General features: G+C 45.8%; 1 long non-coding RNA gene across 1 annotated transcript; it reads right to left on the bottom strand.

Annotated features, from left to right (window-relative positions):
* Nucleotides 1-39,677: 39,677 nt before the first annotated feature.
* On the bottom strand, nt 39,678-51,683 carry LOC121102232. The gene is made up of 2 exons (XR_005834278.1): nt 50,767-51,683; nt 39,678-40,052 (listed from the first exon to the last, which is right to left on the bottom strand). It is a non-coding gene; the product is annotated as an uncharacterized LOC121102232 (long non-coding RNA).
* Nucleotides 51,684-72,089: the final 20,406 nt, after the last annotated feature.

Below are 72,089 nucleotides of genomic sequence, written 5' to 3'. Positions count from 1 at the left end.
TCTTGCAAGAGTGATAGGATGATAAAACTTACCTACATATACTTTCCAAATGTAGCTCATCTGTCAAAGTCCAGCTCACAGCCACTTCCTGTTGGAAGCCTTACTGGACCACTTCCCCTCCTGGATTTCACTCTTCCTTTTCCAAATTCTGTTGACACTGATTGCTTTTCCCTTGCAGTAATTTTGACCTTAACCTTCTACTGTCTCATCTTGGGAGCTCGCTATGTTTTGTGTATGTGGGTTGTGTACGGAGAAGATATCTTTTCTCTGAAGATAGAGCCTTGCCTTTCACTTCCTCTTTCCCACACAGAGCTTAGCACAATGTGGGCTCTGAAGGAATAATTTGAATTAACTCAGTGATTGATTATGGACATACCTAACTGGAGTAGGAAAAACAAAGTGTCCCACAGGCAGGATGTGTACTGGCTCCGTGAGGAAAGTAGTAAAATTAAAGAAAGGTGGATAGGCTTCAATGTCCGAGGCTCATTCCTGAAGTCCCAGGTTCAGGTTTTTTAAACATTTTTCTAAATACCTTTGCCTAAGTTAGTTGGGACCTTCCAAGCCAAACAAAGGCTAGCTGACTGGATGGACAAACTGGTGTAATGGCTTCAGAGAATGGAGGGCTGTCCAGGAAGAGATGCCCCAAGTGCTGCCCTATGGGGGAGACCAGCTTCCTCACAGCCCAGAGAAGGAAGAAAAAGAACCTCTGTCTTTAATCACAGCCATTCAAGAAACCAGCTCTGCTGAGAGCAGCAGACTCTGGGAGGAAAAAAAATATATAGTCTTTGCAAAGGAAACTTTTTTCCAACCTGAGGTCAAGCCCAGGAGTCAAACTGTAAAGGGACTGGGAGGGAGAGCCTGGGTCTGAAACGAAACAAGAGAGCCTGTCACAGGCCCGTTTCCAAAGAAACACATCTCCATGCCTGTCACAGTCCATCTTCCCAAACACCCATAAAATGAAAGAACCCATCTGTACAGGTCCTCATTTGTTCAGTGTGGAAGCTCGATGCTTTTCTAATAGAAATCTGCATGTTATCCTGGTTTGCAGAAGCCTCTAAACACATCAACAGAAGAAGTTATTTGAAATGGATTCTGGTTAGGACTTGTCTCCTTCCTCGTGTTCACTGTGATATCATCATTGACCGTTTAGAGTCCTGATACCTGCTGCCCTCTCTGGCCCCCATGCTGCTTTCTGGATTCCCAGCTGAAACTGTTTCCGGGGCTCCAAAATGACCCTTTCCTGGGCTTCCGCCAATCAGAACCCCATCCCTCAGCCCACCCATCTTGTCCAGATGTTGAGGAGAAAGCATTCTGATTTAACTAATGCACACTAAGGTGTAAGTGAGGTCATATACAAGCTAGCCCAGGTGTGTTTGCATTTCCAGAAGGGCCATCATAAGGAACAGAATTCTAAACAGTCAAATTTCCAGTGTTATTTTGGGGCGTTGTGTGATGAGACAAGTCTTATTGGGCCAACTCAAATATACCACATGGGTAACCGCCTCAGCCATGTCTGATGCCATTCCCTTCTCTTGGAATGTTCTGGCCTCTTCTCTCTCTCTCTCTCTCTCAGCCCTGTTTTTCCTTCAGGGCTCAGCTGAAGTCTTACCCATGAAAGCCTGCCCAGAGTGCACCTGGCTTGAATTTCTGCCCCACTCGGAAGTCATTGCTCCTCACTTGTTCCATCTGGGTTAGTTTGGTTTCCTCGAGCAGATCCTGAGCTCTGTGAGAACAGGAATCATGTTTTAAGCTTCTTGTCTATTCTCTCTTGGCATGATGCAGGGCTCATAAGAAGTGGACAAGCAATTTTTTAATAACAGTTATTGCTTTCCCACATGTTAATCCAATTTGAGTCACAGTTACCCTCATAAGGTTAGGTGTCATTATTCCTGTTTTACAGAGGGACTTGTTGCAGGGAGGACACTACTGAAAAGGAAAAAGAGAATTTAAAATCTTATCTCTTTTCTATTTCTGGAAATTCTCTCAATTTATTAGTCGATACGATATTTTTGAGTTTGACTTCTGTGACCAGCACTGTGCTATTGGAAATGTAAAAGAAGGATAGGCCTGGCACCCTGCCTTCTAGTCACTCATGGAATAATGCCTCCAAACCTGGTTGACCATCGAATGCCTTGGGAGCTTGTTAACATACAGACTCGTGGGCCATCCCCAGAGATTCTGATTTAATGGGTCTGGGACAGGGCCCAGGTCTTTTCTCGAAGCCACTTGAAGACTTCTGATAATCAGCCATGTTTGAAAGCTACTGCTGCAGTGAACCATATATTTTTAGTGCTTGACAAACCTGTGGAGATGATTGAGTCAGGTGTTCGTGAGGAGTGGGGAACATGCTACTGATGGGACCAAGGCACACAAACTTTATTTTTATTGTTAGAGATTTATTTTAATGTACATTAGAAAAAATATAGCTATTCCATAAATCCATGATTTCACAGATATGATCATTTCCTTTTATTAAAAATGTACTTAATTCTGATGCATGCTACAACATGGATGAACCCTAAAGACATTATGCTAAATGAAATAAGCCAGACACACAAAAAAACAATTACTATATGATTCCACTTATTTGAGATGCCTAGAGTAGTCTCAGAGAGACAGAAAGTAGAATGGTGGTTGCTAGGGGCTGTGTTGCTAGGGTGGGAAAGGGGAAATGGGGAATTACTGTTTAATGTGTTTGGACTTTGAGTTTTGCAAGATTTGGGAGAGGGTTCTGGAGGTGAATGATGGTGATGATTGCATGGCAGTGCGAACGTACTTAATGTCGCTGAACTGTACACTTAAAGGTGATTAAGTTGGTAACTTTTAGGTTATATATGTTTTACCACAATGAAAGATGTATTTCAATGGAAAAGCAGTGTAGAAAAAATTTAATTACGTAAAAGTAGAGACAGATTACAGATACAGCAAACGTGAGGGTGCTGTGAGGATGACCAGTATTTGAGACACATTGTTGTAAGTTTACCTGTCTAATTTTACTTAGAAGGACACCAACACCCAAAGAAGGGGAGTGACTGCACAATGTCCAATGTCGCCTATTGAGTCAAAGGCTAGGCCAGGACTAGCCCCCAGGTTTCCTGACTCCGTCAGTATTTTTTCATTTATATCATCTGATGAGTTGCTAAAATATCATGGTGAAGGCAACAGACACAGAAGGTGCTCCGTGATGCTAGATCAGTCAGGGAGAGCTTGAGGAAGGAACTGGGCCTTGTCATAGGCCCTCAAAGATAGAAGGATGTGTCAAGTAGAGGAGATGGAAGTGGGGCACAAAAACACAGGCCTGGAAACAAGAATGCATGTGGTTTGCAGTTCATATTGACACGATGATGCTGGAACCCTGGCTAGAGCAGTGGGTTTATGTTCTCAAATAATCGAACGCTCTTGAATGGTAGGTTAACTTAGACTCAATACAATAAGCAATAGGCAACCCCTGTAGAACTTTGAGCAGAGGTGTGACATGCCAAAGCCAGGTTTGTAGGAAGACTCATCTGCTAGTGGCCAACAGGATGGATAGAATGAAATCAGACCAATGAGTAGACTCTTCTAGGAATCCTGCCAGAGAAGAACCAGAGCTGAGATGGTGGCAGTGGGAACACAGAGGGAGAGGTGAATCAGAAGCTGATGTAAAGGCAAGTCATAAAGCGGAACAACCAGAACTTAATCATCTGCGAAAGGCAGATGAAGGAAAGAGAGAAATCTAGGATGACTCCAAGGTTTCTAGGCCTGGTTGATGGGGTCATGGTAGTGCCCTCGACGGAAATGAACAAAGGAGGGAGAGGAGATGCTTTGGAGCAAAGGTGAAACATTTGGTTTGGGACACAGGGAGTTGGAGGTGACAGTGGAACATCTGAGTAGAGATGGTCTCCAAGTAGCTTGAAACATGAGATACGAGATCGGAGTGAGGTTAGAGGTTAGAGGTCATTAAACTCTTTTTTAATTTTGGATACTTTACACAAGGATGATCTTCCAGTGACATACTCACTTTTATTTAGCATTAATTTAAAAGACATATTGTTTTCATAAAGAAATTGTGGTGTAAGACTTTGAACGCAAGGGAGCAAGCATTTAAGTGCCTTCAAAGCCAGAAAACATCAAGGAGAGGGTGGGAATGGCCCAAGTGAGTAATTATATTTTCTCTTCTGGAAAGAAAAGAGAGAAAAACCGTGGTGTAATTTCCAGTTGTCCTTTCTTGGAGCTCGAGTGCATAGAAGGATTTAGTGTCCTTGTCACCCAATGCAACCTTTCAAAGAACTGCTGGATGAGTATTTAGTAATGAACCTTTGGGAACACCTTGTATGGAATCCAGCTTCTCTGCAGTTAATGCAGTATGGCAGCTGCCTGCATGATTCATATCAGAGCATCACGCAACCCCACATCACTTGACAAAGTGGGAACAGGAGGATTGACAATACTTGCTGCGTTGTCTGTTACGCACTTGCTCAGTGTATGAAAGACTATACCCCCTTAAGCATGACTGACAAAACTCTTGGATTTACTAACCCCCCCCCCCAATCTCATCTCTGATTTCTGTGAGTCAAATGAATGGAAAATGTCCGAATTGGGGAAAACAGCAGGGTTAGCAGATGTTCTCGTGCACTCTCACAGAGAGCAAGAGGGAAAAAGGTTTGCTCTGGCCATATTTACAGAGAGGACTGTGGGAGCCTTTTCTTCTAAACTTGTTCCCTGGGGTCAGGGCTGGTCATCAGGGAGACAAGCGAAGTTTCTCTTTAGTCCCTTCACCTCTCTTCCTGTCTTCTGTTTCTCTCCTCATAGCACCTTTCAGTAGTCCACAGGCTTACCTCCAAGTGCCCAGACCTACCACACAGCCCCCTGGTGAGGCCTCTGTAAAACTAATAATAACTACTGTGGATTGAGAATTGACAGTGTGCCAGACGGACACTGTGCTAGGTGCTTTATATATGCATTATCTCATTTAGTCCTCAAACAGACTTGTGAGGTAAATAACTTGCCCTCCTTGTACAGCTCAGGAAAGTGAAACTTAATGAGGTTCAATAAATTCCACTAAGGCACAAACCCAAGTCCAGTGCTCATTCCACTACATCACTCTTGGTCAAAGAGTAGGAGGAAAGAAAGGGGCATAACATAGCCAATCAAAGCAGCCACATCAACCGTAGCAACCAGTAGACTCTCATCTCACATCATGTATTGAGCTGTGAACTTCCCAGAAGACTTTAAATCTACCCCCTAAGACAGACTCCACGGATGGTCTAAAAGAAACTAGAAAGACATTTCCTACCCTTGACATGGGTAAAGGCAGAGTTTCGATTTGACAAGAAATTTGTGGTCATTCTTCAGATGAGTTCAGATGAGAAAAGCATAACACACATTTTCTTTGGGCTTTGCAAATGATTTTGAATTTGTACTTTGTTTCTATCTAGCTCCTCCCATGACTGATCTGTGACAGAACCTTAATGCCAATATCCCTCTCATAATCTCTTTCTGCTGATAAGTCCCTCTTTTTTCTTATTTTTTAAATTTTTTATATTAACATATTTATTTGTTTCAGGGGTACAGGTCTGTGATTCATCAGTCTTACACAATACCCAGTGCTCACCACAACACATACCCTCCCCAGTGTCCATCACTCAGCCACCCCATCCCCCCAACTCCTACCCCTCCAGCAACCCTCAGTTTGTTTCCTAAGATTAAGAGTATTTTATGGTTCGTCTCCCTCTCTGGTTTTGTCTTGTTTCATTTTTTCTTCTCTTCCCCTATGATCCTCTGCCTTGTTTCTTAAATTCCACAAATCAGTGAGATCGTATGATAATTGTCTTTCTCAGATTGACTTATTTTGCTTAGCATAATACCATCTAGTTCCAGCCACGTCATTGCAAATGGCAATATTTCATTTTTGATGGCTGCATAATATTCCATTGTATATATACATACCACATCTTCATTATCCATTCATATGTCAATGAACATCTAGGCTCTTTCCATAGTTTGGCTATTGTGGACATTGCTGCTATAAACATTGGGGTGCAGGTGCCCCTTCAGATCACTCTATTTGTATCTGCAGGGTAAATACCCAGTAGTGCAATTCCTGGGTCATAGGGTAGCTCTATTTTCAACTTTGTGAGGAACCTCCATACTGTTTTCCAGAGTGGCTGCACCAGCTTGCATTCCCACCAACAGTGTAGGAGGGATCCCCTTTCTCCGCATCCTTGCCAACATCTGTTGTTTCCTGACTTGTTAATTTTAGCTATTCTGACTGGTGTGAGGTGGTATCTCATTGTGGTTTTGATTTGTATTTCCCTGATGCCGAGTGATGTTGAGCACTTTTTCATGTGTCTGTTGGGCATCTGGATGTGATACGTCACTCTTAAGAGTGGCATAAAATCAGAGGGTCACTGGGAAAGCTTTATGATTTGCACTTATCCCCTGTTAGCCTGTAAGTCCTCTGAAAGAGTAGACTATCATTTCTTCTTGAATTACTTCCCAATTCCTTATTGGGATAAATTCATCCCATTGGTTTCCAAGGTGAAGGCTAAACACCATGATTCTTGGTCATGCTGAAGAAGAAAAGGGGCAAGGGCCACACTGCAGCTGGGGCTCGGGAAGGGGGCAACCAAGAGAAGCCTAGCTCCTTTCCAAATTCATGAAGGGTCAGCACTGGCCCTGAGCCCATGGCTGTCCATATGGTGGACCAATGCAGAGCTCAGACCAAGATCCTTTGTCTTCTGCCTATGATTTGCAGGAGGCTGAAGGAGGGTTTAAAAAAAAATTATAGTAATAATGGAAGTGCTGGCCTACCTTGGGGAAGAGGACCACTGCTGACCCACCTTGAGTAGGGCTGCGTTTCAAGGCAATTTGTCCAGCAGCAGACAGGGCTCATCCTGAATACGTCACACTCTCTCACCTAGTCCTCCCTGTGCCCAACAAGATGGCTGGCTGAGATGAAAGGAGCTCTTTAGCCAGAGAAAGACATTTTTCTTTGTTTATTTACTTTTCAGTAAAAAGTTAAACCGGCAATTTTGCCCACCTTGGTATATCCTGAGTTTGGCATTATACCCTGCAAGAGATACGCTTGACCACCAGCTTTCCTATCTTCAAACCATAGAAAGACAGGGCCGGAAAGGAACTCCTAACTCATCTAGTTCTACACTTATTTGCACAGATGTGGGACAGAGAGGCTCAGAGAAGGAGACGGATTTGCTCAAGGTCATGCAGTGAGTTAGTTGTGGGCTAGAACCCAGATGTCCTGACTCCTGGCTGAGCATTCTTCCACTCCACCGCATTGTAACCTCATCAGCAGCAGACCTCCGATTAAGGACCTCTTGGCCTACATCCATTTCAGGTTCCAAAGTATTCTCCTAGCTGGCTTTTGAGACTCACTTGGTAATCCAAGGCCGTTTGGATAGTGCCTAAGTGTCATCCTGGATTGTTCTTCCCAGATCAGCTGCGATCCAGGCCAGGATGGAACACTGCCACAAAATCAGTCCTCCCTGGCCTCTGCACTATGAGTAAAGGAAAATGAATGTCTCCGTCTTCTGTCTGGGGCTTTTAGATTGCTGAACAGATGTCTGTCTCAAAATGACTCCTTAGCTACCAGGCAGGGAAAAATATCGGCTACAAGCCCTGATAAGGGACACAAACTTTTCAAGTGCAAGAGAGCTGCTGTCGTCTACCTCCCACTCCCCCAAAGGACCAAATGTACAACATGTTGAATTTCCCTTGTTGAAGGGGATGTGTACAGACTCCCCTAACTTGAAACGGCCTAGTGAGCGCCGTGTTTTGGAAAATTGGTTTTTAAGCTCAAGTTTGATTTCCTCTCAGAGGACCTTACCTGTTCTTCTACCAGTTGCTAGACTCCAGTTTTTCCCATTCACATGAAATAATCAGTATTTTCCAGTCCTGACCAAAAAAGGGAAAGATTCCACTTCATCCAGCCTGCCATATTCCATATATTTCTGTGCTTCTCCTCCCCTTTTCCACCAGCCTGTGGCCCCACATGGGCACTATTTTTGGACCTAACCGAAGAGAAAGGATGGTGGCATGGGGGTGAGGAATTTGAGAAGAGATTCCTGTGTCTAGTGCTAGGCCCGGTACAAGTAACACTCTGGGGTTACCACTCAAGGCTGCAGGTGTTTAGTTTCTGCTGGGGCTACTTTCAATAGCCCAGATATAGCAGGGGACACAAGTCGGAGCATGTTCCTCAGGAAGGGCACATGTCACGTGTCCACTCACTCAGCAGGGCCGAAGTTACTCCTCTGTAGAGAATGGCAGCTGCTCTGCTGAGGCCCTCTGGAGGGGCTAGGCAGCCTTCCAAGATACGAAAAGCCATTTAATCTCCACCACACCTTCTGCCATCAATAGAAAAGCTCTGGTGAAACTGTCTTTCTCCTACATGGTCCACGTCAGAAAGGGCCCTGCATCGACTCTGTAGGATTTGAGGAATATGACTTGGACCGGCTTTAGGCAAAGCAATAGGTGGCCATCTCACATTCTGATGCAAGGGGTGTCCCACAGGGCCTTAATTATCTCTCCTCTCCAGCCATTATGCTGTCAGAAATCTTAGACCAGACATGCCGGTTAGAGTCTGCCTCTCCACCATTTCCTTCTAAGGGAAACTACATGGTACACAGTCCCTTGCTGAAGAAAATGGCCCTAGAATATTCTTTGAAAACAGAGTGGTGACTTCTTAGGTCATGAGTGGGCACCTGACCCAAGGACAGTTAATCTATCAGCTGGTGGATGACCTTTATATGAAGTGGCCTAGCAAGAAAAAATGTACTCAGTAGGGCAATAGCAAGTAGCTAGGACATAAAACTTGTCTCCCTAGAAATTAAGTGGGGAAAATACTGAGGTTTTCAGTTTGTTGGCAGCAAGAGTATAAGTGAGAAGACACTAGATCAAAGCGGAGACCAATTACAGTGTCTTTTGTTAATGGCAGGGCATTGGATAATATTCTGGCTATTGAGGAGGTAATGAAATTTAATCCTGAGGACTCTTAGTTCCTGAATAATGCCAAATCCTGAGTTCCCATGAGAAGTTTTGGAGGGACATTCATTTGCCTTCATGTAGTTGGGGATCAGGCTGAAGTATGCAAAATGGGATCCTTCTTCTGTTGAGGGTGATGGGGGAAAGTTCTTAGCACCAGGTGGGCTCCTTTCCCTTGGAACTCACTTTACGCTATTGATAAGCCCTGGTAAATGGACCCAATGTCTTATGTATTGTATAGAAGTCCCATTTTTGTCCTTTTCTCCCATTCCACCCCTCTGCCCAATTCTAGTCCAAGTCTAATTCTAGTCCATCATTTGATGTGGCCAGCTTCTCAGCATGATGGCAAAAGGTCGCTGTTTCTCTTTCTGACTGGGCATTTCAACCAAGGCAGTCCAGACAGGCAACGCACAAGGGGCTTCTGCCACCTTGCTCATAATGGGCATGCCAAATTAGCTTTCTCTTCAGCTCTAGGCCAACATTATTGCAGATACCCAACTCAATTTTCAGGCCCTAAACATGGTACCCACACAGACTGATGTGGGCCCCAAGAGGGCACAAAGTTGACTTGTGGCAGCTCCAGAAGCAGGAGGCCCTTCTTGGGAGAATAAGCATCCTTCCAAGCCTCTTGCCACAATAGCTACCATACGTGGTTTTCAAAACTTTACAAGTCACATAGACACTCTATGTTTGGGCTCAGTGTTATGGACAGGACTCTGGAAGAACCCTATCCTTGACTTCGCCAAAAGCCAGCCCTATCATCTGTTTTTAATCTGGGCTGAATTCGTCTGTGATGGGAAGCAGAGAAAGATAAATGATACAAGGCCACTGTTTGCAAACCTCTGGCAATCCTTGGTGGAAAAGATTTGTGACACTCAGATCTTTGTGCCATCGTGTGATGAGAACAGACAAGAAACTCTTCTAGAAAAGGAACCTAGATTCTAGACTCCTCTGAGTGGGTCCATTTGAACCAACTTGTGAAACTAACCTCCCCATTTTTGCTGTTTACGATGGCAGGGAGAGTGGGTAGGTCCACAATGATGGGGAAAGGGTGCTGTAGCTGACATCTCTAGGATCTCTGCAGATGGTGTGAGAAATGACCATGGAAGTTCTGGGATGATTTAAGGGCCTACTGAACTAAGCCAAATCCCCATTTTAGCGCTGAACCCACACCCCAAAAATCAATTTTTCAGCTTCAATCAGAAGAATGAAAACTTTGAAGTTAACATACCCCTTGATTTTTCTTAGTGTACTAGGATGTCATGGAAAATTCTAGAAATGTAGGAAAAGAAGAAGAAAGCATAGAAACTGAACAAGTAAATCAGACACAAAATAATACTGGACATATTTCCTGGGCTTTTCTCTACCACTTGTGAACTGACCTCAGATGAAAATGACATCTTGTTGTCACAACTGAAGAGTTCATATGCCCTTTTACTTTATCTTCACTTACTGTCTGAGTTTGGCTTTAAAGGGATATATGTTACACTTCTTTTGGGCCATCTGAGTAGCTTGCATCCTGGAGTCAGGAGCGAATAGGGAAGCACTTGAGTCACCTGTGGTAAGGCCAGGCTTCAGTAACTCTGATCAAGACAAGAGGAGCCATTTGACCAAATGGTTCTTCCTTCCTCCTTGAGCCCCTCAGAATGCATCTGAGCTTGCTTGCCTCCCTTATTGGCTCAGCAGCCTGGGCTCTGTGCCCCATCCAGCTGTTCTATGAAGAGCTTCATTAGTCAATGGACTGCCTTTCCAACATCCCTGCTACCAGATAAGTGAAATCAGGTTTAATGATAGAAGCACAGAACACCTGAGTCAGAAAGGACCTTAAAAATCACTTTGCCCAGAAGAATGCCAACAAATACAGAAGAAATCACAGAATTAGCAGATTACCATTTTGCAACCGTCATCTTACTAATGGATTCAGGCAATGGTCATCGATATGTGCTGAAACGCTAGGGTGTGTTCATTTGGTTTCTTGTTTATGTTGCTGTCTGCCTGATTTCTCCATTGTTAAATCATCTCTTCCCCTTTGAAATTACAAACCTAACATCCACAATCGATCAAACTTGCTTAATGTGCCTCCTGATACAATGCAATGGTAAGGACACAACGTCATTTATGTAATATTTTTGGAATAAAAATCCAAGGGAAAAAAACACCCTTTTGCACACCTTCGGAAATTAATAACCCAAAAGGAGAAGGAACTAAGCCAAAAACTGGGATTGGAGTCCTTCCTCCATGACCTTTTGGTAAGCCACCTAGCTCTAACCGTGATGATGTTGTCGCTGCTGTTGTTATGTTCATTCACTTCTTGGCAAATGCTGTTATGACTTCCTGCTGTGTCCTAAGTACTGTGCTTGGCACACGGGGGTCGTCAGGGAACGAAACATCTCTGCATTCATGGGCCTCCATTCATTGTCGTATTATTTCATCTTTGCCTTCTTCATTCCCATTCTCATTATGGTCATTTCATTGCATTTGCTTTCTTTTATTTTTATTTGTTTTTGACTTCATAAGGCCATTTCATCTAGTCCTCTGCCCCCAGTGGGTTCAGTGCAATGGGTTTATTAAGGAGGGCACTTGATGTCATGAGCACTGGATGTTGTGTGCCACTGATGAATCACTGATCTCTTCCTCTGAAACTGGTAATACCCTATATGTTGATGAATTGAAGTTAAATATAAATAAATAAATGCAGTGGGTTAAACGCTCGCCTTCTTTTAACTCTGTGGTCCTGTGCGGAGAGACTCCTAAATGGATATATCTCTGGAGCCTGGCACAGACTAGGAGCTTTATAAATATTGAATTAATAAATGTGTGCACGTGTGTGCATGCATGTTGAGACTGTGTGTATATTACCACTCTACGTCTGTCCTTTAGCTCAATCTATCCCCTGTGGACCAGCATCTCCCTTCTCACCTATTATCCTTTAAGGCAGCCTCATTTCCTCACTGACATCTTCCCAAGAGGATGTCCTCCTCTTAACAACCAAAGCAGTTACCACTCATTTGATTCTCATCACACTGGTAGCTTCCTTCAAGGTAGAATAATTTCCAGTTTCCCAGGGAGCCTGTGGAAACAACGCGTGGCTGATAGAGTTTTAGGCCCTGCGAAGAGGAAGTGACCCCTTGACATGCAGAATTTTTCTGGCCTGGTCACAGGAGACTGATTGCAATTCTTTCCCCAGCCTGCTCTTATGACTCTGGGCAAGTCTTAGGCCCTTGAAACTCAGTACGTTCACCTGTACAATGAAGGACTTGACCTCTGGCCACTGGAATCCTTTGCACTTTTCTATCTATTAGGCTTGATTCCTCCTGATTTCAAGAAGGGAAGAAATAGCCGTGACCAAAGGTCCAGTGACTTCTCAAATGGCCTTTCGCATCACCACGTCTGTGCCCTGTTCTAATTAAAAGTGCAGTGCCAGACACTTGGCTATTGGCCTTAATTAAGGCATCCAAATGAAAAGTCTAGAATTACAGCCCATGCCCCACATATAGAACAGATATTCCAAGCCTTGAACTGCATCATTTTCTCGAGAGGCCACAAACAAGTGATGTAGGCGTAGGGGAAGGCATTTTCCCTTTTTAGAATACTGGCTCATACAGAAGCCCTGCCAGAGACCAGGAAATGGCTAACCTTTGAGGTGAGACTTGTTTCTCCTTTTATCTCCCCCCTGTTCGACAGCTCCAAGGCGTATTGGAATGTGATGTGACAAGCCAGGTGACAGAGTAGCTAAGATGGTACACTCTGGCATCAGGCAGACCTGGGTCTTTATTTCAGCTCGATCATTTGCTGGCTGTGTGACCTTAGCCAAGTTACTCAACCTCTGAGCCCTAGTTTCCTTACCAGTGAAAGGGAATGAGAGTGATGCTACCTCATAGGGTCATCGTGCAGATTCAATTACATGGTGCACTTAGACTAGTGCCTGGCACTTAGTGGGTGCTCTGTCAGGGTTAAAAAATAAATTCCAGATCAAAATATTGGGACACAAAGGTACCCATGTATGTGCTTCTAGGGATTCGGGGTGATAGATGTTTGAAATTGGGGCTGTCCTAGAAAATTCAGTATTTCATTCGTGCCCATATTCATTTATTCATTCCCACGTTATACAGAATTGCACCCCTACTGCATGAGTTTCTTGTGGCTGCTGTAACAAATTTCCACAAACTCAGTAAGGCTTAGAGCAACAGCAGTGTATTTTCTGCAGTTCTAGAGGCCAGAGTCCTAAATCAAGGTGGCAGCAGGACCATACTCTCCCCAAAGGCTCTGGGAGGGAACCCTTCCTTGCCTCTTCTGCCTTCCAGTAGCTCTGGGCCTTCCTTGGCTTGTGGGCTGCATCCCTCCAGCATCTGCCTCTGTCTTCACATGGCCTCCTCTTCTCCGTGTCTCCCCTCTGTGTGTCTCTTGTAAGGACACTTGTCACTGGATTTCAAACCCACCCATATAATCCAGGATGCTCTTGTCTCAAGATCTTTAACTTCACTACATCTGCAAAGACCCTTTTCCCAAAGAATATCGCATCCACACGTTCCTGGGGTTAGGGTATAGACATCTACTTTTTAGGGTGCCACTGTTCTCATTCAACCCACCATCCCTGCAATGTACCAGGGGTGCCCCAGGCACCGGGGACACTGTGGAGAACAATGTCCCTGATCTCATGGGAATGATACTAGATTGTAGGCAGTTGCATAATAAAGGCATGGAAAGGTATGGGGGGAGGTGCTAGAAGCGCAAAGGCCTTTAGAAATGCCCCTTCTTGGCATGTTTGAGAAAGAGGCTAGGGGGACTGTTGCATAGGGAGTGACCAGAAGCGTGGCTAGAAATGTTTGGAGAGGCTAGTGGGAACCAGAGCACCCAGGAAATTGCGGGCCTCTCCATGGTGTGATGGGAAACCATTGGACTGAGGTCTAGAGATCAGAGGGGTAACCCGGCCTGATCAGCGTTTCAAGAAGGTCAGCCTGGCTGCCGTGTGGAGAGTGAAGTGTGGCAGCAGAGTGTGCACATAGGGACAGGTGGGGACTCCAGCCAGTGGAAAGGGAGAGAGGGCGTTGCCATCCAGTTGCTCAGGCCAAAAGCCTCGGAAGTGTTCTGGATTTCCCTCTCTCCCTCTCCCCCACATCTGTTCCATTGGCAGATCCCGTTGGCTTCATGCTCAAAACATATCCAGGGGCTGACCACTTCTCAGTACCCACAGCACTACCATCCTTGTCCAAGCCATGGCCATCTCTTGCCTGGCCCACCACCACAGCATCCTACCTGGTCTCCCCACATCGAACCTTGCCTCCCTAGTCTAGCTCCAATACAGGAGCCAAATCTATCTTTTAAAAGCAGGAATCAGAACACCCCCACCACCCTCAGCTTAAACACTCAATGGTTTTCCAGTGCACTTAAAATCCAAACACTCTACCGTGGTCCCCTTATCTGGCTTCCCCCTACCCCTCCAACCTCATTTTCTACCCTCACTTGCCACATTCCAACTACTCTGGTCTTCTTTCTGTTTCTTGAACCCTTTCAACTTCTCCCTACCTCAGGGCCTTTGCACTAGCTCTTCCCCTAGAGAGTAATATAGGTGTTCTCAGCTGCTATCACCTCCTCTAAGAGGCCTCCCTGATTACCTTCATTAAAGTAGGACCCCAACAGTCACCCAGTTTTCTTTTGTTTCCCTCAGAGCATTTATTACTCCCTGAAATTATATTAGGTATTTAATGAATTCTGTTTTTATATGGTTACTTGTTTACAATCTGTCTCTCTCTGCTAGAAGGTGAGTTTCTGGAGGCAGGGTTCACATCTGACTTGTTCACTGGTGTATCCCCAACACCTAGCACAATGCCCGGCACAGGATGGTCCCTCTGTTAATATTAGGGACCATCTAGTGTCTGGGCTTCAGAATCACCTGGAGGGCCTTTAGAAAACTCATATTGCCAAGGCCCCTTCCAGACCCACGCAATCAAAATCTCTCAGGGTGGGGTCCAGAAATCTTCATTTTGAACAAGTTTATTTACGTGACAAATGCTTACTGTTGCCCTTACTACTGTTCTCAGTACTTTAGCAATATTAACTCATCTGACCCTCCCAGTATAATTTTAATATCCCCATTTTACTGATGGGGGAGCTGAGGCACCCAGAGAGGTTAGTACTTTGCCCAAGGTCAGCCAGGTAGGAAGAAGTAGAGTCAGAATTCAAACCCAGGCTGTCCGCACTTGCTGCCCCTGCACAGTAGATTCTCTGAACAGCTCCATCCGGGACCCACAGATACATTTTCTCCAAGGAGGACACCGAGGCCCAGACCAGAGAATGAGCCTCTTTAAAGCCACAGGCAGGGATGAGCCAGGTTTTGTGTCTCCCCATCTAAAGAGCGTTCCATTCTGTCCAGTCATTCTGTGTTCTGCAAGGAGCAAGGCCCAGGAGCATGCTTCTTATAAAAACCCAGTCACAAGATGTTATCTAGACATGTTTTCGCTATCAGTGCTTGTTGTCAGGGAATGCAGGAACGCACCCTGGCACTGGGTTCTCTAACCATCTCTCTGGGAATACAAGCTTAAAGTCAGAGATCCCCTTTGGTCAGGATGCAGTGAGCAAAGCCAAAGGCGCCAAAGCCGCAAAAGCCTGGATCAGCGGGGCGTGGACTTGGCTGAGATGACATGCACGGCATGTGGCGGGGGTAGTATGTACCCTTGGGCTTATCTGCTCCAGGCACCGAAAGTGCACCAGGCCTAGGCCGTCCCCCTCTTCCCCCGCCCCCAAGTCCCTGCTGAGGGAGCAGAGGATGGCCTGGCCAGATGACATGCATCAATTACTCTGCAGGGAGGCCCTGGGCCAAACAGGCTTTTCAATTTCCAGATGCTTTTCAATTAAAATAAAGGCCACTCTGTAACCTGCCTTTGAATGGACAAAGTTTCCATAGTAGAATAACTCTACGAGTTCACCCTTTTTCCATTACTTTTCATTGAGCAACTGAAATGTTTGTAACCAATAAATTATGACTCGAGTCCCATGGCAGCAAGGGGCATGGAAGGGTTAAGTGACTTATGGAAGGTCACTCTGCTAAAGAAAGGCTCCTTTGTTTCGGCCTCCCCTTTTGCTCCTGCCTCCGCTAGCCTGCATTCTACCTTTGGGGGAGACAGAGAGGCTAGGCTGCCTCGCTCTGAACAACAGAGGGTTGAGCAATGATGTGGTGACCTTGTCCATCTGGGAATTCAGGCTCTCCATCTCTGCTCCAAAAGGAATCTTGTGAGCTCAGATTTTCTGCATTGGCCGGCCAGGCTGTCAGTTCTGACTGTGCTTCATCCTCTGGGGACCGAAGCGGCAGGGGAGGGAGAAAAGGCCACTTTCCTTTCTCTCCAGGCCACAGCGAGAAGAAATATTTGGAGAAGCCGATGGGGAGACAAGCAAGCCTCACCAGTTTTTGTCTTGGACTTGCCTTTTTCTCAAATTGCAGCATCGTCAAGGAGGAAGGGGCCAGGCAGTAGTGGTGGCTGTGGGCTCTGTCGAGATAGGACAGCTTACTTGTTCTTCTTGATGATAAATCGGCTCAGCCATGAGCAGAGTTCAGAGACAGAGGCTGAGCATGGGCCGAGAACCAAGCCTGCTGGTCCAAGATGGCAGAGCTGGCTGTGATCTCAAGTGATTCACCTTCCCTGCCTCAGATGAATGGATGTCACTCCACATACCATGGGTTGGACAGCTGAGATCTGTGTGGTTCCATGATATGTCCAAAGACCCTCTGCTAAGAACTGAGGAAACCAAAGAGTAGGTGTTTCCTTGTTCCTTTTTTCCCCTTACTAAACCTCCCCAAACTCCCATCCTGTGGATCTTTTTTTTTTTATGGGAGCAGAGCTTTTCCCACGTTCTCTTTTCCCCGTCCTGCCGAAAGAGTGGGTCTAATCTGTATGATCTAATCTGTATCGCCAGCTATAGAGACAGGAAGAGGAAGGAATGAGAAACCAGTGAGGGGAAAAAAAACCAATTTCAAGTTTTCCTTGGATGCACCAAAATAGTTTCTTCCACCACGTGGAAGTGTCAAAGCCCTTAGTGTGGTCCTCCTGGGGCCATGTGGACCTGAAATTAACAGAGCCTGTAGGCAAGGGGAGAACCCAGTCACCCCCTGCTTGAGAGGCCGGTGATGTTTGTTTTTTTTACAAGTCTCAATTACTCATTTCAGGGAACCACAGAAACTTGGGGGTTATGGTGCTTGCAACTGAGGTTAGGGGAAGAATATTCTAGAAACCAAGCTGATTTTGTCTTGGGCCTTCTTTTATTGCGTGTGTGAGCTTTCCTTGTTGGGATCTACCAAAGACTCAGGAACTCCCCCCGCCCTTCCACCCCAGCCCTACCCATTTCTCTCCTGAGGGGCCTCCGGGATGGAGGTTCTCTGGACTGTGCAAAGATGGAGGGTGTCTCCACGAGTCCTTTTTAAGCTTCCCAAGGGACTTTGAGGTGTGAGGCTGTGCACATGCTATTTCGGATTTAGCGCTTAGAATATTTTTCCACGTGTCATCCTGAAGCTAGAATTTCCAGGGAAGATCCATGATATCAGATCCCTTTGGACAGCCCCAGTGTCTTCCCATATCCATTAAACTTATGAAATATCGCAAAAAGGCCATATCCTCGATGACTCCCAAGTGGGCTGTTGGGCCACGATTTTGGTGTCTGAGGCAAGCTTCTTGTGTTTCACCCCGTAGGGGATTGTTGTAATCATATCCAGCAGATGTGTAGCTTCAAAAACAGCAAAGGATGGTAGCCTTTAGAAATACCCATCTGTTGAACATTTTCCCTTTCATCTCCAGCATAGATAGAAACTGTGTGAACAATGCTGCCCAGCTCTGCACTAGATTACAGTCACATTTTTTCTCATTAACGGAAGAGTAAAGACAAGGAAGGAACATTTGGGGATTGGCCAGCAGTACCTAGGTCACATCGTGAGAAGCTCTTCAGGCCTTCAATCTGAGATTAAGTTATATCAGAACAAGGCGAGCCAAATTCCTCCCTCTACAGATGGAGATCAAAAGGCTGCGTCAGCCTCGCCGACCACAAATCTGTCTGGTGTTTGACACTCGCTGTCGATAAAGCCATCTCTGCTAGCAAGGTGGCAGTCTGGAACAGCCTCCTTCGCCAGAGGGCTTGGGGACAGCGGTGGGCTCTGCTTCCTCTGCCATTTCTCACTTGAGATCATTTGGCCAACTAAATCTCTCTGTAGAACTTAATTTTTAGGCCTATGAGGAGGCTTTCACGTGATAGAGTTTCTAGGTGGAAAGGAAATGACCACGGAATAATGGGACATTTCCTTTCTCACATCCTGTCATAAATCCACTCAGCTATCTTTTCCTTCCCCCTTCCTTCCTTCCTCCCTTCCCTTCCTTCCTCCCTTCGCTCCATTCCCTCCCTCCCTCCCTCCCTCCCTCCCTTCCTTCCTTCCCTCCCTCCCTTCCTCCCTCCCTCCCTCTTTCCCCCCTACTCTTTCTCTCTCTCTAAACAAACAAACCTGCAGAGGTTTACACAGTATAATTCCAGCAAGTTCACAAACCCTGGATGTTTCTCTCTCTCTCTCTCTCTCTCTCTCATCTTTGCTTCTGTCGGCACTAAATTGGACTCCCCAAAAGGACCATTTTGGCTTAAACAGTTACAGAGGAGGAAAGATCCATCTTCTCATGACTTACACAAGGAATTTGAGCCTCCCCACGTCCCCCAGTAAGTCTTGAGTTTCCCTCGAGCAGCAGGGCTGAAGGAGCCTCTGAGATTATAGGAGGTGTGCGCATAAGCCGGCAGGGCAGTCGATGGAGAGGGCTGAGCCACTCTGGTCTCGGTCTCGGAGACCTGGAGCCTGACCCCGCTCCTCACTGCCAGCCAGTCGCCTGCTACAGGGCCCGGGGTGGGGGGCATAGCTGCTGTTCACTAGTATGTTGTGAATTGGGTTTTTTTTTTTTCAAAGAAGCCCCCTTTGGGGGTAATGCTCGTGACTTCTGAAAGAGTCCCTTGCTCTGTTTCATCAGAATCATGACTTTCTAAAGGCTGGTATTTATTAAAGGTATTTTCTTCCGAGAGAGAGGTACCTCCAAGCAGCTGGTGAGATTAGCAATACCATCATTGTCGGCCATTGAGGAAGAGAACAGAGTGTTGCCGACGTTAGTACAGCCTCTGCAAGACACTCTTGAGACTGCATTTTAAAATAAGATTTTATTTATTTATTTGGGGGGGGAAGCACAGAGGGAGAGGGAGAAGCTGACTCCCCGCTGAGCAGAGAGCCCGATGCGGGGCTTGATCCCATGACCCTGAGATCATGACCTGAGCGGAAGGCAGACACTGCACGCACTGAGCCACCCAGATGCCCCTTGAGACCCCGTTAACAGCAAAATGGAAGGGAAGGGGGAGCAAGAGAGAGGGAGCGAGTGAGTACACGAGAGAACTCATGCTTCATATGTCTCTGAGCCCACAGCCAGCTAGGGTATTGGGATCGCCCAGAGGCACCTGGTCAGCCTCTGCTTCTCCCACAGGGGATGTTATTAGTCCCCTCGGGACTTGTGGGGAGGTGTGCTTCAAGGTCATCTAGTGACCGTGAACCCCCCACTACGGTCCCCAGGCCAGGGGCTCTCTGGCCTCTCCTTGCACTCCTCCAGGGGCGGGGATGTCACCTCCAGAGCTGAGTGGGCACTCTTGAGTGGCTCCAACTGAAAAAGATTTTTCCTTTCGTTTATTCAGCCTTTCACTTCTGTTTACTGAGCACGTGCTTTGGGACAGGCACCACGCTGTGTCCTGGGGATACAATAGCGGATAAAACAAGTATGGTCCCCACTCACAGTCTAGTGGGGTGATAGGTAATAAAAGAACACAACTCTCTCCACCCAGCTCAACACTCTAACCCCCCTACCCACCAGTTTGCAGTGGCCAAAATGCCACCCAATGACTTGGGAGATTTTTGTTTGATCTATGGGGCCAGAGCAGAACTCCTTTATTCTGAAGAGTAGACTTTTATGATGCAACCACTTTTCTTTTCGGTGTACTGGCCATATCACATGCTGACTTACATTGGGCCAACTCACCAGAAACCCCTAAGCACCTCCCCCCACCTTTTCCCCTACATACTATACCATTAAGCCAGTTTTCACCCATCCTGTATTTGTGCAATTGATTTATTTTGGACCAGGTTACAGGGCTTTACGTTGATTTCTATTCACTTTTCTTTTCCTAAAATACCCTGTCATAGTTTGCGATTCAGCAGGATAGGAAGTCCTGTGCAAAATTTACTCAGGGGCCTGTATATTAAACTAATAACCCTGGATTATCACAGGGAGAAACTGGGCCTTCGCCAAAAGTCAGAGGCCTGACAAAAACCAACGTGTAATAGGAGTTTCACCCCGTGGGGTTACTTGTTTCTTTTGTTGGTTTGTTTGTTTTTTGTTTTTTTGAAACAAGGAAGCATAGCATAGATCACAGTCTTCTCAGAAAAATCCCCAACTGTTCACCATGTGGTTGATACTCGACTGGGTCCGTGAACTTCAAACCCAGCAGCGTCTCTGTTAGGTGACAGTGTGGGGGGGGGAAGGTTGGGCAATGGGACACGATCGGAAAAGGTGCCCACGGCTACTAGCTCTTGGTACGAGCTAGGGCATCTCCTTGTCTTGTTTACATGGCAGGGCTGGCGACTACACTGTGACTTGGGGTTTTGTGGGACAAAAGTAAAGAGTAGCCGGTGACCCTCTGTCCCGTGGAGGTCAGACAGAGTAGGTTCCTGGAAGGGTGCGCTTGGGGGGCTAGGTGTGTGCTCAGAGACTGGGATTCAGGGGCTAGCAAACTCAGCCAGCTAGGCAGGCTGGCAAGCCTCACTTAGGCAAACACCCCTAACCTCCTCCACCACCACCCCCACCCAGCTCCACATTCTTGAGGTTTTCGTTCACCAGACCTGAGTGAAAGACTGGCTGCCTAACTGCTAATTATTCCTGGAAGTGGCATGCTATGAAGTCTGCAAACACTTTCTGCAAACATTGGCCCATAAGAGGCGAGCTGTTGAGTTCTGGAAGCCAGGAGGATGGAGGTGGGAGGGAGCATTCCTCAAGCATGAGGCAGTAGGGTCCCTTTGCCTGCTGGATCTCTGCTGTAAGGTCAGTGGGAAACAGATGCATCTAGGACAGTCCCCAGGTAGAACGGGACCACCCTGGGGACTTGGGCTTTTCAGACTTGCTTTTCAGATGAGCATCTGAGGCCAGTTGGGGGCTCTCCATGTAGCTGGACTGTTGATGGCTTTCTGTTGTCAAAAAAAAGTTTCATCTGCCACCCAGCCAAACTTTGCTTGCACACATGTTTTCCAGAGACAGAGACAAAAATGTGTTTCGGGGGGTAAAGGGGGGGGAGCCTGGAGTGACAGTTACATTAGCCGTATGCAGGGCCATCCTCATCACCTCGGCATTTCCTGGAGATCATTGCAGCCTCCTGTGAACCCTGGCCAAGGTTCTATCGAGATCCAGGGCAAGCCCCATGGCCAAAAGCAGGCTGGCCTGGCTCAGAGGGAGGAAAGGGAGACTTCAAGGAGAGTAGTCAGGTTTTGAAGGCCCTCTGCCATCAAAGCCAATTCCACCAGCCTCTTCAGCTTCCTATACCGCTGTTCTGTGCCTCCAGCTCTAGTAATAGCAGACTGCACCCCAGCACCCCGCCAGTGCCGAGCAGTTCCCAGCCTCTCTGCTACAGTTCGTGCTCTTCCCTCTGCACAACATTCTCTCCCCACTGCCTCTCCATCCTAAGTCCTGCTCACCCTTCAAGACTCACTTTGGTGTCACCGCCTTTGGGAAGTCTTCCCTGATTCCCTCTGTCTGGGTTTGACCTTCTCCTCTGTGCTCCCACAAAATGCTCACCTTATCACCGGAACATAGGAATAATTATCTTGGACTTAGGATGCCTAAGTCACTGTTCTAAATCCTTCACACGTATTAACACTTCATCCCCACAGCCCGACAGTGCTATCGATAGCTTGACTTTATTGATGAGAAAACTAGGAACCCAAGAGGCTAAGGAACTTGACCAGTGTCCCACAGGTAGGGGGTGCGGAGATGGGGATTTGAACCCAAGCTGTCTTTCCCTGGAATCTGCCCCACTGGAAACTGAACTCTTGGAGGGAAGGTGGGTAAAATCATCCCTGAATTCTCCGAGTAGACACTCCAGAAATGTTGGATGAACTTAACCAAACCACATGTGACTGCTAAGCCCATGGGGAAGAACCTGAAAAAGTGGAAAGGGGTCAGAAGTAGAGGCAGCCCTTCATAACACACATCTCCCTGCTGACCCTGTGGACAGATGTCCAAGCCTAGCAGACCCCTCTGAAGGTGAGCTCCCTCCGCCCAGCCCATTGCACAAAAGCTAGAACCAGGCCGTGGGTCCCACCTTGGGAGGCCATTTCCCAAGACCAGACCCATTTCCACTGGGCCTGCCTTCCTCATTGACACCAGTGTAACCATGACTGCTCATTTGGTTTTGGTTAAGGGCAACAATGTACTTGCTCACTGGGGGAGTGGGTGGGGTGGGAGAAGGCTTTGTTTGGAGGATTCATGCTTAGCCCATCCTGCCCCAATCCCACCGAGGGATTTGGAGCAGCCAGGAGGAAATCTTTCTGAGTTCTAGAACTTTCTGTCTTCAGCCTCGAAGCCTTCATGTGAAGACTTCACCGATGTGCAATTTCTTTAGACAGGTGTGAGCTGGGCATTATGACTGGATTTAGACCTACCTCTAGTCCTTCCCAGGACTCTCAGAGGACCTTTTGAGGAAATAAATAGATTATCCCCATAAAAAAATTAAAAAATAGAGCATGATGCTAGGGACCCAGAACACTGGACCATGAGTCTGAGCATTCAACTCTGGGGAGAGTGGCTATGGGTGTGGGTGTGGGTGTTGGAGTAGGACTGCCTAGACTGGCATCTTGGCCCCGTCACTTGATAGCTATCTGGCCTTAGGTTCTGCGTCTGTAAAATGGGTATAATAACAATAGCCACTTGCCTCATAGGGTTAGTGCAAGCATTAAATCGCTTAACTAAAAACAGCTCCTGGCATATCATGGGTGTTCGAAGATGGCAAACTGTTAGCAGTTTTGGTTCTTATGCCAATTAGCTTATGGCCTTGGAAAAGCCTTGGATTTTTTTGGTTTCCTCATCTGTAAAAGAAGGGGTTGGACCTTCTCCCTATGGCCCCTTCCAGCTGTCACTTTCTGTAACAACACGGTTTGGCCACCTTAGTTAATATTTTCTATTTTTCTAGTTGAGGTACAATTTACCTTCAGTTAGGCATTCAGACTCACGGTACAGCTCTGTGAATTGTCACATACGTGTGGCCCCATGTATGCATCTCTATACACCACTCAGATCCAGATCTAGAAGGATTCCAGCAAATCGCAGGCTTCCTCATGGCCCCTTCTGGTCAACACCTGCCCCGGAAGGTAACTACCCTGCTGACCTTCATCACCAGAGATTGGTTCTGCCTCCTTTTGTATTTTCTATACACGAAACCATAAAATTACATAGTGTGCTTGGCGTTTGGCTTCTTTTTGCTCAACATTCTATCTCTGAGCTGCATCTTATTATGTGTACCAGTAGGTACACCTTATTATGTGTACCAGTAGGCTTTGTAAAAATTGCTGAGTGGGGTTCCATTGCATGGCTATGTTACATTTTATCCTTTATCCAGTTGACGGACATCTGCGTTGATTCTAGTTTGAAGCTCTTATGAATAGGAGTACTGTGTCCCTTCCGGCACATGCCTTCTTATGCCTTAGCGTTTGGTGTAGATGCAGGAGTTAAACTGCTGGGTCATAGGGCATGCATCTGTTTAACTGTAGTAGGTACTGCCAGACTGTTACAAAAACCACAAAAGTGGTTTTACTAATTTCCACTTCCATTAGCAAATGTACGAGAGCTCCATTTACTCTACGACTTTGCCAACGCTGAGTACTGTCAGTCCTTTTACTTTCCCCATTTTGGTGTGTGTGTGTTTGACTATAGCTTTATCTGAGTTGCTATGGGCACAGTAACATGTGAGTATCATTGCAGCTTCTTCAACTAGCCAGATGTGACTCTTCAAGGAGGAAACCATCCCAAGCATAGCCTCTGAGTAGGCACTACATTCAGGGTAAAAAATATCCGAGGGACATATGTCCAAATTGGCCTTCTGACAGGGGCTGCTTGGGAATAAAGGCTGCACTGTGCTAACATCATTGAGAAAAATGTTACTTGGGAGCAAAAGACAAAAGCAGCTCCAACCTTAATTCCTAACTTCTGACTGTGCAGCCCCAGGAATTTAGAATTGAATAAAACCGACCACCCATCCAGGACAGCTGGAAGAATCCAGGGGTGTGAGTACCAGGTGATTAGGCCTCCACAGGATTTTTTTTTATAGCAGCTTTGGGGAGATATAATTCACCTACCATATTATATTCACGGAGTTGTGCAACCGTCACCAGCGTTCTAGAACATTGTCATCACTCCGAAAAGAAACCCTGTAGCCATTAGCAGGCAATCTGGTTCTTTCCCCTTCCAGCTCTTCCCAACCCCTAATCTACTTCCTGTTTGTGGATTTGCATGTTCCAGACGTCTCCTATAGATGGAATCATACAGTATGTGGTCCTTTGTAGCTATACTCGTTCACTTAGCATAATGTTTTCAAGGTCCATCATGTTGTAACACATGTCAGTGCTCTATTCCTTTTACGGCTGAACAGTATTCCATTGTGTGGGTATATTCATTTGTTAAGTTGGACATTTAGGTGGTTTCCATTCTTGGGCTGTTGTGATTAACACTGCTATGAACATCCATGTTCAAATTTTCATGTGGATGTGTGTTTTTAATTCTCTTGAGTATATTCCTCAGGGGTGAAACTGCTGGCTCATAGGGTAACTAATTCTATGTTTAACTTTTTCAGGAACTGCCAAACTGTTTTTCTCTTTTTTAAAGACTTATTTATTTATTTTGAGAGAGAGAGAGTGAGAGAGAGTGCAGGGGGGAAGGGTGGAGGGAGAAGGGGAGAGAGAGAGCCCCGACACGGGGCTCGATCCTACAACCCTGAGATCATAACCTGAGCCGAAACCAAGAGTCGGCTGCTTAACCGACTGCACCCCCCCAGGTGTTCCTGCCAAAGGGTTTTCTCAAAGTGGCTGCACAATGTTATAATCCCACCCCGCAGTGTGGGGTTACCCAGCTCTCCCATCACTCCACCTCTCTATGGTGCCACTTTGGTTCGTGGAGAAAGGAAGTTCCATCATCGCTTCCACTCTCTAGGGAGTAGTGCTGGGAAGATTATATCTGGCTCACTTTCTAGCCCCTCTTTCACTCGTTCCCCAGAAAGAACCCAAAGCTAACTAGTGCCAGCATTTCAATGTCCTAACCTGCATATCCTCCCCACACTGCAGGGTGGCATTATAACATTCTGGTTACATGCGTATCTGTGCATCCTCCCCATCCTGCTAGAATCCCACAATGTGTGGCGGTTCCAATTTCTCCATATCCCCACTGACACTTCTTAGTTCGCTCCTTGTCTTTTATTCTAGCCATCCTAGTGGGTGTGAAGGGGAACCTCATTGTGGTTTGATTTGCATTTCCCCAGTGACTAGTGGAGCTGAGCATCATTTCATGTGCTTATTGGCCATTTGTATATCTTCTTTGGGGTCCTGTCTATTCAGATCCTTTGATCATTTTTTAGTTATTTGTGTTTTTATGATGGAGTTGTAAGTGTTCTGAATATCTTCTAGATACAAGTCTCTTATCAGATACGTAATTTTGCAAAAAGTTTTCTCCCATTCTGTGGGTGGTCTCTTCCCTTTCTTGATTGTGTACTTTGAAGCACAAAAGCTCTTAATTTTGATGTGGTCCCATTTATCTATTTTTTTCTTTGGTTGCTTGTACTTTTGGTGTCATAGCTAAGAAACCACTGCCTAATCCAAGGTCAGGAAGATTTATACCCGTGTTTATTTCTAAGAATTTTATAGTTTTAGCTCTTCTATGTAGACCTTTGATATGTTTCGATTAATTTTTATATATGGTACAAGGTAAGGGTCCAGCTTCATTCTTTTGCGTGTGGACATCCACTTGTCCCAACACCATTTATTTAAAGGACTATTCTTTCCCCCATTGGATTGTCTTGGCACCCTTGTTGAAAGTAAATTGACCATAAATGTGAGGGTTTGTTTCTGGTTCATGGCATTTTTAACTGACAGAAATGAATGGTCAGATATGAAGGGCCCACAATAGTCCCAATGTCTCAAGCTAGCACACCCAGAGGCCTCTTATCCCTCCATTGCGCAGAGAAAGGGCACAGCCTAGGGCAACAGTAGTCACTGAAATTAGGTCTAATGATTCCAACCTGGAAGCAAATCATGTTGGAAAGTCACACGTGTTTCCAGAACCAACCTTCCTTTCTCTGGAAAGTCACACTTCAATATAGATCCCATTCATCTTTCTGAGCACACTGCCCTGAGTTTAAGAGAAGTCTTTCCCTCTGACTGAGGCCTCTTTCCCCTTAGCTGGGCCCTTCATCCAATGTTCACCCTCTTAAGATTGCTTGCTCTGAGTTTAAGCCATAGTTGGAGCCCAAACTTTCAGAAAGAAGAAGAGCTTGCCTTCATTTTCTTTCTTTCAAAGGAAAATGCTCTTGCCTGCGACTTACTTGCCTCACATGTAGCCTCACACTCTGGGCAGCACCCCAGCACCCCAGCAATGGATTTATCTTGGACGTGTCCTTCCCACTTTTGCTGTCAAGACTCCAACCGATGGTAGGCACCTGAAAGTTGAGGCAAACTATCAAGGACAGAAAGAGAACCAGACCTGCCCCTAGCTTTGACCTTACCTAGCACCTGATGACCATGGCTCATGCTGTGAAGAGATTCTTTATCTCTTGACTGACAGGTTTCTTGACCTGGGGAAGGCAGCATGCCCGAGTGGCTCCAGGTGACTTGGGTTTGAATCCCTGATTCTGCATTTACTTGCTGTGGCGGACAGGGAGATGCGCTGCTCAGAGTCCCTGTTGAGAAAGAGCCCGCCACCCAGCTGTGAGTGCTGTGGTTAGTTGACAGCCTCCAGCTGTTAGCTTCTTCAGGGTCTGCGTCAGCTTTGGCGCCAAGGTCATCCCGCTCTTGGGGTGGCCCCCAGCCAATGACTGATCAAGGAGGTGATCCAAGGCCCATTTCTGCCACACAGAAGATTCCTCTAGAAAGCAGTCTTTGCTCCGGAGCTTTCCTTTGGGCTGGTAGACTTTGACAGGTCTGCACCGTGATCTGACAGACCCCTTGCCCCATCCTGCTCCTTCCTCTTTTCTTTCACAGGTATTCTTTCCCACTGAACCATTTGCACTTCTAGCTGTTGCAGCATCTGCTGTCCAGAGAACCCGATCTGTTTCTCTCGGAGTCAGTTTCCTCCCCTGTGAAAGAGGAATAACGACATGGTCTCGCCCAGGGCTGTTGGGACGATTAGAACTAAGCATAATACCTAGCACAAACTAGACATTCAATAAAAGCATGCTGTTAAGGAAGCGATCATCCCCACTGCTACTTCCTAACTTTTGAGAGAGAGGAGGTATCCGCAGTAGCCCAAACCTGGAAATAACCTCAATGATCATCAACAGGAGAAGGGATAAAAAAAATGTGGTGTTTCTATACAGTGGAATTCCAGTTAGCAATAAAATGGAAGGAACTATTGTTCCAGGCAACAACCTGAGTAAATCTTTTTTTTTTAAAGATTTTTTAAATTTATTTATGAGATAGAGACAGCCAGCGAGAGAGGGAACACAAGTAGGGGGAGTGGGAGAGGAAGAAGCAGGCTCCTAGCGGAGGAGCCTGATGTGGGGCTCAATCCCATAACGCTGGGATCACGCCCTGAGCCGAAGGCAGGCGCTTAACCGCTGTGCCACCCAGGCGCCCCAACCTGAGTAAATCTTACCAGCAGTAGATTGAGCTTAAGAGACTAGACACAAAAAATACATACTATATGATTCCATTTCTCTGAAGTTCAAGAATAGACGAAACTTCTTGGTGATGATAGAGGTCAATAACTCAGTGGTTACCCTTGGGGAATAATGACTGGGAGCATGAAGGAGACTTTTGGGGAACTAGAAATGTTTTCTGTCTTGACCTAGATTCTGGTTACATGGGTATACACACACACAATCATGAAGCTATATATTTAAGGTTAGGGGAATTTATGTACTTAATTATATATGCCATGCATTAATTTCTTTAAAAAGGGAAAAATAGGAATTTTTATTAATTAGTATATATACATGTTAAGTTTTTGTAACTTAGAAAATGCAGAGAAGTAGAAAGAAAAATATCACCTACAACCCCACCCCCCAAAGATAACCACCGGAGACATTTTGGATATTGCATTGCACTCTCCAGCTCTCCCATCACTCCACCTCTCTATGGTGCCACTTTGGTTCGTGGAGAAAGGAAGTTCCATCATCACTTCCACTCTCTAGGGAGTAGTGCTGGGAGGATTGTTTCTAGGCTCACTTTCTAGCCCCTCTTTCATTCCTTCCCCAGACAGAACTCAAAGCTAACTAGTGCCAACATTTCCATGTCCTAACCTGCACATCCTCCCCACACTGCAGCCGGAATCTCCTGGGCCTCTGGATCCTTTCTAGAACAGCACATATCCAGGGCTCGGATTCACGGGGTCTTTTGCCTTAACAGGAGTTGAAACACTAACTCAGGCCCCAAAGGGCTTTCTGATGGGAATGGAGCTGACTTTCTCCAAGGCTGAAGTGATCCAGGTTGAGAGCAGCCAAGCCTTTCACCTATTTTTGTGTGAATTGTAGGAGAAAGGCATTTTCCAGCTTGCTTAGATGACCACAAACTGTCGAAGTGACCCTGCAGGGAACATCTCAAGAAAGATTTTAATCAAAACCAGACAGCTGGAACACAAGGGCTTTCTTCTTAGACACCCGGTTCTCAAAGTGTAGTCCCCAGACCAGCAGTGCCAGCATCACCATAACTGGGGACCTAGTTATAAAGGCAAATTCGGGGCCCCCACCATACACCTGGTGATACAGAGACTCTGGGGGTGGGACCTGGTCGTCTGTGTTTCAACAGCCCTCCAGGTGATTCTGATGCAGTCTCGAGTTGAATAAGCTTTGTTCTAGAAGTTTCTAAATTCCACTGCCAGAGAGAGCAAGAATTTACTCACGTGTGCTCTTCCGTGCCAAAACTGGTGCACTCTGTCTTTAGCATGACTTAGGGGCACGTGCCAGTTCCATATAACTTCAAAGTTTCTTGTTCTTTATATCCTGAACTCAAGGAAATGCATTCCTTTTTTTCTCTGTTAGCTGAGCAAAGATGAAATATAGCCCAATGTTCCCCCAACAAAAAGATTTATTAATTTGTACTAATGACTGTTTAGAGAAAACCATAAAAACCAATGTCCTTGTTGAGTGCTCCTTCTCGAGGGCAAAATGTGGATGTTATCTGTAAAATCAACAAATTTGTCACCAAAGTGAAATGTTATCTTTTCCCAAGGATTTTCCCAGGCAGCTCAAGGCCTCAAGGACTAGACAGCCTCCTCCCTCCCCATGATCAGATGAAGAGGGTTAGAATCTGCAGCCATAACTCAAATGCTTTAAGACAGCTCAGATGTAAGTTTGTTTTCAGGTTAGTAACTTTGCTCAGACCCAACTGAATAAAGGGGACTCTGAACCTGTTGAAAGCCTCAAAGAATCCCCACAGAACTTTACCTCCCTAAGGTATGACCAGTGTGATGATCTCTTGGCTCGGACAACAGAGGCACAGGCAACAAAAGCACAAATAGACAAACGTAATTGCATCAAACCAAAAAGCTTCTGCGTGGCAAAGAGAACTGTCAATGGAGTGAAAAGGCAATCTATGAAATGGGAGACTGTATTTGCTAACCATTTATCTGATAGGGTTTAATAGCCAGAATATATAAGAAACTCCCTTAACTCAGTAGCAACCCCCCCCCGCCAATAATCCAATTTAGAAATGGGCGAAGAACCTGAATAGACCTTTCCCCAAAGAAGACATACAAATGGCCAAATGGTCTGTGGAAAGATGCTCAACACTACTAATCATCAGGGAAATGCACATCAAAACCATGATGAAATATCACTTCACACCTGTTCAAGTGACTATCATCAAAAATGGAAGGATAGCAAATGTTAGCAAGGATGGGAAGAAATTGGAACCCTTGTCAATTGTTGGAATGTAAAATGGTTCGGCCACTAAGGAAGACAGTATGGAAGTTCTTCACAAAAGTAAAAATGAAACTACCATATGATCCAACAGTCACACTTCTAGGTATTTATCCAAAAGAATTGAAATCAGGATCTCGAAGAGATACCTGCACTCGCATGTTCATTGCAGCATTATTCACGATAGCCAAGATGGGGAAACAGCCTAAATGTCCACTGATGGGTGAATGGATAAAGAAAATGTGGTATATACATATAATGGAATATTATTCAGCCATAAAAAGAAGGAAATCCTGTCATTTTGAACCTAGAGGGCATTATGCTAAGTAAAATAAGCCAGACACAGACTGACAAATACTGTGTGATTCCACTTACATGAGATATCAGAAATGGTCAAACTCAGAGAAGCAGAGAATAGAACGATGATTGCCAGGGGCTGGGATGGAGAAGGAAATGGGGAGCTGCTCATCAACAGTCGTGAATTTCAGTTATACAAGTTGAAGAAGTTCGAGGGATCTGCTGTGCAACATTGTACCCATGGTTAACAACACTGTACTGTACACCTAAAAATTTGTTACGAAGACGGCTCTCATGTTAAATGCTCTTCAATAAAAATATTAACTAAATATGTTAACTATAAAACAAACTAGAGATCTGAAAACAAAACCAAAGGTATGACCAGCAGTATACTGTTAAATGCTTAATAACCCGCTCTCTGAAAATAGAGTGCATCTATATATCTTTTTTATTATGTTCAATTAGCCAACAGATAGTACATCATTAGTTTTTGATGTAGTGTTCAACGACTCATTAGTTGTGTGTAACACCCAGTGCTCATCACAACACGTGCCCTCCTTTATATATCTTGATTGTACATGTGTAGAACACAGTTTACAAATAATAGTAAAATATGTAATATGTTTCCAACATGAGTATTGGTACATTTATTGATTTACATTAATGAGTCAAGACACAACAGAAACAACAGAGTGTATGTCGAAATTTCACTGGCTCATATCAGTGACTTGAGTGACTTCTTCACTAAATCTGGTAATAGTTTCTGAATACTGGAAGAATATTTCCTCAATTTTTTGTGTTATTTAAAATGTAACAGCTATAGGAGCACCTGGGTGGCTCAGTCGGTTAAGCATCTGCCTTCAGCTCAGGTCATGATCCTGGGGTCCTGGGTTTGAGGCCTGCGTTGGGCTGCCTGCTCAGCAGGGAGTCTGCTTCTCCCTCTCCTTCTGCTCCTCCCCCTGCTCGTGCTCTCGCTCATTCTCTCCCTCTCAAATAAATTTTAAAAAATAATAATAAATAAAGATGATGTACTGTATGGTGACTAATACAACAAAATAAAAATTATAAAAAAATAAAAACCCATATACAGCTAAAATAATAAATAAATAATAAATAAATAAATAAATAAATAAATAAATGTAACACCTACAGAGACAATGCGATTTTCACTTTAATTCTGCACTATTAACATTTCTCCATTAATTTCTTAAGTCTAGACCAAGGGTCATCAAAATTTTTCGGTAATGAGCCAGATGGTAAATATTTTAGGTTTTGTGGCCTCATACGGTCTCTGTTGCCTATTCTTTTTCATTTTTTTTTTACAACCCTTTAAAAATGTAAAAACCATTCTTAGCTTGTGAGCTGTAGAAAAACATGCTGTGGGCGGAAGTTCGCAGACCCCTGGTCAAGACGATCAACAAAATAATAGATTAAGCACTGATTTGTAGCATTTGCTAATTTCCATGATGTAAATACTCTTACCATGGCTGGTTTCGAACTACCTACTTGATGTCACTGAAGGTGGAGTTGCAAAGAGACAAACAGTTGCAAAATGTTATATATTGTTTCCCATTTGATCTGTGTGCAAAGGATGTAAATAACCTCAAAAGCTTGGATAATAGTAACGCGTAGTAAAATAATTAGGAAGCGAGGAGTTTTGAGGATTTATTAGCTTTCTCTTTCATCTAGTTTAATTGTAAGTTGATATAATTTCATTTTTAATAAGGGCTGTATTTACCACTCAAAGTTTCTGAAACTGTAACAATTGGCTCTCACAAGCTGACACAAGCAACTACAGTGACCACCCCAAATTTCAACCTATTTGTTTTGGTTCTGTTGGGTAAAAAGAGAACCTTCACTCAATTTGGTCTATTATTCCCTGTAACAAAAGGATTTACTACAGGGTTTCTTTGAAGCTGGCAGTTTCCTTGGCTCTGCTAAAATAGGAAATGATTTTAGATGTTATTTTTACATATTTTCAAAAAGAGGTCTGTCTCTATTCTCAACAGCTTCCTGACCACCTTTTGCTTCCAAGTAATAAGAACTATTTAAAGGAGAAAGGAACTACTATGGTGTGGTTTTCAGAAAAGCACATGCTTTGCTCTCTCAGAAGTCATTATACAATAGTTCTGCTCATAGGCTGGGGAAGAGGTAAAGAGCTTTCCTGCGGTCCCTCCCAAGGCTGTGATTTTCCTCTCATCTGCTCAGGTAATGCCACTCATTGTCCTCGTTTATTCATTCAGCTATGTGTGAGCATCGATCGTGTGGCAGCCACGGCTCTGAGCTCTGGAGTCACAGCAGAATGCAAGAGACACCTGGGCCTTGCTGAATCAATAATGACACAGATCATTATTTACTTAGACTTTTCAAAAGTGCATTAAAGGAGATCATATAGCATAGGTTGCCTGACCTCTTTGGGGAGGTTCAGAATGTGACATTTAACCCTGATACCTGAAGAAGGAGTAGAAAGCCAGGCAAAGGAGGAGGGAGAACAAAGTATAAGAGCCTCCCCCGCCACAGGTGATGAGGACAGCCTATACTATATCATGCTTATATAAAGCCCAGTAGATTCAGAGCATTAACAGATATACAGTATATTTTTGGTGATAAAGAGGGAGCCATTAGGAAAAAGTGTCTAAAAAGGCTCCCAGGAGAAGGCAAGGCAGTAATGGAGAAACAGTTGAGAAACATTGGTCTTGATTAAGAACTTGGCATTTCTGAGCCGTTATGACCTACCTGTGGGCTCCTGAGCCTGACACCATTGACAGGAATTTATAGGACTCCTGGTTTTCAACAACCCTGGCAATTTTCCCCTATTATCTTTCAAATACTCCCGCTTCTCCATTTGCTCTAGTCTCTCCTACTGGAAGCTTGTTAGAACTTCTCATTTTATCCTCCAAGTGGTTTTGTGTCTCTTTCATATTTTCCACATCTTTATTCCTCTGCTTTGCATTCCCGATGCTTTCCTCCGATCTATCTTCTTGTTCACTAATCCGCTCATCAGCTGTATCTGGTTTGCTGTTTACCTCATCTGTTGTGTTCTTTTTTCCATTTCAGTGCCCATAGTTTGGTTCTTTTTCAAGCCCACCCATATTTTTTCAACTGTTCTATTCTTACCCTATAATTCCTATTCCTTTTTAAAAAATCTTGGGGCACCTGAATAGTGCAGTCAGTTAAGCATCTGCCTTCGGCTCAGGTCATGATCTCCAGGTCCTGGGATTGAGCCCTGTGCCAGGCTTCCCACTCATCAGGGAGTCTGCTTGTCCCTCTGCCCCTCCCCCTGCTCATACTTGCTCGCTCTCTCAAATAAATAAATAAAATCTTTTTAAAAACTCTTTTTGAACATTCTAAGCATACTCATTTTGAAGCCCCTTTCAGGTTTCTCTGTTAGCTATAGCTTCTAAGATGTGAATTCTCACATTTGTTGTGCTAGTCTCATGGTGGTTTATTTCTTCTTGGGCTTAGCAAGTTTGGGTTATTAATTCATCTTCAGTCATAATTACCAACACAGATGCATCCTCTACTACCTGGGTTTGAATTTTAGCTCCATCACTTAGTGGCTGTGTGACCTTAGGCAAGTTACTTAACCTCTCTGTTCCTTAGTTTCAGTATGTGTAAGATAGGGGTGTTCTAAGAATGAGCTAATATAAGCAAAGCACTTAGTACAGTGTCCGGCACATAATTAGGCAATTACTGTTATTTGGCAAGAATTATTTTACCTGGGTGGCCTGCCTGCCTATGTACCCTGAGTTATGTGACTCTCTTCCTGCTCCCTACTCAAAGCGACCAGTATACTTCTGAACTGCTTCCCCCCCCCCACTCCTATCCCTATTTATAGATTAGCCCTTCCAGCTGCTGGCTTTCTGTAGGAGTTCAGATCCCAGTGCCATCCCTACCCTGCCATTAACACCCTGCACCCAGGATGCCCATCCACCTTTGATTCCTCTCTACCCTGCATAAATGCTAATTCCTGCTCACTGCTGTGGCTTTGAGCTACCTCTTCATTTCTGGCACTGGAATTTGTTTGTTTGCTTTTGCTTTTGATCTCTACTACATATTGAAATTTTTTTTTCCACATCCTTCAAAATCGTTTACTTATTCACTAATCCATTCAGCAAAAATATGGATTGTAGGATCTGGCCCCTTGCTAGATCCTACAGGAGAATGAAAAAAATCCAATTTGTTCCACCGGGTAGCGGACACCCAGGTAGATAAAGCTATGCAAATCAGTGACTATCATGAGCATGGTTTTTTTACATCTTTTTTTTTAAGTTTTTAATTTAATGCCAGTTAGTTAACATACAGTGTTATGTTCATTTTAGGTGTACAATATAGTGATTCATCACTTCCCTGCATCCCCCAGTGCTCTTCAAGGCAGGGGCCCTCCTTACCCCCTATCCCCTGTTTCACCCACCTCCCACCCCCCTCCCCTACATATTGAAGTTGTTTTTAAACAACACATTTGGAGTGGAAGAGGCGCTTCCTGCAGCCAACAGCTCAGGCAACCAAGATGACCAGAAATCCCTACAGGCCCCTTCTAAAGAAGCTGACCTCTCCTTTGGACACGAGATCCTTGAGAAAACCCAGGACAAGAAGGGACGTGTTTTGTTTGCTTTCCTATCCCGTGTCCCGCACAGGTCCTGATACATTTGACATACATTTGCTGAATTAAGGAATGAAAGACTACATTGGGCACAGCAAGCACCGCAAGCGGCCAGCTCACTGCTAGGTTTCTCTAAGAATTACCACCACCATCACCACAGTACAACCCCTCCACCTTCCTTGTCCCTGTGAATGAGCTCTGTCAAAGTGATAGGGTTCCTAACAAATGAAAGTAGGTATAATTCATTTAATCAGTGACTGTCTCGAGGGTAAGCACCAGATGTGGGTTTCTTCAACTCTCAAAGCAAAATTCTGAACTAGAAATACGGCAGAGACAACAGAGTATTCTGATTTTCAGATGTTTTTTTCTTTTTTTTTTAAGCACCGGGGTAAAATGTGAAGCAGGTAGCTGATGCAATCTGGCAAGGTGAGCGTATAGCTCTGTTTATATAAAGACACACACATGTATCAGGCCATCAGCGGTATTTGTATAAACAGTGACTCTCCTATGAAGGTAAAGGCCACCCCCCTTCAGTTCCAGTGACTGAGATACATTTTTCCAATCCTGGGGGCAAATACAGATGCAGCAAGTTCCTTCTTCCCCCTTGGAAATTTGGCAGGCACAGCAATCTGCCTCTATTGCCACATTCCCGTGGGGTTTTATGACTGTGCATATGGCCTGTGTGAAGGCTTCACTTAGGTCACCTTATGCCTTTGGCGGCCAGCATGGCGTATGACGATTCAGGAAGACCCTGGTGTTTCCCAGATGGGTCCGGATCTGGCCATGCAATTACTGCCCTCCAGCTGGGAAATGTGACGCCAGGGTGATGAAGTGGTCTGTTCTTTATTTAAATTCAAAGATTGAACAAATACACACAGACACACAGACACACAGACACACACACACACGCATGCCCCAGTCCCCAACTGCAGGGTGGTGTTCTTTAGGATTTCATGTAGGATTTTCCTGAACACATATTTCCTAAGCTAATCTCCTATCCCGTCCCCTGTTTACTTGCCATCTTATCGTTCTTTCTTCCTTTGTTCTCCTACTTACTTAGTTCCTTATCATTGCTTTTAACCCGCTGGGAGTTCCCATTAACCCAGATGGTCTGTTTGAGGCCCTTTGAGACAGAGATGGGGACCCTAAATCCTTTCCCTTCATTCTCTCCCATGGCCACAGAGACTCCTGTCTCGGGGCCTTGATAATGTGGGAAGACGGATTCATGGGAGTCCCCCCACCCCTGGGAATACACATTACCGTCAGGGTGGACATTCGCATTAGAAAGGAGAGTCCTGGAATAAATTTGGTCCTAATCACAGTAGCTCTGATAACTCGTCCTTCCTTCCGTGAACCTACTTACTGTTCACTGTTACTTCTGAGGCAGCAGGGAAAGTATATGGGCTCTGCCCTTAGACAGATTTGGGCTCAAATGCCAGCTTCCGCAGGTGGTAGTTGGGTGACCCTAGGCAAGGCACTTACCCTCTCTGAGCCTCTGCTTCTCAATCTATGAAGTCGGAATCTGATAGAATATGTATTCAAAGTGCCGGACACACACTAGGCACTCTGTCCGTGGAGGCGGTGACTGTGATACGCTTGGATGCTGGTCCCAGTCCTTGGTCCTGCTTGTCTCACCCAAGACAGATTCTCAGTCATATTTTCTCAGAGTTCAAAGGAAGGCTTTAAACACCCACAAAGCATCTTCCCACAGAGCACCACTGAGCTCTGGGAGAAACAACAGACAGATCTCCGCCTGCCCTCAAGGGGCCCCAGCCATCTAAAGTAGCAGATAAGAGGAAAATGTAAACACTAGGGTTTAGGTTTCGACATATGAAGGGTGGGGGAGCACAAACATGTAGCCCATAGCAGCTGGCATCTGCTACATCATTCCCTGTAGAGCACTAATGCTATGGGAGTGCAGAGCAGGGGGGCTGCTGTTGATAGGAAGCCTTCCTGGAAGAGGCAGGGCCTGAGCCAAGACTCCCAAGAGTGAGATTTGAACAGACTTTTAGAAGATCTGGGGGCCCTGAAGATGCGTGCCGGACTGACTCGGCAGGCAGGCACAATCGTCATTTCCATTTTACGAATAAGCCAATGGAAGGTCAGGTCAGCCTAGTGACTTCTCCAAGTCCACTCAGCAAGAAATGGGGAGCACTGGGATTTAAGTAGAGATGCGTCTCTGATGCTTAAGGTGGTGTTCAAAGCTGGCTGCGACAGAAAAGACGGGCTTTTGCTGGAGAGTAGGAAATAGGGAGGTAGTGACGGTTTTGTAGGGAGGAGAGACGTGATGAAGGCAGTGTTTCTTCTCTATTCACGGAGCGGCACATGTTTAAGGGGAAGATTCTAGCACTAGAGGGGTCAGTAAGGAAGCGGTCGCAGTAACTTGGGGGTAAGGCACTGGAGGCCTGACCTGGGGGGCAGGGGCACAGTGGGAAAGGAGAAGGCATGGAAAACATGACTCAGGTCAAAGGGCAAAGCGACAGACTTGCAGGGAAGAGGCTTAAAGAATCTGGTCCGAGGACCAGACCGCTGGGCCTCACCACTGCCAGAGAGACTGAGAAGATGAGCTACTTTGAAGATTGCTGTTTCTCTAAACCAGGGTCTGATTTCCTTCACTACTATTGCTATTAAATCTTTTTATCAAAAAAAAATAAGGCAGGGGCGCCTGGGTGGCTCAGTCGGTGAAGCGTCTGTTTTCTGTTCAGGTCATGATCCCAGGGTCCTGGAATTGAGCCCTATGTTGGGCTCCCTGCTCAGCAGGGAGTCTGCTTCTCCCTGTCCTCCCAGGCTCATGCTGTCACTATCTCTGTCTCTCTCTCAAATAAATAAATAAAATCTTAAAAAAAGAAAAAGAAAAAGAAAGAATGCATACCCAGAGGAAACCGAGAGATTCGGAGTATGGGATACACTACAACACGTCTGACCTGAATTCTTCAAAAAGTCAGTGTCACGCGCTCACAAAATCAAGAGCACGCACTGATGTAGACTAAACAACGCCAGAGTGACATGAGTAAAAATGCAACATGCAAACTTTGAATTTGGATTCTTCTTCTGGATTACAAAATAAAAAAAAAAATCTCTAAAACACATTTTGAGGATGCTGGGACAATTTGAATATAGATTGGAAATGAGATGATATTAGATTATTTCTTTTCTTAGGTGTAATAATGGTTTGTGATGAGGAGGGAGAATTTCCTTATTCTTAGAACAATCATTCTGAAGAATTTAGGGTAGTGTTTCACGATGCCTGTGGCTTCCATTCAAGAGGGTTCAACAGAGACATATACACATCACACACAGAAATATATGACACCATATGTCAAAATGTTAATTGTGGAACCTTGATAGGTATATGATGTTCATTGTACCACTTTTATCGGTCTCTTTGTATTACTTTGAAAATTCTGAAAATAAAAATTGGGGCAAAAATACTTCATGAACATACTGAAAAGCTAAAAGAGCACAAAAGGGTATGTACTGAACCTTTCTACCCCAGGCACTCAGTACTTAACTACCTTTCCAGAAGCAACCACTGTTCACATTTCCTGAAAATTGCTCTGCATTTAGCAACCTATCTATGTCTTTATAGATCCTTTTTTGTTTTTAAATAGATGGGTTCATGCTAGAAATCTTTTTGTTCGCTACAGTAGAAACTCTCTTATCTATGCAACTGGGGGAGTAATTGGTCCGTTAATTAAAAATCCATTAAAGCAGAAGTGCCTGGAGACCTACCAGGGCCTCAGAGGCAGTGTCTTTTACGGAGGGCGTGGACAGCATCCTTTAATCCTGAGAGGTGGCTCCCCAGAGCCCAGGTTAACGAGCTTCCACTGCCCTGTCGAGCCTTCTTGGAAATTATTCCATATGACCGAGTGTGGATCTGCCTCATGCTCTCGGCAGCTTTTTAGATGAGCCGCTCGTTAGGATGAGTATGGTTTTAATCAGATTGTGCTTGGGGTGACGGGGAGAGATCACCTGGGTGGATCTAGCTTGGGCTTCCTGAAGTTGCTTGAGCCAAAATACCACTTGGGTATTTTTCGAACACGCTCCCCAGCTTGAGCACTGCTGCCCTAAGCAGTTGGAGAAGCGTGGCTGGAGCTCCAGGGGCAGGGCTGTTTTGAGGGATGGCAGTTCTTCCAGAAATGCTAGTTAAAGCAAAAGAGAGAAGGCATGATGCCAAAGAAATGCTGAGGTCCAAGGACAGAGCCCACAAACTCTCCTAGGAGCTTCTGCCCCCCCACCCCTCCCCCACCAAAGGTGATAGCCTCCCATTGCCATTAAGGGTGGTGGTGGTGGTTCGGGTCACATTTCCAAAGCATGTGCAACTTTGAAGACCCTCCCTCACTGCCAGCACCTGGGCATGCGCAAATCCCCCACTCGAAGTACGGCTCCTCCCTGCCAATGGGAAGAATTGATTGGAAAAATGTGATTCTAGAAATCAGATCTGGGACTGGACTGAAATTGCCTGAAAAAATGAAAGCATTGGCGCAATTAACAAAAAGGGACTGGATTCCTTTATTTGTTTATTTTTTTTGCAGCTAAATCCTGCACAGCTTGCAAACCTTGGGAGGCTGCCATCCTGTTATCATTCCCGATATGGACTTGAATTTCTAAGAAATGCCTTTTTTTTTTTTTTTGAGAACTGTGGAATTAAACCTCTACTCGAAGAAGTCCTAGGAGTCGCAGTCACAATGTCTCAGGATCAGTGGTGAGACAAGAGCCAGAGCTCTGGGGTCTTGAGTGCCCACAGACCCACAAAGCCGTGTACTGACCCCAAGTGGGTCCCTTTAGGAGTCCTAGAAAACCCAGCCCTGCATCTAAACCATCCTCTGAATTGGAACTAGCCAGATCTCTAGGTCATTTGAGGGAACCCCAAATGCCAGAGGGCCCCACTGGCTTGTCATACTGCCTGAAATAGTCACATTGTGAAGCAATGGAGTCCCCGTCTTCTCTAAAGCAGAGTGTCTCGGAGGTAGAGACCTTCCCCAATCTTGAAAGAAGATCAGCTTTTCACCTAAAGCAAAAAACCAAACAGAGAAGGAGGGGTAATGCTCAGTTCAGTTTTTGGTGTGAGCTTGGAGGGCAGACAGGGGTAGGCTGAGGAAAGGATGCCAGGAGGGCCCAGGGCCTGCCAGCATGGCCCCTGAGTTACTGGTAGAAGGAGGGAGGTGACTCCTGGAGTCCCAGGGAAAGGCAAAGTCAGCAGGGGCCTGGGTCAGGACTCTCATCTGTGGCCCCACAGGCACACACTGGCTCTGATGACTGTGATGTTGGGAGGCCATCCCCACAGTCTCCAATTCCCTAACTCTGTTGTTACCGTGACCACTCAGGGTGTGGGCACTCTGCATTTTCTGTGAGCCCGTTTAACCCGCAGATTCTTCTGTATGTCCTGTTATTTGGTGGCACAGACAGACGTCATAGCTGAGGGTCTTGCAATACATTTGTCCCAGCTCTGCTAGGTCTCTTAAGAAATCTACAGTTCTGATTTTTTTTTAAACTTTTAACTGTCCCTCCAACACTCTTTATTTTTTTAAAAAGATTTTATTTATTTATTTGTCAGAGAGAGAGAGAGAGCTAGTGCACAAACAGGGGGAGCAGCAGAGGGAGACGGAGAAGCAGGCTCCCTGCTGAGCAAGGAGCCCGATGCAGGACTCGATCCCAGGACCCTGGGATTCTGACCTGAGCCGAAGGCAGATGTTTAACCCACTGAGCCACCCAGGTGCCCCCTCCAACACTCTTTAAAGTGCATAGTATGTGCCAAGTGCTGGAGTAAGCATATGAGATATGTTGTTGACCTAATCCTTACCACAACCCTGTTGTGCGGACACTGAGAGGGTAAGTAATTTGGCCAGCTCTGTTTGCCTGTTTAGTAACAGAGCTTCTAGAAGTCATCTGGCTTGCTGGAATCTTTGAGATTACTTTTCCTAACTCAAGCTCATTTCTGAATTGTCTCTCCCCATTGATTCAGCTCCTATAGTGAGAGATTCGTCTGCAAAATGAGGTTGCCTGGGATAGCTCTGTTAGGGAGTCAGCCTGACCACAAGACAGCCTCCTGACTCACCTGGGGACCGTCTCCTGTAGAACCAAAGAAGAGGATTACCCAGCCTCACTAGGGTTGGCCACAAACCTCAAACTCCTTTAGAAGGACCCCAAAATGTCTGTGAAAAGCAATGGTCAGATCACTGACCCTACCCTTGGAGAATAAAGGAGCATCAGTGTGGCAAGTGTCCATCCACTTTGAGCCACTTGACCTGCCACCTTGGGTCTCTCCTGACAAAAGCCTTCAGTTAACCCAGCAATTCCAGCCTAGGCTCCTGTCGGAGTCTGCCTAAACTAGCGAGATGGGTCACTGTAACCCCAAAAGCCTTAGTTAAAGTCAGGAAACACACTCAATCTCCTCTTCGGCAATGCTATAATGTCGAGAAATGGCAAATTTGCCCGTGAAGACGGAGAGGCATAAAGGGGCCCTGGGCACAGCACGGTCATTTGGGACACACACAGCCCCACCAGTATAAATTGAGAAATGAGAAAAGGGAAGTATTTGGCTCTAGATGAGTTTCCTTTTGTAAAGACTGTAGACAAAGGGGCTTGTCTACTAAAGACACTTTGTTTGGGTACAGGGAGAGCAAGCTCCAGCCCACGGGGCCTCGGGCAGGAGTCTGCGTGGTGGGTGTTGGGGTGGGTGGGGAGCGGCAGGTGGCTGGCGACCGGCAGGCTGAGGGCATGAGGAGGACACAGGAAGAAGAGGGGGCAGAAGGAGAGGGGGACAAGAGACTGGAAAGTGAAGGGAGCAGGCACAAAAGAGAGAAGAGGAATGGCCAGGATGTTCGTAGTAGGGGCAGTGAGGGGAGGACTCATGCCACTGACAATCTGCTTGCTTTCTTTTTTTTTTTAAGACTTTTTTATATTGGGGCACCTGGGTGGCTCAGTTGGTTAAGCAGCTGCCTTTGGCTCAGGTCATGATCTCAGGGTCCTGGGATCGAGCCCCCATCAGGCTCTGTGCTCAGTGGGGAGTTTGCTTCATATTTAATTAATTAATTAATTAATTATTCATTTGAGAGAGAGAAAAAGAACAATCGGGGGGGGAGGGTCAGAGGGAGAGGGAGAAGCAGACACCCCACTGAGCAGGGAGCCCAACCCAGGGCTAGACCCTGAGATCATGACCTGAGCCGAAAGCAGACTGAACCACCCAGGCGCCCCTCTGCTCGCCCTCTTGATAAAGTTATTTCCTGTTTATTCCATACAGTTGGGGCACTGGAGGTCTTACACCAATGATTTATCCAGTAATGGACCCTCACCGCCTTCAGTTATCAACACTTTTGTAACCCAACTTTGGAGAGATAGCCTTCCAAAAATATATTCACCCTCTATGGCTTTCTGACACAAAAACATTCTGAATTACCTTTTCTGGAACTCATGGTGAAAAAGGCAAGGAATTTGCTTATGAACATTGGTTTCGTTCTCTCAGCAGAAAGTGATTAAGGGCCTTCTGTATGCCAAGTGCTAGGCCAGGTGCTCTGGACACTGGTGGACACCGTGGACCTGGAGCCTTCCTGTGGACTTTGTTGTGCCTGTAATTGAGCCCCGGTTAAGATAGTCATAGGATCAATGCTACCACTTCCTAATCTATGGGCTGTGATGCAGTGAAACCTTTGAGGGTCTTAGGAATGAGTTGGGTTGTTTGCTCGGGACAGTGATGCCCGGGACCTCCCAATGGCAGCCGTCGATTCATGCTGTTGTCATTAAGTTCTTTCTCATCTGCCATGAAATTGGATGCCTATTTGTCTGGGCCGGGACCTGGCAGTGGCTTATCTCTTCCACAGAGTAAATTGTATATGTTTTGGGATCGTGGTCACTCAGCAGCATCTCTTCTTGCCTCTGCCCCAAGTTCTGAGCTGCAACTATAGTTGAGGTCGCTGGAAGTATAGCTTCCAGGGAAGTGAGGACTGACATCATAGTCAGGGAGTGCTGGTAAATGTTTAAACATTGGCTGTCTCAGTTGGTCAGGGAGAAGGGCGCTGATTGATGGTGTTTGCTGATTTCCGTGGTGTGAATATTCCCACCAGAGGCCATTCAAGCTCCCAATGCCATGTCACAGAACAAGGGGCAGAGAAGACATGTACATCAGCGCCCCATTGGAAAGTATTTCCGCCACACAGACACAGGAGTAAAGTGTAGCAAAAACAATTAGGGAGTCCATAGTCTCTCATACTTCATTCCCCCTTCTGATTACCCCCCTTTCTTTATCCCTTTCTTCTCCTACCGATCTTCCTAGTTCTTATGTTCCATAGATGAGAGAAACCATATGATAATTGGCTTCAGAGGGGAGGGGGTGGGGGAATGGGATAGGCTGGTGATGGGTGGTGGGGAGGGCACGTATTGCATGGTGCACTGGGTGTTATACGCAACTAATGAATCATTGAACTTTACATCAAAAACCAGGGATATACTGTAATGGTGACTAACATAATAAAAAAATATTAAAAAATAATAATTAGAGAGTAATGAGTATTAGGAGCATTCATTAGCTTTCATATACCTTGATTGCAAGTTTACGTACTTTAATTTTTAATAATTCCTGCAGGTAGGGGCGCCTGGGTGGCACAATGGTTAAGCGTCTGCCTTCGGCTCAGGGCGTGATCCCGGCGTTATGGGATCGAGCCCCACATCAGGCTCCTCCGCTATGAGCCTGCTTCTTCCTCTCCCACTCCCCCTGCATGTGTTCCCTCTCTCTCTGGCTGTCTCTATCTCTGTCGAATAAATAAATAAAATCTTTAAAAAAAAATAATTCCTGCAGGTAACAAACCAACTCCCAAAATTCATGGTGAACAGTCGGTTCTCACTATCAGCCGAGCAGAGCGCTACCTCACCTTTCTCTTAGGCTCAGCAGGAGAAAGGGAGGCTAATTAGACAGAGCCCCAGGGTCCTCACCCCAGCTTTAACCATGGTGGCCCCACTTGTATTCATGTTGTGAGTATTGGGATTCTGTGTTTGAACAAACGGTTGCAGTATGTTTTTAATGTGGGCTTTTTTTTTGAAAGACGCTGGTGTAGACGGTCTGTGAGGCTCCTTCCAGCTAGGATGGCCCAAGTTAGCCAAGTCTGGGTACCCTCCTGTATCCTCTCTCATTCCCTTGTCCCCTCTTGTCCCTCAGGCTTCCTATTTCTGCCATCCCTGTGGATTCTTTGGTCCCATCCCAAAGATCTCCATCTCCACGGAAGAGGGAGCTGTTATCACCTGATCTGGTTTAAAGTGAGATCCCTCCCAGGCATAGTTTACTCTTTTAACACATGACTCTGGAAGACTCTAAAGTTCTTCCAAATACAAAGGGATGGGCTTTTAAAAGGCAGAATTCCAAGAAAGGGGCGGGTACCCTTAAAATCGACCTGTGTTATACTTTGCATTCTCCTTCAAAAATCTCTGGATCTCAGTGAGTGGCTGGGTTACCCCCAAAGAGCTGCCCACTAGGGCACCTCTATTTTTCTTTATACAACACACAGGTCTTTGAGTAAAACCCAAAAACTTGTCTTAGCACGTGTTTGGTTGCTTCTCCACTGAATGCAAGCTCTTCAGCCATGGAAATGCATAGAAGAGTCCGCAGGAGTTATGGATATGACACAACCCTTTTCTGAAGACAAATTCACCCTCCTTAGCCTGCCAGAGAAAGTATTTTTCCAGGAAAACTAAACAGTAAGCACATACTTGGATGTTCCTTTCAGGTAAGAGAGGAGCCCTTTCTATCCCATTAAAGTTAGGCAATTGCCCAAATGATTTGCTTCACTGCCTATCATAACGGGGAGTGTGGGACAGAACCAGCAGGGGCCTACACTCGTCTCTCTCCATCCAGCAGTCACAGTGGAGCAAAGTTCATAGTCACAGGCACCCTCTGAAGCCTGCAGTCAGAGAGGCTGAGGCTGGGGCCACTCGGGAACCTCCCCCCTGTACACGCACAAGCCTGCAATGTTCCCACAGCTCAGTGCAGCAGCTCATCGGGGTCAGCGTTCTAGAACCAGAAGTGAAGTGATGGACTAGGGTGCGTAGAAGCTGGTGGACTAGGAGTCCATGGGATGAGGCACAAAGGTGAGCTTCCTGATCAACTATCAGGTCTGCTGGGTGCACGTTGTTCAGATGCAGATAGGCTACCAGGTGTGCACGGGGGGGGGGGGGTGTGTGCCCAGACCTAGGGGTCCACCCCATAGCTTTGCTTCTCAGGTTCTGTCCCCGCTCCTGACACCAGCAGCAACCTCCCTTTGTTCCCTTTTCACTGAGAGTGATGGCTCCCTATCTGAAGGCTCCAACTGTAGGGAGGTATGAATGCATGCCCAACACATAAAACCGACTCAAAGCCAAGCTCTGTCCAGTCTAGGCCAACTTAGGTGATAAATCTTGCTCAATTCCCTGGTCCGAATACCTTTGGCTACTTCTGCAAGCCCAGTCTATTCTTGATCCAAGGCTCCTTGGCCAAGGTCCCTGCGCAGTTGGCCCTTTCTTCTCTTCTCTGTCCAAGCTGAGCTCACCCTCCCCTCGCTCCCCCCCTCCAAAGTCCTTCACTTTCAGGATCGGAATCTTTGGAACCCAAACTTTCTCTCTTAGAAAAAGCTCTTCCTTTACCTCTAACTTTAGTCCAACCTAGGCTCCTGAATTCTCTTGAGTCTTCCAACACTTGAATTCTGGAGGAATCTTGTCTCTCCAGGGGAAGTAGTGGCTGTCTGTATTTATCTAGTAACATCAATGGCTAGTATCATTTATAGATCATGTCCAGCAGACAGCAATCTCAGAGTGTGCTTTCCCTGTGTCACTTGCTCCTGACCTTGGAGAGAGGTTTGAAATCTAAATGTAAGTCACCAGCAAAATACTGCCTTGTCAATGCACCAAAGAGAGGGAAAGTTAGCTTATCTTTCAGAAGTCCCCAGAGTATTGTGGACTAGCTGAGTAAGTGTAATTAGAAAAAGGAAAAGGAAGTCAAGGATAAATTCACATGTAGCTGAAGAAGTCTCATGATAAAGTGAATTTTTCCCAAGGTTGCCAGAAAGCAAGTCGTGCAACCTTTGGGAAATGGTGAGTCCAAGAATTTCCGAAGAGCCCCCACCCTTCACCTGGCCAAGTCCTTGATATCACCCAAGAGCTCTGATTGTCCCACTTCAGGCTCAAGAAGCAAGCTGCTTTTCATTGCTACTTTCCAAAGTGTGTTCATATCCATTATCTCACTTGATTGTTACCATGACCCTGTGAGGTAGGTAGGATAACTATTACTTTCCCCAGCCTCACTTCTGGAAGATTCCCAGGAGTCAGATTTTGCATAATGGTAAGTTGACAGCATTGGCTCCCTTTTCACATGCTAACAAAACCTGGCCTGGTCTAATCCTTATGTAAAGGGAAGAGTCATCATGCAACATCGACCTAAGCTAGGCAGAGAGAAGCCTGATCATCAGGGAGTGACAGGATTGGGGGGAGGGTGATCTTGAAAAATTGAATAATTCCACTCCTCCCTTCCCTTCCTGGAGCTAAAACCCAGGCTTTTGAATGGGAAGGGCTTCTGCTATCTTCAAGCTACACAAACCTTTCTTGAAGACTGGATGCTAAGACCAAATTTCTATATATTTAGCTATATTTGAACAACCCTTACCAAGTAATCAAGTGCCCATTGTGGGCCCAGCTCTGTGGGAGCGCAGAGAAGTATGAGATGTGGGCCCCGAACTCCAGGAGCTTACAGTTTTGCTGGGAGCTAAGCTTGTACACACTAGACAGCAATGCCTAGTAGCCAAAGTGATGAAGAGAAAGTCAGGGGGGATTGATGCAGCCAGGGGAGGCATCCCAGAGAGGCAGGACAGAGAGCATGAGCTCTGGGTCGGGCAACAAACATGGCTTCAAATTCCAGATCCACCATTACTAGCAATGCGAACCTTGAGCAAATCCCTATACCCAATCCATAAAATGGGGTGAAAATTAAGAAATACTTATTGTATCAGGTTAGTGAGAAGATCCAATGAGCCCAGTACCTGGCACATAGCACTTAATGCTGTTTAGCATCCAACAGATGGTATCATGAAGGCCCTATTTAAGCTGACCACTGAAGAATGGGAGAAGATTTGGAGACACTGAGGGAGAGAGACAGGACAATCCAAGGCACTGAATAAAACAAAGGCACTGAACTAAGAAGGAAAGGAAGTGTGTGAGGATGCCGAGGATACTGGTCTTACTAAAGCAGAGGGGACATATTAAGGCAGCAGGAAAAGATAAACTTTGTTAGGCTGCGTGCAGCTGGATGGTGAAAGGCCTTACCACCAAGCAGAGGAATTTAGACTGGATATGCTAGGAAGTGAGAAGCCACTGGAGAATTGCAAGCAAGAGAATACCTCGAGGATAGTGGTCTTAGAGTAATATTGACCTGTGGTGTGCTCAGTGACTTGGAGAGGGACTGAGGGATAGCCATTGTTTCAGGTATGATTTGATACAGGCCTGGATAGAATGACCATAGAAAACACATGAAAGGGGCGCCTGGGTGGCGCAGTCGTTAAGCGTCTGCCTTCGGCTCAGGGCGTGATCCCAGCATTCTGGGATCGAGCCCCACATCAGGCTCCTTCGCTGGGAGCCTGCTTCTTCCTCTCCCACTCCCCATGCTTGTGTTCCCTCTCTCGCTGGCTGTTTCTCTCTGTCAAATTAATAAATAAAAAAATCAAAAAAAAAAAAAAGAAAAGAAAACACATGAAAAATGTTTGCAGGGGGAAATTAACTAGATGGACTAGGTAATTAGAATGAGAAATGAAGGAGAGGGAAGAGTCCAAAGGGATTCCAAAGTTTTGAGTCTAGATGACTTGGAAAGTAAAATGGGAGTCAGGAAAAGTAGGCATGGAGGAAGATACGGGGTTCAATGTTCAGTGTGAGATGGTGGTGAGATATCCAAGTAGAAATGTCTAGAAGAAAATAGTGATACCCAAAGGTCCTAAGAGGGCATAATTTTTTTTTAACTTTTCAAGCCCCTTCACCCATTTCTCCTACTTCCTTTTCTTGTACTTCCTCTCTGAACAGAGGCAGACTTCATTACTGGTTAGATTGTTCTCTGCATAGATTGACAGTTGTAGTCCTTCCTTTTTGGTTCTATTAATTATTTTTCTTGTTCTATTACATTAGCTTGGACCTCCAGTAAAACGTTGAATAGTATAGGAACAGTAGTCCTGGACATTCCTATCTTGTTCCAAACTTTGAGAGAAAACATCTGTTTCACAATTTATTAACAAACACATATGTAGTGCTTCTATGTGCCAAGCACTATTATGAATACTTTACAAATTATTTAGTCCTCCTACAGTGTTATAAGATAGATATTATTACTATTGTTATTATTATTATTATTACTTCTATTTTACAGATGAGGAAACTGAAGCACAGAGAAGCTTTGTAACTTGCCCCAGGTCACACAGGTAGCAAGTGGCAGAACAGACTCAAACCTCCACTATCTAGCTTCAGAGACTGTCTTTGTAACCTCTGCTATGCCTGCTACGTCTTAAAGTATGGAGTTTTCTTTTTCTTTTTTTTTTAAGATTTTATTTATTTATTTGACAAAGAGAGCACAAGCAGGGGGAGTGGCAGGCAGAGGGAGAGGGAGAAGCAGGCTTCCCTGCTGAGCAAGGAACCCAATGAGATCATGACCTGAGCCAATGACAGATGCTTAACCGATTGAGCCACCCAGGTGCCCCTGAAGTATGCGGTTTTCTATAGATTTCTGGAAGATACTTGCAATCACATGAAACTTTTCTTTTATTCCGAGTTTTCTTAGAGCTTTTTAAGAGTAAATGGATGCCAAGTTGTCAAATACTTTTGCTATATTCATTGAAATGATCATATGGTTTTTCGCCTTTAATATGCAAATATAATGCATTACCTTGATATAGTTTCTAATGGGGAAGCTTGCATTGCTGGGATTCAACCTACTTGGTTATGTTATATCCTTCCTTTGCAAAAGTGCACGATTTGATTTGCTAGTAATTTATTTAGGGCTGTAGTATATTGTTATTTTTCTGTCCTCATACAATTTGGCATTGGTGTAATGATAGCTTGGGAAAATAAGTTAGGAGCTTCTCATCTTTTTCAATGCTCTGAAGCAGTTTGTTTGATAAGGGGATTATCTGTCTCTTAAAGGTTTTGTACAACTTACCTTTAAAACCTTTGTGTGTGTATGTTAAGAGGGCTGAGATGTATGCACGTTTGATTCTATTTGAATTTCTTCTCTAGTTTATTCGTGTAGTCAGATTTTCACCTTGTTCTCAAGCCAGTTTTGGTAATTTATATCCCCCTAGAAGACTGTCCATTTCCTCTGGGTTCCAAATTTATTGGTATAAATATTAATACAAAATACCAATGATTTATAACATCATATCTATACCACAACCTTTAATTACAGAGGTAGCCAAAGGTATTCTGAACAGGGAACTGAGCAAGATTTATCACTAATTACTAAGAATATTTCATCTTCCCTATACTTTTTAATGTATTCTAAATGTAGCTCTCTCTCACTTCTCTCTCTTTCCCTCTCCCTCTATTTTTTCTTACTCCTCAGCGGTTTATTTATTTATTTTTTTAAACAAACTTGCTAACTGTGCCCATTTTCGCTTGTATGGATCAACTTTCCATTTTTCGTGATTGTGTATTTTATAAATTTTTGCTTTAATCCCTGTTAGCAAGCCTTATTCCTGCAAAGCCCATCTGTCTGGAATATCCTTTCCTCCTTCCCTTTCACTTGGCTAACTCCTACTCATTCTTCAGTTTATGCATCATGTCTTTTAGGAAGCCTTCCCTGACCTTCCAGCATGATTTAAATGCTCCTCCTCTGTCCTCCCCCGGCAGCTTCCAGCGCTCATCATTCTATGTTATCATTAGCCGTCTGCTTGTCTCTCTTCCCTATTAGACTGTAAATTCCTTGAGGGTAAGGACCGTGTCTAGTTCATAATTGTACCTCCAAGTGCCGAACAGAGTACTTGGCATCCCCAGTGGGAATTCGAATGGAAATTTTATTGGAGGTAGTAACCCAGGAACTGGCAGGCAGATCTAACAAAGGGGCTCCCACTAGTCTGAGGTTTGCCTGAGGTTTGGGGTCTTAAAAAAAAAAGAAGGAAAAACAATGATCTTTGGTAGAATTTCTTTCCTTGATTTTTAAAAGAATCAAAACCCTTCAAATGTGTAATTCCAATGGTCATCTCTTGGGGGAGGAGTCCTTCCCCACTCCCCTTTCAGCCCTGTACTCCAGCAAGGATCTAGAAGGTTTTTTTTTTTTAAAGATTTTATTTTTTTATTTATTCGACAGAGATAGAGACAGCCAGCGAGAGAGGGAACACAAGCAGGGGGAGTGGGAGAGGAAGAAGCAGGCTCAGAGCAGAAGAGCCTGATGTGGGGCTCGATCCCAGATCGCCGGGATCACGCCCTGAGCCGAAGGCAGACGCCCAACCGCTGTGCCACCCAGGCGCCCCAAGGATCTAGAAGGTTTGACTGCAGAAGGAGCCCAGGCCAAGAGTTAGCCATAAAGGAGCTGAGACTAACTGGAGTTAAAAGGTCTATAGCTTGCTCCAGGATGTTTCCATTTAAAAGCAGCTTTCCTACACAGGGGTGCTTTCCTTCTCTACACTGGGGTGGGGGAACCTCATCCCACACTTCCGCTTCTCTGGTTTCCAATCTAATCTGAGACACCTTCCCTCTCTATTCATCTTCCCCCTACCCCCCCCCCTTTTACTCACCATTGACCCCTGGAGTTTTGTATTACTTGTGTCCAGGAGGTGTTTCGAGAATATGAGCTGAAGTAGTAGTTTGTGAAATTGGCAACATCTATGCGTCACGGCCCTAGGTTTTCTTCTGGAAACTTCTGTGGTTAGAATCAGGTCCAAGGAAAGCAGAACACAGGCCGAACTGAAAGACAAGTATACCAAAATCATGGAACACCACGAGCATTAGGGCCGGCTCCTGCCTGTTTCCCAGCCCCTACCTCCACCCTATCAGCCATGGTCTGATAGAAGACTCTTTCTAGAGACCAAAACACACACACACACACACACACACACACACACACACACACACACACACTAAAAAAACTGGTGACAGAGAGCTTTTCTGTGTACTGTGAATTTACTCCCTGGGAAAGATGGTCTCACTTCCTCATACAGTCTAGGTTCCTCTTTGAAGAAGGAATCATGAGACTAAAAATATAAAAACACTTTCAAAAGAGAACTCATCCTGAAATTGAAGGGAGGTCAGAGGAAGCAGGACCCCAAGAAGGCCCATGGTGTGCCACCTGCCTAAGACAGAACTAAGGGAAAGGAGATGGCCCACACAGAACTATGTGGACCCCAGGGCTGCTGGGACGGGGCAACAGGCTGAAGGGCAGCCTACTTCCGACCTTTCTGAGGTTGCTTTGCGATGGCAAATGTGTTTCAGGCACTGTGCTAGGCTCTAGGGATATAGCAAAGAACAGGACACAGTTACTGCCCTTAAGGAGCTTAGAGTGTGGTGTCTGTCTGGGAAATGATGTCCACGTTTGGAACTCTCCTGGCTTCTATGATATCTGGCACCTTGACTTGAACACGCACCATCTCCTCAGCATTTACAATGTCCTCAAAGACAGGAACTGTGTCTCATTCATCCTTGTACCTCCAGTGTCTAGCACCCTACTTAAAATATGGTAGGCACTCCATGAATATGTGTTACATGAACAAAGGAAGGAAAGAAGAGGCAAGGGGAGGATGGTGGGAAAGAGAATTAGATGTGAACACTAGCGCCAGTACTCCAGAATCCTGAGGCTGCCCCCAGAGTCATGGGACAAAAACCCAGGGATACCTAGGTCAGTGTCACGGAAGCTGGTGGTTTTAAATTGGTCACTTTTGGTGTTGCGTTACTAATCCTTGAAGGTATTAAAATAATAAGGTATAAGGTATTGTTCACCTGAAACTAATATAACACTGTATGTTAACTACAAAAAGGAAAAAAGCAATCATGAATACACCATGTAGATAGATCAATGTAATGAGAAAGAACTACTGAAATGTAAAGGCATAATATAGATATTATAATTGACATACAAATAAAAAATATAAAATAAGTAAAAAAATAAAATAAAATAATAAGGTAGGAAAACAGTTGGTGGTTCCTCAAAAAATTAAACATAGGATTACCATGTGACTCCACAATTCCACTCCAAGGTATGTACCCCAAAAGAACTGAAAACAAGGATTCCAGCTAGTACATGTACACATATGTTCACAGCAGCACTACTCACAATAGCCAATAGGTGGAAACAGCCCAAAGTCCATCCACAGATGAATGAATTTAAAAAGTGTGATATATCTACACAATGGGATGTTATTCAGCCATAAAAAGGAACAAAGGACTGATACATGCTATGACTTGGATGAACCTTGAAAATGTGATGCTCCGTGAAAGAAGCCAGGCACCAAGGCCACGTATTGTATGATTCCATTTATTGGATACATCCAGAATAAGTAAATCTATAGAGACAAGACATAGATTGATGGTTGCCAGGGGCTGGATGAAAGGAGGAAATTGGAAGAATCTGCTAAATGGGTAAGGGGTTTTACTCTGGAGTGAGGGAAACGTTTTGGAACTAGATGTGGTGGTTGTACAACCTGTAAATGTGCTAAATGCCACTGAATTGTTCAATTTAAAAATGGTTGGTTTTATGTGAATTTCACTTCCATAAATTATTTTTTCTGTAACAATATTAGGGTCGCCGTAGGAAGAGCCAGGCTAAAGAAGCCCCAATTCTGATTCTGGGCAGACTGGGTTGTTGTGGGAAGTGGTAGGCTAGGTGGGTACAGAGTGGCAACTGTAACCTTCTCCATCCCCTACTCTACCACATTCCAATGCTTGTTCCTTTCCTATTCAACTAGGTCAACTCTATTTCTATCTCCATTCCTATCCATATCCAAGGATTGTCTGGAATTATTCTTAAGAATATTCCACTTCTCTAAGCACTGTTTATCATGAAAAAGCAGTTATCTGTTAGGAGATCTTCTAAGAAATCCCAGATCTCAAAGATGTTAGGAATACAGGAAGCCGGCATGAAATCTTCTTAAAGGTCACTTTAAGAAGATGGCTTTTTGAAGAAAGTCTTCAGGAAATGTTGATGTAGCCAAGGTGATGGGTGGGCACAAAGTGTTGGGTACCTAGGGGATGCTAGGAGATGCTTGTTAAATGACTGATTCCTTGTTTGAACAAAGACATTTACATGAAGGCTCTCACTTCTGTGGTGGCCCTATCTTGTCTATGGTCTTCAGGCCACATTTTGTGGAAGAACTTTCGTTCATCCATTCTTTCTCTCATTCAACAAATATTTATTGAGCATCCCCTGTGTTCTAGGAAGTACAGTGCTAGGTATTTATCATCATAGACATGGATAAAAGAAATTCGCATACATGACTAAGTCACAGGGATGAAAGGCACAGCATAGGGAATAGAGTCAATGATATTGTAACAGGGCTGTATGGGGACAGATGGCGGCTACACTTGTGGGGAGCACAGCATAAGGTGTAGACTTATCCAATCACTATGTTGTACACCTGACACTAATGTAACAGTGTGTGTCAACTAGACTTCAATTAAAAAAAAAAAGGAAATTCACATCCAGTTGCAAAAAAGATTTTTAGACATGAATTCAACCTTTTACCATCTCCAAAGCTTGAGTTTGACTAAACCGATGGGCAAAACAGGGCAAGTTCTGGTGATGATGTTCCCACAAACTAGAATATGTAGTCCGATTAAGTATGATTCAGGGACAACAGAGTAGAATACTTGAAAAGAAGGCCATCTAAGGAAATGGCCCTGGCACAAGGGAGATGGAACCGCTTGGGAGAAAGCCTGAGCAATGCCTTCTTCCCCTCTGTCCCGTCCTCTCTGTCCCCTCACCGGACCACCGGTGTCCCCAAGCCTGGACCACCAGGAGATGATGGACTGGAGCAGCATTCCCCTAGGCTGCTGGGGCTCCACACACTCTGTGTGCAGCAGATGCTTCCTCCCACCCCCAGCATAGCTCATGAGGGGCTCAGTGTGAGCGCTAGGTTGCCTGAAATGGAGGGAAGGCAATCCGGTCAGAACTAAGGAGGGTCTGCTTCTTGCCGTCTAGGCTACAGTTAATCCATTGCCATCTATCTTTATTTTGCTGACTCACTGCTTTCATTTGGGTTGGCAGTTCTTTTGCTGTTGGCTGCAGTCTTTAACTGTTTACAGAGGGCTGAGATGGATGGAGAATTAGGGGCTTTGCATTCATTCCCTGGATGAAATCCTACCCAGGTACTGTGGGCCTCTTGTTGAGGGGCTGGGGCCAAGGCCCCTGGATTTTGATGGATGGTGGAGATTAAGTGTAGGGTAACACATCATTTAGTCTGATTGCAAGGCCAGATTTTTCCCAAGTGCTGCCAAATGAGCTGGGAGGTCATGTGAATTGTCTGCCCAAGCACAAGGGAGCATGGTGCCTTTTAATTAGAACAAGGATAAAGGATATTCAGGACCTTGGTCTGTCAAGGAACTTGGAGTGCCCAAATCCTATACCTCGTTCAAGGTTCTCTTTAGACCTCACCTCATCCATGGAAACCTTCCCTGAATAAATTTCCATCCAACCCTTCCTCCAAAGTATCCTTTCCTATGCTTTGAATCTCATTAGCATTTGGTTTCTATTGTGTATGACCTTGGCTCTGTCATTTGGGAGCCAACCTTCGGCAAGTCTGAGAGATCCTTTCTTTATTCCAGTGAGATGCATGTTAATTAAGATGTGAAAGTCTGTAGCCTTTATAGCTCTGAGTGGGATGCTGGGCATTACATCTTTGCAACCTAAAGTTGAGGAGGCCATACAGTTCATCAAACTGGGACATTTTTGAGAGTGAAGGGTAGTGCTATTAACAATAATGCTGGAATTGCAGTGTTAAAGTGGGACCACCCTGGGCAAACCAGGACATACATTCAGGCTACCTAAGGCACTTAGGCTCCTTTTTGGCTTCTTTGGTTCCTACCCTGATTCCCAGGCAGGACTGGTAGACATGAGACTGAGTAGGCGGATATACCAAAACCCCCTCTACCACAGAAATGATCTAATGCTGACCGAAAGTACCTGAAAAGGACTAAAACTGACATGGGTTCCACTACAAACCCACGACTATAAGCCATTCCGTTGGATAGCATGGAAGTGTTTCCACTGAATTCTTATAGATTTCAAAGGCCAGCAGTAGCTTCCTCCAAGTCATCTTCTCCTAGGATCTAAATGGAGGGGACTTGTGTATAAAAATTATCCCCTTGAAAAGGTAACATTCCATGGTCCAAGCTATCCCAGGGAGATGGCTCCTCTAAGCCATCAACCCTGGAAAGTATTCCCTACCAATGGGACACGATTAAAATGTAACCTCCAGAAATTGGAGCCCTCACATACTGCTGGGGGGGGGGAGGACTGTAAAATGGTGTGGCCACTTTGCAAAACAGTTTGAAAGCTCTCGATTAAACACAGTTACCATATGACTCAGTGTTTCTACTCCTAAGTGTATACCCAAAAGAATCGAAAACAAATATCCACACAAAATCTTGTACACGAATGTTCCGTAGCATTATTCATAATCGGTAAAACGTGGAAACCACTCAATGTCCATCAACAGGTGAATGGACAAACAAAATGTGGTATATCTATGCAATGACATGTTATTCAGCCATAAAAGGAATGAAGGACTGATCCACGCTACAACATGGATAAACCTTAAAAACATTATGCTGAGTGCGGGGCGCCTGGTGACTCAGTCAGTACTAAGTGTCTGCCATCAGCTCAGGTAGTGATCCCAGCGTCCCCCATGTCTGGCTCCCTCCTCAGTGGGGAGTCTGCTTCTTCCTCTGCCTTTCTCCCACTCATGCTCTCTCTCTCTTTCTCTGTCAAATAAATAAATAAATAAAATCTTAAAAAAAAAAAAAACCACCCCATTGTGCTGCATGAAAGAAGCCAGTCACAAAAGACAACATTATATGATTCCATTTCTACAAAATGTCCACAAGAGGCAAACCCATAGAAACAGAAATATTAGTGGCTGCCTAGCACTGGGCAGGGTGAGGAGTTTGGGGGCAGGGGCGTGACAACTACAGGGTACAGGGTTTCTTTTGGGGGTGGTGGGAATGTTCTAAAATTGATAGTGATGATGGTGGCACAATTCTGAGAATATACTAAAACCCACTGAATGATACATTTTAAATGGGTGAATTGTAGGGTATATGAATCGTATCGCAACAGAGCTATTAAAAAAGTAGCCTCCAGGCCTAAGCAGGACTCAAAACCAGCTATCTAGGCTAGACTTGCATTCCTTTAATGACATGGGCACTCTCTTCCAGGCCATTCTTCTCAGGCTTCAGGATAACCAGGCACCAACTTGGGCAAAGGCCTCCTAAGGGCAGACCAGAGGGCAGAAGCCTTGTTGGTATTGACAAGGCTTTTGCTTTTGCTTCATTAACCTTTAGAGAAACACCCAGCACAAAGTGACAGGGCCCAATAATATTTAACAGGAAAGGACCTGAGAGCATATGCACTCTCATGCTCCCCGTAGAGATGCTCAGAAAGAGAAAGGGATTTGCCCAAGTCACACATTGGGTCAGTGGCAGAGCAGGGACCAACACCAAATGCTCCTCTCCCTCTAGTGCTCTTTCTCCCGCCCTGGCTTCTCCATGGCCTCCTTTTTCCCTCCCCTACCCAAAGCAGCCCCCTTGGCCCTTCCTGCTGAAATCCAGGAGGAGGCAAGTCTGAGCATCCAAGCTCAAAATCAGGGTGAATTGACAATTTTGGAAATATGGTACAACTATGGAAATACGGTTGACTAAATAGCAGGTCAGGAAATCAGCATTATAGGTCTCCCAACATCAGGATGTGGACAGAGTACAGGATTTGACCCCTGGTACAACTAAATTTGTGGACTAATCACATGCTTCTCTTTATACTGTATTTGGCAGTATTAGAAGAGAAAAATAATATTCATCTTAGGAAAACCTTGGTAACTGCAAATTTGCTGGCAACCTTATTTCCTCTCGCTTTCTTGGAAGAAACCAAACGAAAAAGCAGCTGTACAAATTAGCCCTGACCAACAGGCTCAGGACCAAAACAAAACAAAACAAAACAAAGCCAAAAACAAATCAGGCTAAATATTTAAATCAGAATGGAAAATATATCCAACTATACGCCTACTGGAGCTCTTGAAACTGCTAATCTTCGCTTGATTATTGATAGCATCCTCTTTCCGAGAGGTCAGGACAAAGCTGGGGACAGTGTGACCGAAACTTATCAGCAGTTTTCCAAGCCCCTTCATCTGCGCTCACAGATTTTTCTGATAGCCCTAATAGAAGCAAAACTATTTATCCTGCTTGTGAGAGGCAGATTAGTCCCACAGTGAAAAGAAACTCTACCTCGTAGGTCATCGGTCAACAGATGCCAGGTGCCAGGCAGTGCGTTGGTGCGGGAGGAAGACATGAGAGGAGAGCAGGAAGATGTGATGCCTTGCCAGCAGCTCCAAAATGAGACAGGTCATGGCCAAGGGCAAGGGCAAAGGGCAATAGCAAAACCAAGGAGGTAGGAGAGTTTATATATGCTGAACAACAGTCAGGGGACCAGTCTTTCTGGAATAGAGATTTCTTTGAAGGGGGTTAGGGGATATTTGGTTGAAAAAGAAGGTTGGAGATAGACTGTGGTGGCAACGTAGGATTGGAGGTGAGTGGCCAGATGAAAATGACATCAGGGGAGTCTTCTCTTCACTCTCTCCTCAGCTCTAGGTGAGATGCTCTCCTCTGGGCTCCCATAGTCCCCGGGCCTTGGCCTAGCACTTGTCATACTTTCCTGTCGTTCCCTGCTTCCTTGTCCCTCTTCCCCTTGAACTGTTTTTCTTGTGGAAAGAGCTTGTGTCTGGTTGACATGCGTATCCCTGGTGGCTAACAAAGGGCTTGCCCCATGGTCAGCACTCAGGAAGTGTTTATTGATGGGATGAGACGGGATGATATGGGATGGGATGGGATGGGATGGGATGGGATGGGATGGGATGGGATATAAGGTTACATCTCTGGAAGAGCCACCTGGAAGAGCGAGCAGGGAGAGGAGACCAGTTTAAAAGATGGTGCCCTAGTGCAGACGTGAGGAAATATGGCCCTGACTCCAAGCCGTAACAATGGTGACAGAGAAAAAGGGAGGATGTCAGATGCATTTTGAGGGCAGAATGGACAGGACTTGGGAACCTTATTGAACACCAACCTGAGGAAATAAGATAAAATGGCTGTCAAACTGGAGTAGGTTGCCCACGAGGTAGTGCAGTAGGGCCTGAACACCCCAGTAGGATCAGCCAGCCCCTGCTTCCGCTTTGTGAGCAATTGGTCACAGACCCAGCTGTCTGTGGGGACCCTGGCCCTTCTGTTCTTTGCACATATGCGGGGTCCCCAGGGAGCTCGTGTTGACCAGTAGGATGAGGCTCCAGAGTGATGAACCAGCGTTTGGCCGTCGTAATCCTGTGGTCTCAGCTCAGCTCCCGCCACCTGGAGGTGTCAAACAAAGCAGTGCCCGACAGTCATGAGAGGCTCCTTCCGCTCGCCGTGCCTGTTTCGTTCTACCTCGGTCTCTCTGCCGCTCGGGAAGGGAGGGGCGAGAGCAGACCACGGAACTTTTCAAAATCCCATTTTCCAAAAGCTAAATCAGATTCATTCTGTGTCTCCCGCACAGACGGTATGAGTCTGGGTAATGTAAACACTGTGAGGCCACAGCTGTCTGCCAGCTGCGATGCCGAAGCCCATTTCGGGGGGCATGAAAAAACCTGTCTGTAACTATCACAGACGAGAAGTGTTAGCTAATGAATGGTCCCTGCTGAGTCCAGAGCCCAGCTGAATTATTTCAGTCTTGGGCCTTAGCAGAGATTTTTATTGGGTAACAAATCTCAAATGCTCCAGTCACCCTCTAGACCCCAGATTGGAGCCGCTCCCTCAATCCCCCCAAAACTAATTCACTCCAGGGACATTCCTGGTTGCAGCTCAAGAATCTTAGCATTTGGAGTGTTGGGTGATTGCTCAAGCAGGGTATGGCAGGGGCTTAATAATCACAGAAGCCCTCTTAGGCTCCCTGAAGTAGTGTGGACAGTGGTGTTTTCCAAGAGCAGGGCTGTCAATGGCTTCCACCAGGGCCAATCAGCGTTGAGCGGCCTGACTGAGGAACCGTTGGCCTTGAGTTGAACACCACTGTTTCTGCTGGGCCTCAGCCTAAACCTCTGGCTCTTGCTGGCACCCTTCCTACTGTTCTTACTCCTCCAGCATGGGCTCACGTCAGGGGCAAGGCCACAGGGCTAATGTAACACCAGCTTGAAGGAGATGAGGGCTGGGGCCCAGCCATTTTGTGGGACGTCGGCCTAGAGTGTGAGCACCTCATAGCCGTACCCTCTAGGCTGTCTGGGGTAGAAGCAGGTGCCGTCTCAGAGCTGTCTGTGAATTAGAGACCCACAAAAGAGAAGAACAGGCTAATCCCAAGCCAATGAATTTTTATTGTGATAAAATACGAATAACACAAAACTTACCATTTTAACTGTTTTAAAGTACGCAGTTCGGTGGCTTTTAGTGTATTCACAATGTTGTGCAATCATCACTTCTGTCTAGTTCTGGAACATTTTCATCACCCCCAAAGGAGACCCCATACCCATTAAGCAGTCATTCCCCATCTCCCTCACCCCCTAGCTCCTGGCAACCACTAATCCGCTTTGTGCTTCTATGGATTTAACTATTCTGGATGTTTTATTTAAGTGGATTCACATGGGGTGCATGGGTGGCTCAGTCTGTTGAGCATCCAACTCTTGATTTGGGCATGGGTCATGATCTCAGGGTCATGGGATTGAGCCCTGCATCCGGCTCCGTGCTCAGCGGGGAGTCTTCTTGGGATTCTCTCTCTCCCTCTGCCCTTCCTCCCACTCTCATGAGTACCCACGATGTGCTAGTCACTGTAATAGGCATGAGGGTCCACCCTCAGATGCACACCAGGTAGCAGCAGCTGCTACGTGTTCTGGAACACTTAGCTCACCCAAGACACATGCTGGGTGATTTATTTGCACCCTCCTGCTGAAGCCACACAACATCCCTTGGAAGTAGGTAAGAGTAATGTCTCCACTGTAAAGGCAAATAGTCTGAGGCTCCGAGAAATTGAGTAACTTAGCCAAGGACGCACTGGTAGTTAAGATTCCAACTGAAGTCCTTCCGTTATTTATCGTGTATTTAGCCGGACTCAGAGCCCTTCTGCTTACTTAGAGCCAACATAGTGCCTTCGTGATATGTGCTGCCTGCCCTGTCTTGCCTGCCCTTAAATCCCCACTGTGACAGACCCCATCGGCAGGGGAATAATCTCAGGAGGCCCTTGTTAAAATACCCACGTGCTGCCAGGGATGGGAGCCTGGCATGAGCCCCCCTGGTGTTCACATGCCCTTGGGCACACCCAGAGCTCTCCTTCGTTCCCAGAGCACTGAACAGAACCCCACCCCTTTCTCTCCCACTCCTGAGAGCATATGGGAATGTTAGAGTTATTTATAGAGAAATCCTTGAATCTGCTTGAGTTTATTTGTTTAAGTAGATCATACACAAGCTTTGGTATTTGATTATCAGAAATGAATAACAACTGATTGTCAGACACCAGAGTGTCCTGACATCAAAGATGAGAGCCTCTGGTCCAGAGACATTCTCCTTTGTGACCCATCCGGAGGCCCCAGAGAGAGCTAACTAGCTCAGCGGGTTCCTGTTGGCAGGTGACTTCCCAGATCAGTCAAGTTCCCCCTGGGAACTTGCTCGTTTCAAACAAAGGTCTGGAATGGCCTTCCTGAGGCAGCCTCAAAGTCTGTGCACCTGATGTCTGGACTTTTGAATAGTGATCCTGACCGCATTTGACAAGGACACTCATGTCCCAACCACGTGTGCAAGCAACAGCCGGGGCCTGACTCAAGGTCTGCAGCATAAGTCGGAGAAAATGGAAAGGAAAATGGGAGGTGTTCCACTGTTTTATAGACTCCAGGATGTATGTTTAAAAGATCCACCACTGGGAGTGGCACCCCGGAAAGTTCAATGGAACTGAAAGAGACAAATATTGATACTCGACAGTCAGCTTCTACAATAATAATGGGCTGCCTGAATTCCAATAAAGCAGAACAGATGTTCCTCATGTGTTATGAGTTGAAAATCATTCCTTCATGTGGGATCCGTTAAAATCAAGCTTGAGACTTAGTGTATGTTTAATATAAAAACTCTTAATAAAGAGACATTGGAGGCAAAACCCAGGCAAGGGCATGCTCCAATCATCTGTGCAAATAATCAACTAGTCAGCGTTTGCCTGGAAGACATCCAGGCTGGAAACGTGTGATGATGGCCATCACCGGGAATGGAGGTGGTAATGAGAGAAATGTTCTTCACCATCAAATCTGACCAGAGCTCAGCATGTATGGTTTTTCTCAGCGTAAGTGGGGCTTGGAGCTCAGCGCTAAGGTGAGCCCTGGAGAAAAAAAAAGAAAAAAAAGGAAATGACAATTATTTTGACATTTCATATACATCAGAAAAATGTTCAAGAGGTGGGCTCTTAGAAATGGATGAAACTGTCCCACAGAATAGCTAATTTCAACTGGAACCAGCCCTGCCCCGACACTGGGGTGGGTGTGATGAGAGAACGTTGCCATAGTCTCTCTGCCTTCAGGACCCACGGAAGAACCGAACGTCAGAGCTGGAAGACACAACGCTCTCAGTTCACTGATGAGGAAACAGACGCAGGAATCTCTTCAACGTGCCCTTGGGGTCACACAGCAAATCCATCCACAGGCAAAGCGGAGATGGGAGCCTTGCCTTTCATGACTCCTGTCTGGGAGCCCATTCAACGAAACAGGCAGAAATCAAAACGGAACATAAAAACATCATTTCCCTTTCACAATAATGGCATAAAATGAGGATCTTACAAGAAAAAAAAAAAACAGAACTGGCATGCCCTTTCATTCCACGGCACGAGCTAACAGCCCTTTTTGTTTTAAAGAATTAGGGGAGTAAAATTGTCACCTGATCCCAAAGAAAAGAAACACAGAACAGGCAGCCACAAAGAAACTCTTAATGAAGCCAGGAAAGGGCCGAAGTCACTGGGACGCTACCCTATAAGGCCAGGCAGGAAAGATTAGAGCAAAATAGTGGGGGAAGATGAAGACACAGAAGGGGTGTCATATGATTAAAGTCTGTAGAGAAACTCCTAGAAGCCATGGATCCAAGGGACTTAGACACATCCTCCAGATTTGGGGGTATGAGAGAGGGGCAGCCCTTGCAGTGTGTCACAGGGAAAATAGCGGCCTTGCTGTACGCAGTGGGTACTCATGTCCAGGAGGCATGAAGGAAATGTTTGGACCCTCTTCTTTCAAATGGTGTTATGAAGTTACAAACCATTTCTCAAAGAATTTCAAATCAAGCAATTTCTGGTTTAATAATAAAAATAACAATAGTAATAATAAATCCTATTTATTGAGCCCTTAGTGTGTGCCAGCCACCATGCCAAGCTCTTTACACCGTTTCCTCATTTCATCCTCACAACCACCCTATGACCATTTTTCAGATGGAGAAACTGAGACTCAGAGGGGTTAAGTCAAACTGCTAGTCAGCGGTGGAACCCTCCCTCCAATCGGCTCTCCCCTAATCCCAGAACGTGGAAACACGCCACCATCCTGCCTCCTGTCATTATAATGGCCCGGATGCTTGAGACTCTGCCTCTGACAGGAGATCTGGAAAAAGTGATGTTTTTGAATGTTCGATTCCACTTAATGGGAAAGACCAGGGGACCAGTCAGGGGTCTGAACCAGTGAGAGGAAATGAAAGGGCAGGATTTTGTGAAATTGCTGGAAGGAAAAACTGACAGGCTCTGAAGACATATGGGGATCCTACTGCATCAGACTTCGCTTTTTCTTTTTCATTTAGGACATCATGGAGATCTTTCCGTGACAGGACATACAGACCCATCTTACCGGGGTTTTTTTGTGACTGCTTAGGGTTCTGTTCTGTCGGAGCAATTATAAATGCTATTTCGGTGAACGTTCTGGAGGTACGTCCATCTTTGCAACCTGATACGTATACAGGATCTATTCCAAGTGGTGGAACTTCCAGGCTGAAAGAAACATACTTTAAATTTTGATCGACTTTTTGGAGAAGATTTTCAGAGTGGAGATGGTTCATATTTTAAAATGGGGATGGGGAAAACCTTCCTTGGTAATGTTAGGGAACGATAGAGCAGAAATAAATGGGTTGGTTGCCATTCAAAAGTGTAATCAGAAAGCACGGGGCCTTCCATACCTTTCTAGACCTGACAGACATCAATGCCGTTGCAGCTAACAACAGGAGGAAGGGGAGCAGAAGACGTAGGAACCCAATGGGAACTCTTTTTGAATGTTGGCAAACTCTTTTCGAAGGGTGGCTGTGGCTGTCATCGACAACTGCATGGAAGGCCATTTTCAGACATAACAGCAACGTGACTTCATTTGTAGTTTTGAGAAGGCTGGCTACTGTATTTAGACAAGGAATCCAAATTACTTCTTAAAAATAGCTCCCAAAAGGAAAAGAAGGTAAACTCAAGTAGTATTATTAAATATAATGGTCTGCTCCCCCCACCCCAAAATGACATTTCGATCCGCTGCTAGTCGAGTCAGTTCTGAGCGGCAAAGTCTCAGCACTCACTGCCTCTGGCCCAAATAGCTGCCTGGTGCCAGGGCCCAGATCCTGGGCATCGTAAAGCAAGTAAGAAGTAGGAAGTGGGCAGGGGAAGGATGTGGCTGAGGGCTAGCTCTCTCTCCCAGGTAGACAAGTGGCAACAAACACAGGAAGTTCTTAGGGAGAGACTTCTGTGTGGAGACAATAAGCCTACTTTTTGAATGTTCACAGACTGGACTCGTAAGCAGAAGACCACGTTTGTTCATTCCCTCAACAGATATTTCCTATGTGCCAGGCACTCTGAGAGGCGTTGGGAGTACGGTGTTGAACAAAACAGAAGTTGCCCCTGACTTCATGGAGTTTTACTGTATCATAGGAGAGATGAGTCATAGGCTAACACACAGATAAATACAAATGGTAATGAGGGCTTAAAGCAGAAAAGAAAAATAGGCTCTGTGAGAGAGAAAAATATAGGGAGGGCCTGGGCTGAGGGGTCAGGATGGCATCAGCAAGGTAGCCGGACATTGAAAGTGAGTCCGGCATAAAGAGAGGGGGCCAGTCACTTAGAAATCCTGGAGGAGAGCCTTTAAGGCTGAGGGAAACGTGTGTGAAAGAACTTTGGGGACTGAGACTCTTAGGGCTGCTGGGCGGGCAGAAGACTACCTGGGAGGTGCTCCACTTTTGCTTCCCAGTGGGCAAACCAGGGTACTCTAGGCCTCGTGGTTGCTCAGAGGCCCAGAGACCCAGGTGGGTTCCAGGGACCAACCTGGACAAGTTGCCCCATGAGGGTCCATGGTAATAGCCTGCGTGTCGGTTCAGCCAGTTCGATAAGGTGAGCTTGCCAAGTATTCCCAGACCCCAGCGCCTCAGAGAATCATGGCCCAGTGATTTCCGCTTCTGCTCATGACTTCCCACCAGCAGGGTACGCCTGCCTGCTGAAGACCTGGGCCTCACCTCGGTTAGGGTTAATGACCGAGGCAGCTCTGGCTTTCAGGAAAAGAACAAGCAGCAACGGAGAGTAAGAGCAGTAACCAGAGCCAAGGAAGCAGCCCCTGCCAACAACTTCCGTTCCTTCTCTTTCCGGCGGCATGGCTGCCCAAGGAGCCCCCGGTGACTGTTTATGGTGATCTGTTTGTTTCGCAATTGACAAAGAAGGAGGGAGCCCTTTCTGACATTTTTGCCCAGAGGCCCCAGATTTTTCAGTGTGAAACTGCCAAATACGCAACTTTGGGTGGATATTTGGCTGAATCACTTTGAAGGGCCTGTCAGTGCCTAAAATGGAAATTGTTAGAAAGCAGAGGCGGTTGGTTGCCAGCAACCATGAAATGGTAATGACCAAATCATTTATTTTTGCAACGAAATGTCATCCCCTAACACTACAAAGGCAGGTTTTTTTTCTCGTTTGCAAGTCCTGACTACCTATGAAAAAAACCTTCCCGCGTGGTTCTGTGGGCCACGCACGTGTGCACACATGCCCTGTCGCTCTCCCACCCTCCGCCTTCCCGCCCAACCAAGCCTCCTCCATGTTCCTGGAGGCCAGCTGCAAGCTGGGATGAATTAAGAGGTTGGCTGATTGTGAAAGGTAATCAGGCTTTAGCCACCCTATAAAATCAGGGGGAGTTCATGCGGTTATTTATAAGATGGTGTGTGGCCGACTTTACCACATGGCAAAGTCAAGTCGGCAGTGATAGACTCTACCCAACAACATGATGCGGGTGTTTTAACAGCCTGTTCGAGTCTAGCTAGAGGAGACATGACACTTCATAAGGTTTCTATCTGCTCAGTAGCAGGCAAACCAGGCAAGAGCTCTAATTCTGTATCTTTTATTTTTAAACTCCGGTACTTTGTTCTGAGTTTAGGAGGAAGAGGCTGGAAAATACATTGTGGGCTCACACTGGGGAATGAAAGAGGATCTGCTATTTCTTTGAAAACAGCCATTAAGGCACTGTTCCCTAGGGCCAATTCCTGGCGGCTTTAACCACAGACAAAGCTCCAGGTCCTTCTTTACGTTTTTCCATATTGACTCGTGTTAGGATCCATGAAAACTTATACTACCATAAGGTTTATTTTAAAAGAAGACTTTACAAGCCTTTTGGCTTGAAAATATTTCAATAATGTCTGCACATTCAAAACTGAGAAGTAAGGTGGTTCCACTTGGCTTTCACTGGAGTCAGCTTGGCGAGGGATCTTTGGATCAAGGTCATTAGTCCACAAGGTTTTGACCAGCTTCTTTTTCAACAGAAGTGGTTTTCCCCAAAGCCCTTTGTGATTGGTGGTGTGGGATCCATTTTGTCAGTAAGTCTGCTGTGAACTTATAGGGACATTACCATTTAGCCGTGGCCCTTGGTCATCTGAATGTGGCGGTCCCTTGGTATCTCACTGCATTAGAAGCCCACGCTTAAGGAATCCCTGTTATGTGAGGGGCTATGGCTCTGGTGTGTGTGTGAATCCCTGCTTCCAATTCCCTCATAGGGTGGGCACAAAGGGGAATTATAAAGTAGGTCAACTCTGTCATTTCTGTCCCTTTCCCAAACTTTTAAGAACTAGCTCTCTCTCAACTTCAGTCTCTTCATCTGTAACATGGAAGGGCTTTGACTATAAGTTCTCCCCAAACTCTGACATATGACAAGTCTAATGGATTTACCAGCTCAGAGGAATGTGGTCGTTTTCCAACACTTTCTTTAGTTTGGGGAAACCCATCTTATAGAATGATCTTTCCCTATGTTGCCCTCGTAAGAGGAAAACATGACTCATTTCCAGTGTTGTAGTCAACACTTGGCAGCTCTGCAGGGGGAAGCCTTTTCCACTGTAGAAGGGGCACCGAGTGCCATGGAAACCAGGCCAGGCACCTACACCTGACCAAGGATGCAGGCCCACGAGGTATATGGTGTGGGTAGTCCTTAGAGGGGCCAGACTCTCCCATACCATCTCGGTCCTCCCATGAAGCTGGCCCCTCTCAGAAGCATGATGGTTCATAGCTGAGTCCTGGGTCAGAAGAGCAGCTCCCCTGCTTACTAGTGGTTTAACCTTGAGCAAGTTAATGAACCTCTGATGTACCTCAGTTTCCTAATCTGTAAAGTATGAATAAGAATTGTACTGTTGGGAAGATTAAATGAGCTCAAACAAGCATGTAAATTGCTTAGAACAATGTCCAGCACATATAGAATAAGTGTTCAGTAAACGATAACCGTCTTCCTCATTGGGCGCACATGTCCAGATGTGGACCCAGGAGTGGAGAGGGTCACATTACATGAGGCTCTTCTCTCTCGTGTGCCCGAGACTCTCTGTGCTCTAGGACAACTTCTGTGAGGTGTCTGATGGACAAAGTGACTTCCTCCTTTCTGCAGAGCTGACTGCCCAATGGATAGTCAGTCTATCCCAGCCTTAGTCCCCCTCGGGTCACAAGTCAGTGATAACCACCAGAAGGGTGGCAGACGATCTGAGGAGAGGGAAGTGTGGTCACTGAAACCTAAGCACTTGCCTCCTTTGCCTGCAGAGGATTTATCAGAACTCAGACCTGAAGGCTCTTGGAGTTGACGAAGGATCGTCTAGAGAAGAATGTTCCCTGGGGGTTCCTCCATGTCTGCAGAGGTCCAAACAAGAGAAATCAGACTGTGGTTACACCCAGGGAAGACATTTGGATGTGGACGTTTGTCCCCAGATGGATAAAATGCTGGGCCGGTCTCCCAAAACAGGTCGTGTAGTGTCTTCCCCTGGTAATTTTGGAAAAGAATGGCCAGTCATCTGTCCTAGACGGTCTCATAGACCGTCAGAGCAGGGAGAAGCCTTACAGGTCTCTCATCCAAGCTTTGATTTTAAGCCTGAGAATGCTGAGAGCCAGAGAGAGGGGACAGTTGCCCTATAGTCACATGTAGGTAATTATTGGCAAGACCAGGACTGAAGTCATAGGCCAACAGATCATGGCACTGGACCGTACTAGTCTCTTCAGGTCCTCAAACTGTTGTCCCCGCTGGTTCTGGAATGCTCTGTAGTACCAACATACTAAAAAGTAATTGAGGCCCCACCCAGGAGGACTCGAAGGTCCCGAGGCGGGCCTAACTTGCAGCTCCTCCAATGGATCCAACCCGATTTTGGAGCTCCCGGCTGTCAGAGCATTTCAGCCAAGCCTCCTCACTCAACGAACTGGTCTTCTAAGCTTACCATTTGAAAGCAGCTGTGGTTAAAGCAGAGCTTGCTGACTCAGCCCATGGAGTAAGGATGACTAAACACAAGAATTTCCTGTTGGGGGGGGTGGAAAATATTTTTCAAATGCATTTGTTTCAGGGAATCATTCTGATCAGTCAGGACCTGGCCCACCGTGGGCCCGTGAGGAAAAGCAGCAGGCTGTCCCCGCTCAGCACCAACGCAGGATTTGCAGATGTTTCCTTTCTTTTTGCTAAACAACACTGTGGCTGTCTCGGCACCATTTTGGTCTGGCCTGCTTTCACACAGAGCTTTATCTGCCAACTGGTACAGCCCAAAGCCAAGGGGAACGGATGTCTCCCCTGACCGGAGGGGCCTTTCACATTCCCCTGCTTGGAGGCCTTCCCCCCAGGGGTGAATGGGGCTGATCTGCTTTATCTCAAGACAGCTTCAATTCTGAGCCCACCTTGAACTCGAAAGAGAGGTTCATTTATGCTGACTGATCAGAAAACAGTGTGGGCTGGCTTCCATCTCCAGGGTGCACTCTGGGGAGTTTGCAATCTGGAGTAAAGTCATCATTTTCAGGTCTAAATACCACACAGACATTGGACAACTTTGGGAAACGAGCATTGACCTTTAGTTGGATAGCTCACCAGCTTAAGGCATTAATTCAGTGAAGCTAAAATTTGGATAAGTATTTCAAGGCTCTTGGCTGGGAAGGAGTCTGCCTTGCTCAATTAGAAAGTTGGAGACACCTGGTGCATTTGGGGGCGACACATTTTTACAACTTGCAAATTAGAAAGGGGGGCGGGGAAAGAGGGAGTGAAGTCGTCGGCCATCTTCTCAAAGCAATACACAACTCCAACAGTTCCGACATCGAGGAGTCCATAGAGGGGTTGAGTCCGAGGGGCTGCTTCATCCTCTCTCCCTCCTATCTCCATCCCCAGCCGCACATTCACAAAGAGGAAACAGAACCGACTGCCTTGGAGGTCTCAAGGAGGGTCAAGGATATACTTTTCATAAGTGAGTAACAGTTTCTTATTCCAATGGGGGGAATGTTCTGGGACAGGGCAACGTGGAGTAATGGAAAGCCATCTGGTCTTGGGGGAGGAGGAAAGGGAGGAGAGAGAGAGAGAGTGCCCCAGTCCCTTGCCACCTGTCAGTGTGGACTTGGAAGCGTTATTTTCCTTTTTCCAAGCCTGTTTCAGATCCTATAAGCACTTAAGGTACATAAAGTGCCTGGGAATAATATGGCCTCGACAAATGTCTTCTAAATTTCTGAATTGCTAATGGTTATGAATTCTTCTGTTTGTCCAACACTTTACAGCGAATACAATATTTCTGTACTCATTCTCTTATTTGAATCTGGCAAGATGCATGCGACGTAAGCAGGGTAAGGATTGTAACCTGTCTGAGAGAGGGAAGTGAGGCTCAGGGAGGTAAGGAGCCTGGCTATACACGCAGGAATGAGGGCACCAGGTCCACCGTTCCTTCGAACATACAAGCAACGTCTCATTTTCAAGTGCAAAGGTTTTTAAAGGACAAAGTGCTATAGGATCCATGTATCAGATCTATGCCTTGCAACTAAGCACCGTTCGTATGAGGGTTCAAACATTGGCGGGGTCTTCAGACGAAGCAGTATCGGGCTGTGACTAACAATAGTATTGAAGATTACAGTCAGACCTTGTCTACTCAAAACACAAGAGGCCAGGGGGAAGTGGCCTTGGAATGACTTGGGTTGGGATTATCTACTATTTTTGTAGAAGAACAATAGGACCTCTGGTTGGCGGGGAATGAACACTTGCTCTTTGGGATAACACGGGCCAGAGTTAAGGAGGTTGATTGTAGACTCAGGTGAGGGAGCCAGTATATACTTAGTCCACCCCCATTGGGTACCTGGCCTCTCATGGCACCATCAGCTGCTTAACAGGAGTGGACTTGCAGTCTGAATGTTCTTCGGGTTTCCATAGGTCTTAGAACCCCTGACTCATGGTGCTGAGTGGGGCCCTTATAGGTCATACAGTCCAATCGCCATCTAGCGAAACCACTACTGTCTGCTGAGTGGCTACCTGCACTCTAGTGACAAAAAAAAACCCTTCTTACCAGCTCTATGTGTCATGGTCATTCACGCCATCGTCATTTCTGACTGCATGGCGCTCTAGGGGAGCACAGAGATGCTCGTTGCAAATGCATCTCGCAGAAGCAACTAGGCATGCTCCTGAAAGTTCCATGAAAACAAAATTTCCATAAAGCCACCCCTGGCTTGTGTGCCCTGGGTTGTTGCCTAATTTATCACTTTTTAAAACATAGAATCAGGATGGCTTAAAGCAGGGATTGTTTAACCTGGGGTCTGCGGTTCTTGGATGAAATACAGGAAGCTCCATGCATTTTTCTGAAACTACGCAAAATAGTGTGTTTTCATTTGTATACAGTTTTCTAAGAGGAGAGTCTATAGCTTTCCTCAGATTCTCAAAGGGGTCCCCCCCTGAAAAGGTTAAGAACTATTGGCCTAGAGGAAGGTGGAACTGTGGTCATGCTCGTGAACATCACGATTTACGGCCCTGACCATAGGTTCGTAGGGCGGTAGCTTTGTCTCTGTTCTCTTCCCTCCTGCTGCCTTGGAAGGGTGGGTACCCATGGGGCATGCTGCCAAGCTTTGGTCACCCCCTGCCCTGTTTTCAGGGTGATGGCCACACTAAGAGGATTTGAGGGGGGATTGTTCACCGTATGGCTTGAACTTTGGAGCAGACAGCCCTGTGATTTGGGGCAAGTCGCTTCATCTCCCTGAGCCAGTTTCCTCATCTAGTAGATGGGGAAGGTATCAAGGTTGTTGTGCGGATTCTAAGCGAGGTGATGGCTGTAACGTGCGTGACACATAGTAAGTGCTCAATAAATAAAAACGTCAACAGTATCTGTACCAAGTGGGCAAGTCCTTCAGAAGACCTAATGCTCTTTTCTGGCCACATGGAGAGCTCTTTCTGGGGACCACCTTGCTGCCCAGGGCCATGCTCAGTGGCCCATTGGTGGACATGGGAACAAAACTGATTGGACCTTTGCCATTTTGTCAAAACACAGGCTTTAGGGGCGCCTGAGTGGCTCAGTCGTTAAGCGTCTGCCTTCGGCTCAGGGCGTGATCCCGGAGTTCTGGGATCGAGCCCCACGTCAGGCTCTTCCGCTGGGAGCCTGCTTCTTTCTCTCCCACTCCCCCTGCTTGTGTTCCCTCTCTCGCTGTCTCTCTCTCTGTTAAATAAATAAATAAATAAAATCTAAAAAAAAAAAACAAAAACATAGGCTTTGGCCGTTCAACACTTGTCCTTGCTAAAAGCTGTGGAGGGGCCCTGAAACCATGTTTGGTTATTGAACCCAGGTAGGGGTTCAGGCTGTGTCTATAGGAGACCAGAACAGCTGGTGTGGTCAAATCAGCTCCAGGCCCTCGGTCAGTGCTTTGGCTGGGCAGCAGTCACAGTGGGCAAAGGGCTTTCTTACCCCTGCTCCTATTTGTCTCAGAACAGGCTGATGAGGTCAGCAGGGCAGGTGTCAGTAAAGCCACTTATTAGTGGCCATCACACATAAGCAAGTTTGCAGGTTTTGAGGTCTTGGTGAAAATGTGATGTTTTACAAAAAAAAAAAAAAGGAAGGAAAAGAAAGCAAAATGAGTATGTTAGCAAGAAATGTTTACTGAGTATCAGTTTCTGAGTTTTGAGTTTGTTGGGAACAAATGAATATAGCACAGAGCTAGGCCCACGGGAAGGGCTCCTAGTCAGGTCGAGGTGTCGAGAATGCCACGAGAGGGGAACCCATGCGACAGTCTAACAAGTCACCACACAGGATGGTCTGGTACAGTCGGGGGCTGTGAGACCACAGTGAAGGGAAGACATAAGTCGGTAGCAGGACACACGGAAGGCTTCTGAAAGGCGGGCCTTGGGTTTTGAGAGATGGAGGGAAGGACAGTGTGGTGGGCAGACCAGCGAGAGCAGAGAGGCTGGAAGGACCACGTGCTGGGGGCTGGAGGCACTTACACGGCGGCTAACCAGGGGGCTGCTTTGGAAAGTAGCAGAAATTTTGGTTGAACGGGTTACCGAAGGCCTCAAGTGCCCAAACCAAGACGGAAAGGGTGTGGACTCGACGTGGTAGGCAGTGAGGGGCAAGAAAAGGGGATGAGTGCAGCTGGGAGGTGTAAATAAAAATCCAGGCCGAAATGGGCAGAACTGTCAGGGCTACCATG

This window comes from Ursus maritimus (assembly GCF_017311325.1).
Source record: "Ursus maritimus isolate PB19 chromosome X unlocalized genomic scaffold, ASM1731132v1 scaffold_X1, whole genome shotgun sequence".
NCBI classification, from domain to species: Eukaryota; Metazoa; Chordata; class Mammalia; order Carnivora; family Ursidae; genus Ursus; species Ursus maritimus.
This window is presented reverse-complemented; position numbering and strand designations above follow the sequence as displayed.